Raw genomic sequence first — 72,089 nt, forward strand, 5'->3', positions numbered from 1 at the left:
TAAGCCTAGTAGCCAATCGGCCCGAGGAGTGGACATACCTCCCACCACTCGTCTTGCTTCTTCTGGTTACTTATGTTCGACGTGTGGGAATACGTGTTGCAAGGGCAACCAGGAGTACGGGTTTTGTAGTCGCGCTACAGACGTACGTCCTGCAGTTTGGAAGTGCGTATGGTCCTGCAGTCACTTGTGGTGGACCTGTCCACGAGTCGGAATGAGAGGTAAACGGTTGCTTCGGAACAACCTTTGGTATTCCAAGCGTGTGAGTTAGGTTTACCTTGCAAGGTTAAATTCGATTCAGAATCGTCCGCTTCTCACGATGTTTGAGACTGCTTAATCCCTTTGTCACATTGAGTAACAAGAGCAATTATTTTGATACTATCTAAAATGATGAATGATTAAAGATTATACCATGCTTGTATAGATTTAGATGCTCACCTAGAATGGATATTCAACTAGAACCTCAAAAGCTAAAAGATGAAAATAAGGATCTACTCTTAGTTGCTTTTCCGCTGAAAATTTATCCCATAACCATTACCAGATTTCATGAGTCTAGTTATATGGCTATGTATACCATCACCGGGTAAGCCTTGCTGAGTATTAGAATACTCAGCCTTGCTTTATAACTTTTGTTCAGGTAATGCTCCTGCTGACCCAGTTCTGCCTGTACCGTGGCCCTACCCTCTGCCTGATGGTTGGTCCGTGGAATGGGACCCGTCCCCGGCCAACCCAGAACCCTCCGAGTGATGTCATGCACGGGCAAGCATGACACCTGTACTGACGACGTGTACTAAACCGTACTTTAAATTCTGCTGTTAATCTAAAACTTATGCCGGTTTGTAATAATTCCCCGGTTGGGAAGATCAGGTTACTTTTAAACACTCATGTAATATAACTACCTGTGATGTAAAATGTGATGGCCTTTATATCTCTGGACTCGCCTTCGTGCGGGGTACCTTGTTATGATCCTGCTTTCGATGGTTTATCGGGACGTTACCCGACAGGCCAAAGGATTATACCGTTTGAAGTACGCCAGAGCCCGCTAATGTGGACTCGCGTACTTGAGCCGGTATAATTCAGGTTGTTTCTGCCACAGCTGGTATCAGAGCTAACAAGTGTACACTGGAGATGTGAAGTGCCTTAAAAATACTTTCGGTATAAAATTTGACCAACAAAGTATTTTGCAAAAGGTACGTTGGATTCGTTAAGGTTGTGCTTAGTACGTAAAGCCCTAGGGTGATGTTTAAGGGAATAATAGAGGTGGCTGTACTATATAAGTATATAAAGCTAACTTCCAGCATTACTTTCTGTCAAAACTTAAATTCATGCACAACTCAACCTTACATTCTGTAACGACATCTTCGATGGTGAGGTAAGAAGGTAAGGATCCTCAGCCAACTGAGGGAGCTTGGCCTTCCTGTCGGTGATGCGAACCGAATGCTGTTTCTCAAGCAGTGGCCTACTTGAGATGCTGCCAATGTACCAACTTCGGTTGACTACATTGGGAGTATATGGTTCGGCGCAGGGTATGGCGATCGCTGTTCATACCCCCGCATTTTGCGGTACCCCCCGTGAATACGTTGTTTCGATAACGTATGCTAACGTTGTCTGTACGGTGGTAATTGTACAGATGCTGTTTCTATAGTGAACAGTAATGAATGGGAACGCTTTCATGACATGCTGGCATGAAAGGTTCATTGGATATATATATGTATTGTGGTTTTTTGCAGGTACACTAACCACGATTACGAAATTAGGACGGATAGGGCTTATCGACTAGTTATTAAGGAGAGACTATGTACTATGCCACCGAATCTAACCACGTAAGTCCGAAGGTATTCGGCAGTTGTTTTTGGTTGAGAGGACGAGTAGTACGTGCATGCATAATTCTTTGATAAACAAAAGGGTGCATTGTATGTTTCAGTTAGAAAAAGATGAATAGTATATTGTTTATTTCTAATATGAGTTAATGGGGTTCATGTGGTGGTGTTGGTCAAAACCTTAAGTTATATACCGGTTAGAGATCCTACGGTTGTTAGTCCCAATCGTTCTTCCATTTACCTTGTGACCTTCTAACGAGGTAAACACATCTCACCATTTGCATTCTTGATCGCAGATGGCAGCTTCACCTAATGTTTTCTGGGATCCGGAAGGGCATCTCCATACCAATGCCCTCCATTGGTAAGGTTTTCCTCGTCTACTCTGGGAATCCTTACAATCTTTTCATTATACGGAGCCTCCTCAGTATGATGCTGTCGAGTTTGTGGAGGATGGAATTCATAGAGCTCATGTCAGAATGACCATTCCACAGCATCCATTTCGCTCCCAATGGTCGCCCATCGAAGTTAACGTGATTGGTTATCGTATCGTGGATACCATTGAAGCAGCAGCATTAGAAGCGATCTATCGTTTCTGCATTCAGCATCCGAAAGAAGTTGCAGGAAAGCCCATCGGGCTGTTCAACGACAGATCCCGATGAGCCAGAATGGAACCTCAGAATCGTCCCTGAGAGTCATAGATTAGATGGTCCCCTGGAAGAAGCACTCCAGGGGATGATGCGGTTTATGAATGTGCAATACCATTATCATCTACTTCTGCGTCGTGAGTTGGGCTGAGCGATTTATATTGCCCGAGGTCACTATAGAGAAGCTGATAGACAAAATACTCAAGTGGATCAGCTTCAAACTCTAGTGACTCAAAAGGACGAGATTATTGCAGCACGGGATGAAACTATCCATCACCGGGAGGATCAGATCAATGAGAGTGATCATATAATCACTCAGTGTGATACCATTATTGAATTCTTACAGGCACAAATCCATGATCTGATACTTGCGGTTGATGATGCTCAAGCTCAAATCGAAGAACTGCAGCAACCACCGATCCCTCCCGTTGCACCTGCAGTACCTGAGGCTGAAGAAGAAGATCCAGAGGAGATTGAAGGAGTCTCAGAACTTGATTCTGAGCATGGTGATCCTGTTCTTAGTCCTCACCATTCTTCTTCCGGTAGTCAGTCTTCCGTAGGCAACTTCGACGATTCTTAGTTATCGAATCGCCGACTTTCTTTTAGTTGTACTCTGTGAAGAGTGAGGTGCTCTAGTTAAGGTGTAGTTTGTTTAGATCTAGTGCCATTTGATGTAATATGGATGGCCGGTAGGTGGGTTCTAAAAGCTATGTAGTAAGAAAAACCCTTGTATCCATGTTGTAATATAAGTTTCATGTTTTTATCTCTCCAATCTTTATCTTAATATATTGATATGAGAAGATTGAATGGAATATGTGCATGGTATATATGGATGATGCATTTTCTGAAACTAGGAGTAAGATTATGTGAATATTAATGGACGTCTCCTTTATTTCAGATGGTGGGAGCCACACGTGGAACCCCGGAAGTTTTCCGGGCAGAGCAAGCTAGTGGTTCTCAACAGCCGCCCCCACCACCTCCCAACCTAGCTGAGGTGATGGCACGGTAGACGGAGCTTCTTAATCTGCTGGTACAAGCACAACAAAACCAGCAGTGTCAACAGTTCCGTGGAGGTCATGACGACCTTCCCCCTCCAGTGGCCAGCTATCAGGATTTCCTTAGCACTCAACCTCCGTTCTTCAGTAAAGCTGAAGAACCTCTGGACGCTGATGCCTGGCTTCATATCATTGAGTCCAAGTTCGCCCTTTTGACTATACCTTGTGCGGACTCAAGCAAAGCTTCTTTTGCTGCTCAGCAGCTGCGCGGTGCTGCTCGCATATGGTGGGATAATTTTTGTACCATGCAGCCCGCGGAACACGTCATCTCCTGGGAAGAATTCCGAACCGCCTTTAGGGCACATTATATCCCTGAAGGATTACTGGAGCGGAAGTTAAATGAGTTCTTGGCACTTACTCAGGGCTCCAGTACAATATTGCAGTATGCACAGACATTTAATCATCTGTGCCAATATGCTGGTCATCATGCAGACAATGATGCCAAAAAGCAAGACCGCTTTCGTCGTGGTCTTAATACCAAGCTTAAGGAATGCCTGAATCTTGTTAGACCTAATAGTTTCAGTGAGCTGGTAAATATGGCCTTAACCCAGGAGGATTGTATTATGGCACATCATGCGGAAAAGAAGAGAAAGACCCCTACGGGATCCTCAAGTGCTCAACCACCAAGATATCGGGTCGTTCCTAACACCCAAATAAGAGCACCGCAGAGGAATGCCCCGTTTGGTCGATTGGTTTTTAGGCCGCCTCAACAACAAGGAAGTTATAGACCTTCTGCACCTCCACAGCAGCAACAGCAATTTGGCCCAAGGCCAAATGTGCGACAAGCTCCACCGAAAGGCAGCAACTATCGCTATTTTAATTGCGGAAGTGCAGATCATTTCATCAGGGATTGTCCACGGCCTAAGAAGTCTAATCAAGGGCAAAGCTCTAACCAAGGTAATCAGAACAAGGGTAAAAGGCCGTTGATGCAAGTCCGGCAAGGGCAAATTAACTTCACCACCCTTGAGGAACTTCCGGACGGAGCCCCTGTCATGTCGGGTACGTTCTATATCCATCATCAACCAGTTGTTACATTATTTGATTCAGGAGTAACTCATAGTTTTATTAGTAACAACTGTGGTACCCGAATAGGACTTGATCTATGTCCTACGAAAGGGTCATATATGATATCTACACCGGGAGGAACAATTATGTCTGACCAAATGATCAAAAAGGTGCCAATTCAATTTGGTAGCAAAGAGATTAGAACAGATTTGATTTCGTTAAACTTAGAGGATATAGATGTCATACTTGGGACCAATTGGATGACAGAACATAGAGTGTTATTAGATATTGCCTCCCGAGTTATTGAAATTAACTCACAACACCAAGGAAATATTACCCTCTATCTGCCCAGGCAGGAATATCTCTATTCTTGCACTTATGCTATCACAGGCCTCAAAGTTAAGGATATTCCGGTAGTCTGCGAATATCCTGATGTCTTCCCCGATGATTTGCCTGGAATGCCACCTGATAGAGATATTGAATTCATAATTGAACTCCAACCAGGCACCGCTCCTATCTCCAAGAGGCCATATCGTATGCCCCCAAACGAATTGGCCGAGCTTAAAATTCAACTTCAAGATCTTCTTGATAAAGGTTTCATACGCCCAAGTGCGTCGCCTTGGGGTTGTCCTGCTCTCTTCGTCAAAAAGAAGGACAATAGCCTAAGGCTATGTGTTGACTATCGTCCACTCAATGCGGTCACTATCAAAAATAAGTACCCACTTCCCCGTATTGATATTTTGTTTGATCAATTAGCTGGAGCTAAGGTCTTCTCAAAAATTGACTTACGCTCTGGCTATCATCAAATTAAAATCAAGCCTTGTGACATTCCAAAAACAGCTTTCTCAACCAGATATGGGTTATATGAATATCTGGTTATGTCCTTTGGGCTTACTAATGCCCCGGCATATTTCATGTATCTCATGATTTCCGTTTTTATGCCGGAACTTGATAAATTCGTCGTGGTCTTCATCGACGATATCCTAATATATTCCAAAAATAAGGAAGACCATGCCAATCATTTACATATCGTTCTTCAACGATTACGTGATCATCGTCTTTATGCCAAATTCTCAAAATGTGAGTTTTGGCTGGATAGTGTGAAATTTCTGGGACACACTATCTCTAGCAAAGGCATATCGGTTGATCCAACTAAAGTTCAGGAAGTTATGGATTGGAAACCCCCAACTTCAGTCCATCAAATTCGAAGTTTCCTTGGATTGGCAGGGTATTATCGCCGATTCATCCCGGATTTCTCTAAGATAGCCAAACCTGTAACCGAGCTACTCAAGAAAGAAGTTAAATATCAGTGGGATGATAAATGTGATGAAGCATTCCATACCTTGAGGAAGCTTCTAACAACTGCTCCCGTGTTAGCTCAACCAGATAATACCCAACCTTTTGATGTCTACTGTGATGCTTCTGGAACTGGTCTCGGTTGTGTTCTAATGCAAAACGACCGAGTCATTGCTTATGCATCCAGAGCACTCCGGAATCATGAGCAAAACTATCCGACTCATGACTGGGAATTAGCAGCCGTCGTCCACGCTCTCAAGATTTGGAGGCATCACCTCATGGGTGCTAAGTGTAACATTTACACTGATCACAAAAGCCTCAAATATATCTTTACCCAAGTGGATTTGAACATGAGGCAAAGACGATGGCTAGAATTGATCAAAGACTATGACCTTGAGGTATATTACCATCCTGGTAAAGCTAATGTGGTTGCGGATGCACTTAGCCGCAAGACACATTGTCACTGCTTATCTATAGCTGCTATCAGTGACACTCTCTGTAATCAGATGAGGAAACTCAATCTAGAAATCATTCCTCAAGGCAGTCTAAATAATTTATCCATCGAGAATACCCTTCGAGATAAAATTATCATGTCACAGTTACATAATGAGGGTATCAAAATCATCAAATCAAAACTGTCTCAAGGAGAGGCTAAATACAAGTGTTTTCATACTGATCCTCAAGGAATCTTATGGTTCAACGAACGTCTTGTTGTAGCAAAAGATCATCAACTTCGAAAGCAAATTCTTGATGAAGCTCATCTGTCCAAATTCTCTATTCACCCCGGTAGCACCAAAATGTATCAAGATCTATGACAACATTTTTGGTGGACCAGGATGAAAAGAGAAATTGCTAAGTATGTATCTGAGTGTGATACATGTCAGAGGGTCAAAGCTAGTCACCTTAAGGCCTCTGGTACGCTTCAACCATTACCCATCCTGTCATGGAAATGGGAAGACATTAGTATGGATTTTATTGTGGGTCTTCCTAATACATCTCAAAAACATGACTCCATATGGATGATTATCGATAGACTCACAAAAGTGGCTCACTTTATTCTTGTACATACTACTTACTCCGCCAAGAAATATGCTGAAGTCTATCTTGATCAAATTGTCCGGTTACATGGTGTTCCTAAGACCATCATCTCTGATTGAGGAGCACCATTCGTTGCACGCTTCTAGGAACAATTACAGTCCGCTCTCGGCACCAAACTGATTCGAAGCTCTGTATATCATCCTCAGACGGATGGACAAACTGAACGAGTCAATCAAATTCTAGAAGATATGCTCCGAGCTTGTATCATTCATTACGGGACGAGTTGGGACAAATATCTTGCCTTGGCTGAATTCTCTTACAATAACAGTTATCAATCTAGTCTTCAAATGTCCACATTCGAAGCATTATATGGTCGCAGATGTCGAACTCCTTTGAGTTGGTCTGAGACCGGTGAGCGCAAGATTTTTGGACCAGATTTAGTCGTAGAAGCCGAGGATAGGGTCAGAGTTATTCAAACCAATCTTAAAGCAGCCCAATCTAGACAAAAGAGTTATGCGGATCGAAGGAGGAAACCCTTACAGTTCCAAATAGGAGATTTTGTATATCTCCGAGTATCTCCTACCAAGGGTGTTCAACGTTTTGGAATAAAAGGAAAACTAGCACCCCGATATATCGGACCTTTCAAAATTCTTGAAATATGTGGCCCAGTGGCTTACAAACTTCTCCTTCCACCTCAAATGGGTGCTATTTATAATATTTTCCATATTTCTCAACTTAAAAAGTGTATCAAGGTGCCTATGGAAATTATTGAAACCCCAGCCATTGAGATCGAGCCCGATTTATCCTATGTTGAACAACCCATCAAAATCTTGGATACCAAAGAAAGAGTCACCAGAAGAAAGACAGTCAAAATGTATAAGATCTTATGGGATCATCACACCGAGGAGGAAGCAACTTGGGAAACGGAATCTTATCTTCAACAGAATTTCCCGACTTTCCTTTCAACTAATTCCCAAATCTGATCAATCCGATCCATCATCTTCTGCTTCCAAATCTCGGGACGAGATTCTTTTTAGGGGGGAAGGCTGTGACATCCAGGTAATAAGATTCATAAAAAGTAAACCTTGGATGTAATAGACATAGGTGTTAAGGGTGTATTTCAAAATTTTCATGCATTACAAGTCTTCATGTGCAAGGTGTGTGTTTTGGGGTATGCTCATAAGGTGAAATAAGCCCTTAAGTAAAGACAAGGGCCTACATGCAAAAATACAGGTTACAGGGTCTTTTGTGCAAAAAGTGAGGGGTAAAAGTAATTTTTATGCTTACTTAAGGACTTATTTGTAAAAATTAATTGTCATCATGACATTCTGTGAATGTTTGCAAATATGTGAAAAATTTAATCAAAATCTTGTTTGGTAAGGACAGGAGTAATTTAAATTTTACTTAAGTCAAAACTTAACAAGTAATGCTGCAAACTTTGGGTTTTTGAAATTGAGTTCTAAAACAAACTTGTAGAGTTTGAAAAATTCTACAACTTTCATTTTGGGACTTTTCTCATTTGATCCTTAAATCAGTGGGAATTTTTAGTTTACAGGCAGACCCCTGAGCTTTCAAGGTTTTGCAAATTAGTCCCTGGCTTCTTTCCCCTTCTTCTTCCTCTGCACCCCCTCTACTCTTCCCCGCTTCACCTCTGGCGCCGGCGATAGAACACCTCCCCTGGCCCTGCCCCGCTCTGCCTCACCGTCGTTCGACTCCTGCTGCCCTCCCCCACGTGTCGCCCTAGCCCTGGCCGCCGCCGTAGCTCCTCCCCGCTGTCCCCTTCTCTACGCGCCACGGTGCCCTCGGGTGCTTGCCAGCCGCCACCTCGCCACCGCAATTCAGAGCCCGGTCATGGCCCTCCCTTCCTTCTCTCGTTTCCTCTCTCTTCTGTGAACCCTGTGCCGCTACAACCCGACCCCACCCCCTCTTCTTCCCACTGCATTTCTCCTTCTTCCTCCTCACTGTCACCCAGCACCGAGCTTGCCGCCGTGCGCCCTTTGCTGAAATTCGTCGAGCCCCCTCCACCCCGTCCCAATTCCTTTGACCAGTTGCTTCTCCATCCCCTTCTCCAGCACCTCGACCCGACCCAACCTAGCTTCCAACTCCCCTCTGCCGGGATTTCCCTCACACCGAGCCGCCGCCTACCGGAGCCGCCCGAGCTTGGTCCTCTCGTCGACAGCTTTCTCCACCCGATCCCCCACTCCACCAGGTATGCAAACAGCTCCCCGGTGATCCACTGATGCTCGTGCGCCCCTCCGTAGCCCGTGTTCGCCGCCCCATCGCCGAGAATGGCGATGCGCCGCCACGGCCGCCGCACTCTCCCGTCGGCCGCTCTGTTCTACTGCTGCCCGTCCAGCGCCCCCTCGTCCTGTGAGCTCCTTAGGTCCTGTAGATGGTGCTTTGCTCGCCCTCCTGGCCGGGATGCACACCACTGGCGGGAACGCCGTCGAGGCCGACGGACCGGCCGTCGCCATGGTTGAGCAAGGACCATTTCGCGATTAGATTCTTTGTTCCAGGGGTTCCAGTGCAAAATTACCGAGACCCCCCCGAGTATCTGTTATTTCATGTGGTGTGTTTATGCTGTCTTGTAAAATGCATAACAAATCGTAGGAAATTCCAAAATTAGCAAAACTTGTTTTGTCAGAAACTAGATTATGAACTCTATAACTTTTATTAAAAGAGTTTGATATGAAACCAAATATTTTTGAATCTTTTTCAAATTTGAAACAAGGGAGTATAAAGTCCTTAATTCTTACATGTTGGCTTTGTTATTTATAATTTTAATGTGCAATTTCTATAAATGATATATGAAGTGATGTAAAATTTCCAAATTTAAACTCATATTATAATTTAAATTCTTTTAAGATAGCCATTCCAAAATATTTTGAACCAAAATTAGCTAAACATACCTTTTAAAACTTATCTAATTAGATCTCTTGATCATGAATTATTAAGTGATCTATTTTTAAGTATTCAAAATTTTATAACACTCTTTACTCAAAGTTTAAATTCAAATTTAAATTTGAATTTAACCCTAATATATGTTTTAATGCTTATCTTGAATTAATTCAATGATGTGGTTATAAGATAAGCATCAAGTATAAGTTTAGACTAAAATCTTCTTTGTTTCAGCACTTCTTGAAGTGTTAAATCTTTTAAAACATAATTTTTGATGTGACTCAAATAAAAGAGTGCACTTTTTCCTAATGTTATTTGTCTTGCATATCATGTAGAACCGTTTACCCTCGCCAACGGTGATTACGAGTTGATCGCGAACCAAGCCGAAGAAACTCCTGGAGATTCCGGAGACACCGTCGAGAATCTAACTGAAACTCCGAACCAAGGTTCGGAAGACCTCAATCCTTCTGCTCCCAATCCTATACCAGAAGGCAAGCCCCGGACATAACCCACTATTTTAATTACACTGCAATCTATATCTATTTACGTATTCTATGCATTAAGTTCTTAGGAATTGCTTGAAACCCTAGTTGCATTCTCCTAGGAACCAATGTATTGAATACTAGCACTTGAGTCCAGCTAGCTGCTATGCTAATAAGGCCGGTAGAAGTTGGGTGATTTCCTATCACTCGCGCGATATAGGAGTTGTAATGCTTACATTCTGTTATCACTATAAGGATGCCGGACGGGAGTTTTGTGAGGTATCATGGTTGAGGTGATACCCCGTCTGTGTTGTTGAACTTGATAAGGTCGCAGCGTGTGGTGATCGGGGTTAAGCGTTTGAAAGTACTAACCACATGCCGCAAAATATGGTAAGCGGTAAGCCTAGTAGCCAATCGGCCCGAGGAGTGGACATACCTCCCACCACTCGTCTTGCTTCTTCTGGTTACTTATGTTCGACGTGTGGGAATACGTGTTGCAAGGGCAACCAGGAGTACGGGTTTTGTAGTCGCGCTACAGACGTACGTCCTGCAGTTTGGAAGTGCGTATGGTCCTGCAGTCACTTGTGGTGGACCTGTCCACGAGTCGGAATGAGAGGTAAACGGTTGCTTCGGAACAACCTTTGGTATTCCAAGCGTGTGAGTTAGGTTTACCTTGCAAGGTTAAATTCGATTCAGAATCATCCGCTTCTCACGATGTTTGAGACTGCTTAATCCCTTTGTCACATTGAGTAACAAGAGCAATTATTTTGATACTATCTAAAATGATGAATGATTAAAGATTATACCATGCTTGTATAGATTTAGATGCTCACCTAGAATGGATATTCAACTAGAACCTCAAAAGCTAAAAGATGAAAATAAGGATCTACTCTTAGTTGCTTTTCCGCTGAAAATTTATCCCATAACCATTACCAGATTTCATGAGTCTAGTTATATGGCTATGTATACCATCACCGGGTAAGCCTTGCTGAGTATTAGAATACTCAGCCTTGCTTTATAACTTTTGTTCAGGTAATGCTCCTGCTGACCCAGTTCTGCCTGTACCGTGGCCCTACCCTCTGCCTGATGGTTGGTCCGTGGAATGGGACCCATCCCCGGCCAACCCGGAACCCTCCGAGTGATGTCATGCACGGGCAAGCATGACACCTGTACTGACGACGTGTACTAAACCGTACTTTAAATTCCGCTATTAATCTAAAACTTATGCCGGTTTGTAATAATTCCCTGGTTGGGAAGATCAGGTTACTTTTAAACACTCATGTAATATAACTACCTGTGATGTAAAATGTGATGGCCTTTATATCTCTGGACTCGCCTTCGTGCGGGGTATCTTGTTATGATCCTGCTTTCGATGGTTTATCGGGACGTTACCCGACAGGCCAAAGGATTATATCGTTTGAAGTATGCCAGAGCCCGCTAATGTGGACTCGCGTACTTGAGCCGGTATAATTCAGGTTGGTTCTGCCACAGTGAACACCAGGCGCACCGGTTTCGGTTCTGACCAGCAGGAGCAGAACAACCAGAGTACTGGTTAGCCACTGCCGATGCCTCCACCACTGACCCCGGAGCAGTTCTTCCAGCTCCAGATGCAGATGATGGCGACCCTGAACAACACCGTTCAGGCCTTGCAGCAGATCCATGCCCAGCCACCACCTCCACCGCCATCTCAGCCCCGTGATTGGCGTGCGGATTTCCTGAGAGGTCATCCTCCGACCTTCTCTCACGCCACGGACCCACTCCAGGCGGATGACTGGCTTCATTCGGTGGAGCGCCAGTTGGTTGTTGCGCAGTGCGACGACCGTGAGCGAGTCCTTTACGCAGCAGGGCAGCTGCGAGGCTCTGCTCTTGACTGGTGGGAGTCCTACCCAGCTCGGGACCGTGATGCCCTCACGTGGGACCAGTTCCGTGAGCGCTTCAGGAACCACCACATTCCTGAGGGAATAATGAAGATGAAGCAGAACTAGTTCCGTGCCCTTAAGCAGGTAAAATTGAAGGAAATTCTCTGCAATTTCTTTGGAGCTTCAATCTATCCTTGATTTCTTCCGTGAGTCTGATATATTGAGCGATTTCTACCCTTGTTATCTATGTTCGTTATTTTAGGGATCGATGACGGTGACGGAGTACCGTGACCGTTTCCTTCAGCTGGCCCGTTATGCCCCTGCTAATGTCGCTCGTGATAGCGATAAGCAGGAGTACTTCAAGGAGGGACTGGATGATCACATCCAGTATGCGCTGCTGAACCACCGCTTCGACAATTTCAACCAGCTGGTTGATGCGGCCCTCAACACCGAGCATAAGCGCCGGGAGATTGAGGATAAGAAGAGGAAGATGGCTCCATCCTCTTCGGGCAGCAACACTCGCCCCCGCTATCAGCATCCACAGCAGCAGCAGCAGAGGCCGCCTCAGCAGTACCAGCAGCGGCAGCAGTTTCCTCCTCGTCCTCAGCAGCAGCAGCAGGCAGGACAGGGTTAGAGGCTTCCAGCGCCTCCGGCTCCACCAGCTCAGAGGCAGGGACCGCCCACTCCTCCTGGTAGCAGGCCGCTGCACTTCCTCGAGTGTGCTTCCACTGTGGCGAGCCGGGGCATTACGCCAACGTCTGCCCCCGGAAGGCGCAGGCAGGACAACAGGGGCGTGCAGCACCGCCCATGGCCCCAGCTCAGGGCAGGGTGAACCACGTGACGGCCGAGTCAGCGGCCGAGGCTCCCAACGTGGTTATTGGTACGTTTATGGTCAACACCCACCCGGCTACAGTGCTTTTTGATACTGGTGCTACGCATTCTTTCATCACCCAGTCTTTTGTTGAGCATCATGGCATTCCTACTAGCACGTTAAAGAGGTGCATGTTAGTATCTTCACCGGGAGGGCAGTTGAGGTCTCATGTCTTCTGTCCCAGAGTCAGTGTGGCCATAAGGGGGGTAGATTTCAGTGCAAATCTGATGGTGCTAGACACCAAGGGCATTGATGTGATCCTCGGGATGGAGACTCTTGCTAAGTGGGGAGTCCGGATAGAGTGTGCTCAGAGGTCTGTTCTTCTATCTGCACCGGATGGTCAGGAGGTCACTGTTGGAGCTACAGAGCCTTCTGGATTTCTTCATTAGATGGAGGCTAGACCCACGGATGGTATTTGCATGGTGTCTGAATTCCCAGATGTCTTTCCGGATGATTTGCCAGGTATGCTGCCTGATCGTGACATTGAATTTTCCGTTGATCTCTTGCCTGGCACAGCTCCTATTGCTAAGAGGACTTATCGTATGGCACCTGTCGAGCATGAGGAAGTTAAGAAGACTGTCGACGAGTTGCTAGCTAAGGGCTATATCCGTCGTAGTTTCTCTCCTTGGGATTTTCCTGTTTTGCTCGTAGAGAAGAAGGATGGAGCGAAGAGAATGTGCGTCGATTATCGGGATCTGAATGCAGTCACCATCAAGAACAAGCATCCATTGCCCCGTATTGAGGATCTTTTTGATCAGCTTCAGGGTGCTTGTGTATTCTCGAAAATCGATCTGCGTTCGGGTTATCATCAGCTGAAGATTCATCCCGAGGATATCCCGAAGACGGCATTCACCTGCAAGTATGGGCTATACGAGTATACGGTCATGTCCTTTGCCTTGACCAATGCTCCGGCTTTCTTCATGCATCTGATGAACAAGGTTTTCATGGATTATCTGGACACCTTTGTGGTGATATTTATTGATGATATCCTGATATATTCCAAGTCAGAAGCTGAGCATGAGAAGCATCTGAGGCTCGTGTTGCAGAGGCTCAGAGAGCACAAGCTGTATGCCAAGCTCAGCAAGTGCGAGTTCTGGATTGACGAGGTTCCATTCCTCGGTCATGTTATCTCCAAGGGAGGTATTGCTGTGGACCCCGAAAAGGTGAAGGATGTGCTTGACTGGGTTGTACCGCAGACAGTGAAGGAAGTCCGCTCTTTTCTGGGCTTAGCAGGGTATTATCCATGAATTTCTACAAGATTGCGAAGCCTTTGACTTCCTTGCTGGAGAAGGGTGTGGATTTCTGTTGGACTGATGAGCGTCAGAAGGCCTTCGAGGAGTTGAAGAAGAGGTTGACTACGGCGCCAGTCCTTACTCTGCCAGACCAGAGCAAGAGGTTCACAGTGTATTGTGATGCTTCGAGGGATGGTCTTGGTTGCGTCCTGATGCAGGAAGGCAGAGTGATAGCTTATGCCTCGCGGCAGTTGCGCCGGCACGAGCTGAATTATCCCACTCATGATCTGGAGTTAGCTGCAGTTGTGCATGCTCTGAAGATATGGAGGCATTACTTGTTCGGGCAGAGGTGTGATATTTACACCGATCACAAGAGGCTCAAGTATATTTTCACTCAGAGTGAGCTGAATATGCGGCAGAGAAGATGGCTAGAGTTGGTCAAGGATTACGACCTGGAGATTCACTATCATCCGGGCAAGGCTAATGTTGTGGCAGATGCTCTGAGCAGAAAGAGCTATGTTAACATGGCCATGGCTTTTCAGATGCCTCAGGAGTTATGTGAGGAGTTTGAGCAGTTGAGTCTGGGTTTCTTGTATCATACCTCGAGTGCAGCATTCGAGGCAGAACCCACTCTAGAGGCGGAGATCAGGCAGCATCAGAAGGATGATAAGAAGCTGCAGGAGATCCGTGACCTGATCAAGATTGGCAAAGCACCTCATTTCAGGGAGGATGATCAGGGTACCTTGTGGTACAAGGGTCGTATATGTGTGCCGGATGTGAATGACCTCAGGAAGCTGATCTTGAGTGAGGCTCATGATACAGCATATTCTATCCACCCAGGCAGTACGAAGATGTATTATGACCTGAAGGAACGATTCTGGTGGTATGGAATGAAGCGTTCAGTTGCGGAGTACGTGGCTATCTGTGACACTTGTCAGCGTGTCAAGGCAGAGCATCAGAGGCCAGCAGGGTTATTGCAGCCGTTGAAGATTCCAGAGTGGAAATGGGAGGAGATCACTATGGATTTCATTGTTGGTTTGCCTCGTACTCAGAAAGGGTACAACTCCATATGGGTAGTAGTGGATCGGTTGACGAAGGTTGCTCACTTCATCCCGGTGAACACTACGTACTCCGGCGCTAGACTCGCAGAGTTGTACATCTCCAGGGTTGTCTGTCTGCATGGTGTTCCAAAGAAGATCATATCTGATCAAGGATCTCAGTTCACTTCGCGGTTTTGGGAGCAGTTGCATGATTCGTTGGATACGAAGCTGCGCTTCAGTACTGCATATCATCCTCAGACAGATGGGCAGACAGAAAGAACCAACCAAGTGTTGGAGGATATGATTCGAGCCTGTGCTATTCAGTATGGTACCAGCTGGGATAAATGCCTGCCGTATGTTGAGTTCTCGTATAACAACAGCTATCAGGCCAGTCTGAAGAAATCCCCTTTCGAGGCTCTGTATGGTCGGAAGTGCAGGACTCCATTGTATCGGGATCAGATTGGCGAGAGGCAGGTGTTTGGTCCGGATATTGTTGAAGAGGCAGAACAGCTGGTACAGCAGGTGCGCGAGAACCTGAGGGTCGCACAGACTCGTCAGAAGAGCTATGTGGACGTTCGTCGTCGGGATTTGACCTTTGCAGTGGGTGACCATGTATACCTGAAGGTCTCGCCGATGAGAGGAATCCGCAGGTTTAATGTAAGAGGGAAGCTAGCTCCTCGATACATTGGTCCGTTCAGGGTGCTGGAACGGAAAGGTGAGGTGGCATATCGTTTGGAGTTGCCTCTCAGTCTCTCAGGAGTGCACGATGTGTTTCACGTGTCTCAGCTGAAGAAGTGCTTGAGGGTGCCAGAAGAGTAGGCACCGCTAGAAGGGTTGGATGTGCAGGAGGATCTGACCTACATCGAACATCCGGTGAAGATTCTGGAGACATCTGAGAGAGTTACCAGAAACAAGAAGATCAAGATGTGCAGAGTTCAGTGCAGTCATCACACGGAGGACGAGGCTACCTGGGAGCGAGAAGATGAGCTAAGGAAGGCATATCCCGATCTCTTTGCTAGCTAGCCTATCCGAATCTCGGGACGAGATTCCTGTAAGGGGGTAGGTTTGTAACACCCTAATGTAATTTTCCCTAATTTTAAAGAATTTATTTTGGCTCAAATGAAATTTCCAGGCTTTTCTTTAATTTTTGTGGTATTTAAAGCAATTTATAACACAAGAAAATAAAATTAATTATAAGGTCAACATGTTTGTGCATTCATGCTGGAACATTATTTTCCTTGTGCCAGAAAAGAGAGGAAGAAAAGAAGCCTAGCCCAGCCCAAAACCCTCTCCCTCTCTCCCTCACGGGCTCTCTTTTTCCCCCTCGCCCAAGTTTCCCCCCCGAGGCCCAGCACCCCTGTCACACCCGATTTATAAGAACATAAATCGAGCAATCATATATGCGCCAGGATCAAGTCACGCATATATACAACAGATCATCAAGATATCATAACACATGTCACGAATAACATTAATATAAATCGTAAATGAATCAATAAATGAATTATTTTATTACAACCGAATCAAGAATCGGTTCAAGAGTTGCGGAAGCGTAAAAGAGATACATAAAGAGCTGGGCGCCACAGGGACGTCGACTGGGAGACAAACGCCTAGAAGTCGTCGAAGCCGCTGACGTAGTCCTCCACGTTGCCGGGCACTGAGCAGCAGTCGAAGATATCCAAAATAGAACAGAAGAGTAGAGAGGCAAGTGTGAGTACAAACTCGTACTCAACAAGTATAACACGAGCATGAGGCTCTAAGGTTAGCTGACTCAACTGCATTAGCTTTTAGTCTTGGCAAATTTTGTTTAAGCTAATTACTACAAGTGGATGAATTACCATAACCCAAATTGCATAAGAATTAATCAATATTAATTAAGAACTACTGAGAACCATCCAAACCAAACCACCCGGGGAATCGCCCTCGTCAAAGGTTGATAACCCCACTAATCAGACGGAGGATCTGGGCCGCTCATGACTGTGAGCACAGCTGATATATCAGTTTTACACTCTCGAGAGGTTGCACAACTTTACCCACAAGTCGTGGGCTACGCTAGTGGTTCATCACACTTCCTTAGGTGAGATGGCTAGCAAGCACACTACGAGACCGTTACAAAGGATCACGTTGGCAAGGTGTAACCGCTAAGGATTCTGGATCAGCGACGATGGGGCCCACCTCCGGGGGTACAAGACACACAGCACAGACCAAGCCGGAGGAGCAGGGACCATTGAAGCTTACCACCCCTCTTGCCCACGCAGGTAAGTTACTCCCGAACCAAAATGACCTAATTAGTAAGTCAAGACCGTCCCATACCAGTCTTGTGGTTGCGCGGTTGTCCCAGGTTGTCGCTCTATGAACCGGTCCTTATGGAGAGTGGCCAACCAAGCACTAAGCACCGTGCTGGCCCCCTAAACCATGTTTCTAACAAAAACATCTTTTAAGGACGCACAAACCACTCAAGCACACAGCACAGAGGGTCGGCTCCAGAATTAAGTTGCATAAGACCATTAATCAAGTTAATTAAAAAAGGACCAAGATTTGTTATAGCGCAGCAACCTAGCACAACTAACCAAAGATGCAACCCATAGGATATATATAAGGATATAAAAGTGGCTAGGAAGTCCTTATAGGTATACAATATTAAAATGCAGTATGAAATTGTATTTAAAAGTGATAGGAGGTTCATGTTATACTTGCCTTCCTCGTACTCTCCCGGCTGCTGCTCAAACTGCTCGGAAGACGGCTGCTCCTGGTACTGCTCCAAAGGCTCCGCGTCTACTCACGATCATCAAACATAGCCCACACATACACACACGCACAACAAGAACAAACTATAAGAATACAGTACAACATTACATGGAAACAGCACTTAAAACTAGTCTAAAGCTATCCTACGCGTTACAACGATCGCGTGCATATAAGGAACACCTAAAACGGAGCTAAAACGTGAAAACTACGCTTAAAACAGGATCCAGGGACCTAATTGTAAGAAAAACAGGACTTCCAGGGGCTTCTGCACAAAAACCGAGGACTAAAACATAATTAAACCCTAGACACAGGGGCGAGCGCGAGAAAACTCAAGAGATGGACTGCGGGTCCAATTTCCAGAAAGCGCAGGGGGTTAAACGGGAAGAAAAGGACCTGCCTGTAATTTCTTTTGAACTACCTGCGGGCTGCGGGTTGATTTCCCCAAAAGGCAGGGGTTCTTTAGCAAATCCTATAGGCTGAAACGGTATGATGTAATCTGGGCCCTCGGATCAGATCTGTGCGGCCCAGATTAGAATCCATACGCGAAGGGGTACGGGATGATCTCAGCCTTTGGATCGAGATCGAACGGTCGGGATTGGATCTAGGTTTACTACTCGCGCTATCCACCGGATTTGAATTGGACGGCTGAGATTTGACATGCCGGCGAACCGGTACGCGCTGATCGGGTCCCTTGGATCTGAATCGCACGGCTCAGATCCACCCCGGCACGATCTAATCCTGGCCGTGGGCTCTAGATCGGAGGGTTGGGGACCCTCGGGTGCTCGGGTGGCGGCGCTGGTCGCCGGAGTTCGTCTTCGCGGCGGCACCTCGCCGGCTTAGGCCGATCTCGGCCGTCCGGGCTTCATTTGGCTCGGGATCACGCCGTGGAGGGAGCTGGCGGTACGGGTAATCCACCCGGGCTATCATCGTGGCAGATCAGGGCTCGGTTAGGGGGTCTCCACGACGGGGGCGGCTCGGGGCAACGGCGGCAAGTGGGGCGCGCACATACAGAGGGGAAAAGGGAAGGAAAGGGGCACTGCGCGCTTCTTACCTCGCCGGGGTACTGCGACGGCGGTTGGAGGCCGAGGATCGAGGCTCCGGTGTTGAATTGCGGTGGCGCAAGGCGGCGGAGCGGCTCTCGGGTCGTGCAGCGGAGCGGCGGCGCTAGGGCACAGAGGGGAGGTGGAGGGGGTGGATGCGGCTGAGAGGAACGCGAGAGAGAGAGGCCGCGGCTAAGAAGGGGGGGAAGAAAGTCCTCGGCGTGCGGATCACGGCCACGCATCCCGTGCCTTCCGCGGTTCGTTGCGGCTCGGCCCTTCCCAGGTGCTGCGGGGCTTCTAGAAGGAGGAAGAGGGCTCGGTGATGACCAGTGGGGCCGCGCGAGTGCGAGAGGGGGGAGCCCAAGGTGCGACGGGGCGGGGCCACGGCCAGTGGCCGAGCGGCCGGCCGGCGGGGAAAAGCAGAGGAGGGGAAAAAAAGGAAGGGGAGGAGGGAGATGACACGTGGGGCCCGGTGGCAGAGAAAGAAAAGAGGAGGGGCGCACATGGGCCGGCCTGTCTGAGCTAGAGAGAAGGGAAAGGGAGAGAAGGGGGAGCTCGGCTGGTAGATGGGCCTCGGGCTTGGCCCACGCGGGTGAGAGGAAAAAGGAAAGAGCCCGAGGGGGAAGAGGGAGAAGGGAGTGGAGAGCTGGGCTGGGCCAAGGGAGGGTTGGGCTGCTTCTCTTTTATCCTTTCTTCTTTCCTTTTCTTTTCTATACTCTACCCATTCAAACAAAACCCTTTGAATTCAAATACCATTTGAATTCAAATCTACACCCTCAACACAAATAAAATAATGCTGCGGCATGAATGCACAAACACTTTAATCCTATGATAAATTTTATTTTCTTGCGTTATAAAATTACTTTAAATACGAGATAAACTAGAGAAAACCCTGGAAAATTTATTCGAGCCCAAATAAATTAATTAAAAATTTGAGGAAATTACCTGAGGGTGTTACAACCCCCTCACTCCTTCCTTTCTTCCGCGTGGGCCGAGCCCCGGCCCACCTTTTTCCTCAGCCCGAGCGCCACCTCCCTCTCCCTTTTCTCTCTGGCAGCTGGGACCCGCGTGTCAGCGTCCTTCTCTTCCCCCTCTCCTTCTTCCTCCCCGGCGCAACGGCCTCCGACATCCCCGGCGAGCTAAATTAGAGAAAACCCTGGAAAATTAGAGAAAACCCTGGAAAATTTATTCGAGCCCAAATAAATTAATTAAAAATTTGAGGAAATTACCTGAGGGTGTTACAAACCTACCCCCCTTACAGGAATCTCGTCCCGAGATTCGGATAGGCTAGCTAGCAAAGAGATCGGGGTATGTCTTCCTTAGCTCGTCTTCTCGCTCCCAAGTAGCCTCATCCTCCGTGTGATGACTCCACTGAACTCGGCACATCTTGATCTTCTTGTTCCTGGTAACTCTCTCAGATATCTCCAAAATCTTCACCGGATGCTCGACATAGGTCAGATCCTCCTGCACATCCAGCCCTTCTATCGGTGCTTGCTCTTCTGGCACTCTCAAGCACTTCTTCAGCTGAGACACGTGGAACACATCGTGCACTCCCGAGAGATTGAGTGGCAACTCCAACCGATATGCCACCTCACCTTTCCGTTCCAACACCTTGAACGGACCAATGTATCGAGGAGCTAGCTTCCCTCGTACATTAAACCTGCGGATTCCTCTCATCGGCGAGACCTTCAGATATACATGATCACCCACTGCAAAGGTCAAATCTCGACGACGCACATCCGCATAACTCTTCTGGCGAGTCTGAGCGACCCTCAGATTCTCTCGCACCTGCTGTACCAGCTGTTCGGCCTCCTCAACAATATCCGGACCAAATACCTGCTTCTCACCAATCTGATCCCAATACAACGGAGTCCTGCATTTCCGACCATACAGAGCTTCAAACGGGGATTTCTTCAGACTGGCCTGATAACTGTTATTATAAGAAAACTCTGCATACGGCAGGCATTTATCCCAGCTGGTACCATACTGAATAGCGCAGGCTCGAAGCATATCCTCCAACACTTGGTTGGTTCTCTCTGTCTGTCCATCGGTCTGAGGATGATAAGCAGTACTGAAGCGCAGCTTCGTATCCAACGAATCATGCAACTGCTCCCAGAACCGTGAAGTGAACTGAGATCCTCGATCAGATATAATCTTCTTCGGAACACCATGCAGACAGACAATCCTGGAGATGTACAACTCTGCGAGTCTAGCACCGGAGTAAGTAGTATTCACCGGAATAAAATGAGCAACTTTTGTCAACCGGTCCACTACCACCCATATGGAGTTGTACCCTTTCTGAGTACGAGGCAAGCCAACAATGAAATCCATAGTGATTTCTTCCCATTTCCACTCTGGAATTTTCAACGGCTGCAATAACCCTGCCGGCCTCTGATGCTCTGCCTTGACACGCTGACAAGTGTCGCAGATAGCCACGTACTCCGCAACAGAACGCTTCATTCCGGACCACCAGAATCGTTCCTTCAGATCGTAATACATCTTCGTGCTGCCCGGATGGATAGAATATGCGGTATCATGGGCCTCACTCAGAATCAACTTCCTGATATCTGCCACATCCGGCACACATATACGACCCTTGTACCACAAGTTACCCTGATCATCCTCTCTGAAATGAGGGGCCTTGCCTATCTTGAGCAACTCACGAATCTCCTGCAGCTTCTGATCTTCCTTCTGATGCTGCCTGATCTCAGCCTCTAGAGTGGGTTCCGCCTCGAACGACGTACCCAAGGTATGATGCAAGAAACCCAGGCTCAACTGCTCAAACTCCTCGCATAACTCCTGAGGCATTTGAAAAGCCACTGCCATGTTAACATAGCTCTTCCTGCTCAGAGCATCCGCTACAACATTGGCCTTGCCCGGATGATAGTAAATCTCCAGGTCATAATCCTTGACCAACTCTAGCCATCTTCTCTGTCGCATGTTCAACTCACTCTGAGTGAAAATATACTTGAGGCTCTTGTGATCGGTGTAAATATCACACCTCTGCCCAAACAAGTAATGCCTCCATATCTTCAGAGCATGCACAACTGCGGCTAACTCCAGATCATGAGTGGGATAATTCAGCTCGTGCCGGCGCAACTGCCGCGAGGCATAAGCTATCACTCTGCCTTCCTGCATCAGGACACAACCAAGACCATCCCTCGAAGCATCACAATACACTGTGAACCTCTTGTTCTGGTCTGGCAGAGTAAGGACTGGCGCCGTAGTCAACCTCTTCTTCAACTCCTCGAAGGCACTCTGACGCTCATCAGTCCAAGAAAAACCCACATCCTTCTCCAGCAAGGAAGTCAAGGGCTTCGCAATCTTGGAGAAATTCTCGATGAACCTCCGATAATAACCTGCTAAGCCCAGAAAAGAGCGGACTTCCTTCACCGTCTGCGGTACAACCCAGTTAAGCACATCCTTCACCTTTCCGGGGTCCACAGCGATACCTCCCTTGGAGATAACATGACCGAGGAACGGAACCTCGTCAATCCAGAACTCGCATTTGCTGAGCTTGGCGTACAGCTTGTGCTCTCTGAGCCTCTGCAACACAAGCCTCAGATGCTTCTCATGCTCCACTTCTGACTTGGAATATATCAGGATATCATCAATAAATATCACCACGAAGGTGTCCAGATAATCCATGAAAACCTTGTTCATCAGATGCATGAAGAAAGCCGGAGCATTAGTCAAGCCGAAGGACATGACCGTATACTCGTATAACCCATACTTGCAGGTGAATGCCGTCTTCTGAATATCCTCAGGACGAATCTTCAGCTGATGATAACCCGAACGAAGATCGATCTTCGAGAATACACAAGCACCCTGAAGCTGATCGAAAAGATCCTCAATACGGGGCAATGGATGCTTGTTCTTGATAGTGACTGCATTCAGATCCCGATAATCGACGCACATTCTCTTCGCACCATCCTTCTTTTCTACAAGCAACACAGGAAAAGCCCAAGGGGAGAAGCTGCGACGTATATAACCCTTAGCTAGCAACTCGTCGACAGTCTTTTTAACCTCCTCATGCTCGACAGGAGCCATACGATAGGGCCTCTTAGCAATAGGAGCTGTGCCAGGCAAGAGATCAATAGAAAACTCAATGTCGCGATCAGGCGGCATACCTGGCAAATCATCCGGAAAGACATCCGGGAATTCCGACACCACGCGAATACCATCCGTGGGTCTAGCCTCCATCTGATGAAGAAATCCAGAAGGCTCCGTAGCTCCAACAGTAACCTCCTGACCATCTGGTGCTGACAGAAGAACCGTCCTCTGAGCACAATCTATCCGGACTCCCCACTTAGCAAGAGTCTCCATCCCAAGGATCACATCAATGCCCTTGGAGTCTAGCACCATCAGATTCGCACTGAAATCTACCCCCCTTATAGCCACACTGACTCTGGGGCAGAAGACATGAGACCTCAACTGCCCTCCCGGTGAAGATACTAACATGCACCTCTTTAATGTGCTAGTAGGAATGCCATGATGCTCAACAAAAGACTGGGTGATGAAAGAATGTGTAGCACCAGTATCAAAAAGCACTGTAGCAGGATGGGCATTAACCATGAACGTACCAATAACCACGTTGGGAGCCTCGGCCGCTGACTCGGCCGTCACGTGGTTCACCCTGCCCTGAGCTGGGGCCTTGGGCTGTGCTGCACGTCCCTGCTGTCCTGCCTGCGCCTTCCGAGGGCAGACGTTGGCGTAGTGCCCTGGCTCGCCGCAGTGGAAGCACACTCGAGGAAGTGCCGGAGCCTGCTGCCCAGGAGGAGGAGTGGGCGCTCCCTGCCTCTGAGCTGGTGGGGCCGGAGGCGCTGGAAGCCTCTGACCCTGTCCCGTCTGCTGCTGCTGCTGAGGACGAGGCGGAAGCTGCTGCCGCTGCTGGTACTGCTGGGGCGGCCTCTGCTGCTGCTGCTGTGGAGGGTACTGGTAGCGGGGACGGGTGTTGCTGCCCGAAGAGGATGGTGCCATCTTCCTCTTTTTATCCTCAATCTCCCGGCGCTTGCGCTCGGTGTTGAGGGCCGCATCAACCAGCTGGTTGAAGTTGTCGAAGCGGTGGTTCAGCAGCGCATACTGGATGTGATCATCCAGTCCCTCCTTGAAGTACTCCTGCTTGTCGCTATCACGAGCGACGTCAGCAGGGGCGTAGCGGGCAAGCTGAAGGAAGCGGTCACGGTACTCCGTCACCGTCATAGATCCCTGAAATAACGAACACAGATAACAAGGATAGAAATCGCTCAATTGGTCAGGTCTACGAAAGAAATCAAGGGTAGATCAAGCTCAAAAGAATTTGGTAGGGAATTTCCGTTAAATTTTTACCTGCTTAAGAGCACGGAACTCCTTCTGCTTCATCTTCATGATGCCCTCAGGAATGTGATGGTTCCTGAAACGCTCACGGAACTGGTCCCACGTGAGAGCCTCACGATCTCGAGCTGGGTAGGACTCCCACCAGTCAAGAGCGGAGCCTCGCAGCTGCCCTGCGGCGTAAAGGACTCGCTCCCGGTCGTCGCACTGCGCAACAACCAACTGGCGCTCCACCGAGCGAAGCCAGTCGTCTGCCTGGAGTGGGTCCGTGGCGTGAGAGAAGGTCGGAGGATGACCTCTCAGGAAGTCCGCACGCCTGTCGCGAGGCTGAGGCGGCGGAGGGGGCGGTGGCTGAGCATGGATCTGCTGCAGAGCCTGAACGGTGTTGTTCAGGGTAGCCATCATCTGCATCTGGAGCTGGAAGAACTGCTCCGGGGTCAGTGGTGGAGGCATCGGTAACGGCTGACCAGTACCCTGGTTGTTCTGTCCCTGCGGGTCAGAACCGGAACCGGTGCGCCTGGTGTTCACCATCTGATTGCAACAAACGAAGTTTATAAGAATAAGATATCGTGCAGCTGCGGAAATGAAACTTCGGAAGGATATGACAGAAGGAAAAGAACCTAGGTTTTACCCCCAACGCTCTAACTCAATTTTTTTTTTATTATTTAGTTCAAGTTGGGTTAGGTCGATTTGCATGAACAAGTTTAACTACTAGCCTATGCAATCAACCAAAAATCCAAATCAGACATTTGCACAATAACAAACATTCAATATTCACAAATTAGTCGAGTTTTCCACACTACTCGACCAACACACTCGTTCTAGCGTATTTTTATCGGGACAACTTAAACTTATAACTTTTAAGATTAGGCGACTCAGGCCAACGTCTACGGAAAACTCAAGCTATTTCTCAGAAAAGACGGGGAAATAGCCAATCTAGGGCTTAAGACTCAAGGAATAGAAGCAGAAACAATGATGGTTGAAGTTTTGCGGAGGCAGCAAGAGAGAAGAAGTCCTAAACTCGGCCAATTCTACCTAGGCTTCGTCCTACAGTCGACACGGCTCTGATACCAATCTGTCACACCCGATTTATAAGAACATAAATCGAGCAATCATATATGCGCCAGGATCAAGTCACGCATATATACAACAGGTCATCAAGATATCATAACACATGTCACGAATAACATTAATATAAATCGTAAATGAATCAATAAATGAATTATTTTATTACAACCGAATCAAGAATCGGTTCAAGAGTTGCGGAAGCGTAAAAGAGATACATAAAGAGCTGGGCGCCACAGGGACGTCGACTGGGAGACAAACGCCTAGAAGTCGTCGAAGCCGCTGACGTAATCCTCCACGTTGCCGGGCACTGAGCAGCAGTCGAAGATATCCAAAATAGAACAGAAGAGTAGAGAGGCAAGTGTGAGTACAAACTCGTACTCAACAAGTATAACACGAGCATGAGGCTCTAAGGTTAGCTGACTCAACTGCATTAGCTTTTAGTCTTGGCAAATTTTGTTTAAGCTAATTACTACAAGTGGATGAATTACCATAACCCAAATTGCATAAGAATTAATCAATATTAATTAAGAACTACTGAGAACCATCCAAACCAAACCACCCGGGGAATCGCCCTCGTCAAAGGTTGATAACCCCACTAATCAGACGGAGGATCTGGGCCGCTCATGACTGTGAGCACAGCTGATATATCAGTTTTACACTCTCGAGAGGTTGCACAACTTTACCCACAAGTCGTGGGCTACGCTAGTGGTTCATCACACTTCCTTAGGTGAGATGGCTAGCAAGCACACTACGAGACCGTTACAAAGGATCACGTTGGCAAGGTGTAACCGCTAAGGATTCTGGATCAGCGACGATGGGGCCCACCTCCGGGGGTACAAGACACACAGCACAGACCAAGCCGGAGGAGCAGGGACCATTGAAGCTTACCACCCCTCTTGCCCACGCAGGTAAGTTACTCCCGAACCAAAATGACCTAATTAGTAAGTCAAGACCGTCCCATACCAGTCTTGTGGTTGCGCGGTTGTCCCAGGTTGTCGCTCTATGAACCGGTCCTTATGGAGAGTGGCCAACCAAGCACTAAGCACCGTGCTGGCCCCCTAAACCATGTTTCTAACAAAAACATCTTTTAAGGACGCACAAACCACTCAAGCACACAGCACAGAGGGTCGGCTCCAGAATTAAGTTGCATAAGACCATTAATCAAGTTAATTAAAAAAGGACCAAGATTTGTTATAGCGCAGCAACCTAGCACAACTAACCAAAGATGCAACCCATAGGATATATATAAGGATATAAAAGTGGCTAGGAAGTCCTTATAGGTATACAATATTAAAATGCAGTATGAAATTGTATTTAAAAGTGATAGGAGGTTCATGTTATACTTGCCTTCCTCGTACTCTCCCGGCTGCTGCTCAAACTGCTCGGAAGACGGCTGCTCCTGGTACTGCTCCAAAGGCTCCGCGTCTACTCACGATCATCAAACATAGCCCACACATACACACACGCACAACAAGAACAAACTATAAGAATACAGTACAACATTACATGGAAACAGCACTTAAAACTAGTCTAAAGCTATCCTACGCGTTACAACGATCGCGTGCATATAAGGAACACCTAAAACGGAGCTAAAACGTGAAAACTACGCTTAAAACAGGATCCAGGGACCTAATTGTAAGAAAAACAGGACTTCCAGGGGCTTCTGCACAAAAACCGAGGACTAAAACGTAATTAAACCCTAGACACAGGGGCGAGCGCGAGAAAACTCAAGAGATGGACTGCGGGTCCAATTTCCAGAAAGCGCAGGGGGTTAAACGGGAAGAAAAGGACCTGCCTGTAATTTCTTTTGAACTACCTGCGGGCTGCGGGTTGATTTCCCCAAAAGGCAGGGGTTCTTTAGCAAATCCTATAGGCTAAAACGGTATGATGTAATCTGGGCCCTCGGATCAGATCTGTGCGGCCCAGATTAGAATCCATACGCGAAGGGGTACGGGATGATCTCAGCCTTTGGATCGAGATCGAACGGTCGGGATTGGATCTAGGTTTACTACTCGCGCTATCCACCGGATTTGAATTGGACGGCTGAGATTTGACATGCCGGCGAACCGGTACGCGCTGATCGGGTCCCTTGGATCTGAATCGCACGGCTCAGATCCACCCCGGCACGATCTAATCCTGGCCGTGGGCTCTAGATCGGAGGGTTGGGGACCCTCGGGTGCTCGGGTGGCGGCGCTGGTCGCCGGAGTTCGTCTCCGCGGCGGCACCTCGCCGGCTTAGGCCGATCTCGGCCGTCCGGGCTTCATTTGGCTCGGGATCACGCCGTGGAGGGAGCTGGCGGTACGGGTAATCCACCCGGGCTATCATCGTGGCAGATCAGGGCTCGGTTAGGGGGTCTCCACGACGGGGGCGGCTCGGGGCAACGGCGGCAAGTGGGGCGCGCACATACAGAGGGGAAAAGGGAAGGAAAGGGGCACTGCGCGCTTCTTACCTCGCCGGGGTACTGCGACGGCGGTTGGAGGCCGAGGATCGAGGCTCCGGTGTTGAATTGCGGTGGCGCAAGGCGGCGGAGCGGCTCTCGGGTCGTGCAGCGGAGCGGCGGCGCTAGGGCACAGAGGGGAGGTGGAGGGGGTGGATGCGGCTGAGAGGAACGCGAGAGAGAGAGGCCGCGGCTAAGAAGGGGGGAAGAAAGTCCTCGGCGTGCGGATCACGGCCACGCATCCCGTGCCTTCCGCGGTTCGTTGCGGCTCGGCCCTTCCCAGGTGCTGCGGGGCTTCTAGAAGGAGGAAGAGGGCTCGGTGATGACCAGTGGGCCGCGCGAGTGCGAGAGGGGGAGCCCAAGGTGCGACGGGGCGGGGCCACGGCCAGTGGCCGAGCGGCCGGCCGGCGGGGAAAAGCAGAGGAGGGGAAAAAAAGGAAGGGGAGGAGGGAGATGACACGTGGGGCCCGGTGGCAGAGAAAGAAAAGAGGAGGGGCGCACATGGGCCGGCCTGTCTGAGCTAGAGAGAAGGGAAAGGGAGAGAAGGGGGAGCTCGGCTGGTAGATGGGCCTCGGGCTTGGCCCACGCGGGTGAGAGGAAAAAGGAAAGAGCCCGAGGGGAAGAGGGAGAAGGGAGTGGAGAGCTGGGCTGGGCCAAGGGAGGGTTGGGCTGCTTCTCTTTTATCCTTTCTTCTTTCCTTTTCTTTTCTATACTCTACCCATTCAAACAAAACCCTTTGAATTCAAATACCATTTGAATTCAAATCTACACCCTCAACACAAATAAAATAATGCTGCGGCATGAATGCACAAACACTTTAATCCTATGATAAATTTTATTTTCTTGCGTTATAAAATTACTTTAAATACGAGATAAACTAGAGAAAACCCTGGAAAATTTATTCGAGCCCAAATAAATTAATTAAAAATTTGAGGAAATTACCTGAGGGTGTTACAACCCCCTCACTCCTTCCTTTCTTCCGCGTGGGCCGAGCCCCGGCCCACCTTTTTCCTCAGCCCGAGCGCCACCTCCCTCTCCCTTTTCTCTCTGGCAGCTGGGACCCGCGTGTCAGCGTCCTTCTCTTCCCCCTCTCCTTCTTCCTCCCCGGCGCAACGGCCTCCGACATCCCCGGCGAGCTCTTTCCCCTGGGCCCGCACGCCAAGGCAGCGCCGCCGCCCTACAAAAGGAACCCCCCGAGCCCCCGAATCCTAACCCTACTCTTGCGTCGCCCGAGGACCTCCAGCGCCGCCGCCCCTTTTCCTCCGCCGCACCATCTCTTCTGCGCTACCATGGACACGCCGTTCCACCGCGCCACAGCCCGTGAGAGCTTGCGCATCAGCACCGCCTCACCACCCCGGAGCTCCAGCGCCCTTCACCCGTGACCTCAGCCCGTTGCTCGGTCCGAATTTTCCCCGGAGCACCGCCGCGGGTAAGTCCACCGCCGCCGAAATTGCTCGCCGCCGGTGAGCCCCTGTCACACCCGATTTATAAGAACATAAATCGAGCAATCATATATGCGCCAGGATCAAGTCACGTATATATACAACAGATTATCAAGATATCACAACACATGTCACGAATAACATGAATATAAATCGTAGATAAATCAATAAATGAATTATTTTATTACAACCGAATCAAGAATCGGTTCAAGAGTTTCGGAAGCGTAAAAGAGATACATGAAGAGCTGGGCGCCACAGGGACGTCGACTGGGAGACAAACGCCTATAAGTCGTCGAAGCCGCTGACGTAGTCCTCCACGTTGCCGGGCACTGAGCAGCAGTCGAAGATATCCGAAATAGAACAGAAGAGTAGAGAGGCAAGTGTGAGTACAAACTCGTACTCAACAAGTATAACACAAACTATGAGGCTCTAGGCTGGCTGACTCAACTGCATTAGCTTTTAGTCTTGGCAAATTTTATTAAAGCTAATTACTACAAGTGGATGAATTACCATAAACCCAATTGCATAATAAATTAATCAGTATTAATTAAGAACTACTGAGAACCATCCAAACCAAAACCACCCGGGGAATCGCCCTCGTCAAAGGTTGATAACCCCACTAATCAGACGGAGGATCTGGGCCGCTCATGACTATGAGCACAGCTGATATATCAGTTTTACACTCTCGAGAGGTTGCACAACTTTACCCACAAGTCGTGAGCTACGCTAGTTGTTCATCACACTTCCTTAGGTGAGATGGCTAGCAAGCACACTACGAGACCGTTACAAAGGATCACATTGGTAAGGTGTAACCGCTAAGGATTCTGGATCAGCGACGATGGGGCCCACCTCCGGGGGTACAAGACACACAGCACAGACCAAGCCGGAGGAGCAGGGACCATTGAAGCTTACCACCCCTCTTGCCCACGCAGGTAAGTTACTCCCAAACCAACACAACCTAATTAGTAAGTCAAGACCGTCCCATTCCAGTCTTGTGGTTGCGCGGTTGTCCCAGGTTGTCGCTCTATGAACTGGTCCTTATGGAGAGTGGCCAACCAAGCACTAAGCACCGTGCTGGCCCCCTAAACCATGCTTCTAACAAAAACATCTTTTAAGGACGCACAAACCACTCAAGCACACAGCACAGAGGGTCGGCTCCAGAATTAAGTTGCATAAGACCATTAATCAAATTAATTAAAAAGGACCAAGATTTGTTATAGCGCAGCAACCTAGCACAACTAACCAAAGATGCAACCCATAGGATATATATAAGGATATAAAAGTGGCTAGGAAGTCCTTATAGGCATACAGTATTAAAATGCAGTATGAAATTGTATTAAAAAGTGATAGGATGTTCATGCTATACTTGCCTTCCTCGTACTCTCCCGGCTGCTGCTCGAACTGCTCGGAAGACAGCTGCTCCTGGTACTGCTCCAAAGGCTCCGCGTCTACTCACGATCATCAAACATAGTCCACACATACACACATGCACAAACAATAGCAAAATATAAGAAAACAGTACAACATCACATAAAAACAGCATACAAAACTAGCCTAGAACTAATCTACGCGTTACAACGATCGCGTGGATATAAAGAACGCTTAAAACGAAGCTAAAACGCGAAAACTACGCTTAAAACAGGATCCAGGGACCTATTTGTAAGAAAAACTGAGAAATCAGGGGCTTCTGGGCAAAACCCGGGACTTAAACGTAATTAAAGCCTAGATCTAGGGACTAGCACGTGAAAAGGCATGGCTTGGACGGCGGGTTCAATTTTCAGGAAGCGCAGGGGGTCAAATGGGAAGAAAAGGACTTGAGCGTAAATACTTTCAAGCTACAGGTGGACTGCGGGTTGATTGCAGGAAAAGCCGAGGGCTCTTTAGCAAGATTGCCGGCGCTGACCGGTACACATCCTATTTGACTCACGCGTGGGCTGGCTTGGATCGCAGGATGTGCATCGGATGGCTCAGATCGCGGCTCGGTTCATCGGCTTGGTTCACGGCTCGGTTCTACGGCTCGGAACGGCTGGGGTCGCCGAAGACGCTTCCCCCCCCGCGGCGGCGCTCCGCCGGCGATGGCCAAACTCGGTCTCCCGGGCCTCATTTTGAACGACATCAAGTCCTGGAGATCGAGCACGATGCACTGAACACACCTAGGCGCTCGGGAAAGTCATTTAGGGCTCGGGTTGGGGCTCCCCGCGACGGAGGCGGCACGGGATCTCGGCGACGAGGGGGAAAGGCGTGTGCAGAAGGAATTAGGGAAGGAAAAGAGGCTCGGCGCGTTTCTTACCTCCCCTGGAAGCTGAGGCGGTGGCTAACGGTCGGGGATCGGTGGCGCTGGGCAGAATTGCGGCGGCGTGAAGCTCGGTCGGCGGCGGCGCGCACGGGGTGCTCGCGGACAGCTTGCTGCAGCGCTCCTCACGGCCTACTTGCCCACCCAAGCGATGCGCACGGGCCCTGTGAAGATGCAAAGGGGTTAGCTCTGGCCGGCGGCTGACTGGCGGCGACCAATTCCCGGAGCGGCCTACGGCTTACCGGAAATCGAGCGGCGGAACGCGGCAGCGCAAGGGAGGCTCGGGCGGCTGGTGCACAGGGGCGTTGGAGGGCGGTGCGGGGAGCAGCTGCGGCTAAGAAGGGGGAAGTTGCTGCCTTGGCGTGCGGGTCAACCAAGCCGCCGCTTCTCGCGGGCCGTTGGGGCCGTCCTGATCCGAACACGGCGCCCTTCTAGAAGAACCTGGGCGCGGGGACTGGCCAGCTCGTAACCCGGCTGGGCGTGGCACAGAGGAGAGGGCACAGAGAAGAGGGCCCAAGGGGGCGGCAACGCGGGCCACGGCCAGCGGCCAAGAGGAAATCCGGCGGGGCAAAACAGAGGAGGTCGCGAGGGGGGAAGAAACACCTGACCGGTGGGCCGGCCTGGCAGAGAGGGAAGAGGGGAGAACGGCGCGCGCGAGCGGGGAACGTGCGCCGACAGGTGGGCCTGTGTTGCAGCGGGAGAAGGAAAAAGGATGGGGGCGCACGGGGGCCAGCTGAGGGGAAAGTGGGCCGGGTGCGGCCCACGCGAGGGAAGGGGAGGGAGAGAGGGTGGAGCTCGGGCTTGGCCCATGCGGGAAGGAAAGGAAGGCCCGGGATGGAAAGGGGAGAGAGAAGGGAAGGAGTGCTGGGCTGGGCTGGGCTGCTGTTGGGTTGGCTTCTTTTATCCTTTCCCTTTCTTTTCTACACTCAAACATCCAAACAAACTCATTTGAATTCAAATAAATTTGAATTCAAATCCGATAAACTTAACACAAGAAAAATAATGCTGCAGCATGAATGCACAAACAATTTTGATCCTATGATAAATTTTAATTACCCGCGTTATAAAATTACTTTAAATACGAGATAAATTAGAGAAAAACCTGGAAAATTTATTCGAGCCCAAATAAATTAATTAAAATTTGAGGAAATTACCTTAGGGTGTTACAAACCTACCCCCCTTACAGGAATCTCGTCCCGAGATTCGGATAGGCTAGCTAGCAAAGAGATCGGGATATGTCTTCCTTAGCTCGTCTTCTCGCTCCCAAGTAGCCTCATCCTCCGTGTGATGACTCCACTGAACACGGCACATCTTGATCTTCTTGTTTCTGGTAACTCTCTCAGATGTCTCCAGAATCTTCACTGGATGCTCAATATAGGTCAGATCCTCCTGCACATCCAACCCGTCTATCGGTGCTTGCTCTTCTGGCACTCTCAAGCACTTCTTCAGCTGAGACACGTGAAACACATCGTGCACTCCTGAGAGATTGAGTGGCAACTCCAGACGATATGCCACCTCACCTTTCCGTTCCAACACCTTGAACGGACCAATGTACCGAGGAGCTAGCTTCCCTCGTACATTAAACCTGCGGATTCCTCTCATCGGCGAGACCTTCAGATATACATGATCACCCACTGCGAAGGTCAAATCTCGGCGACGAACATCCGCATAACTCTTCTGACGAGTCTGAGTGACCCTCAGATTCTCTCGCACCTGCTGTACCAACGGTTTTGCCTCTTCAACAATATCTGGACCAAATACTTGCTTCTCACCAATCTGATCCCAATACAACGGAGTCCTGCATTTCTGACCATACAGGGCCTCAAACGGGGACTTCTTCAGACTAGCCTGATAACTGTTGTTATAAGAAAACTCTGCATACGGCAGGCATTTATCCCAGCTGGTACCATACTGAATAGCGCAGGCTCGAAGCATATCCTCCAGCACTTGGTTGGTTCTCTCTGTCTGCCCATCTGTCTGAGGATGATAAGCAGTACTGAAGCGCAGCTTCGTATCCAACGAATCGTGCAACTGCTCCCAGAACCGTGAAGTGAACTGAGATCCTCGATCAGATATAATCTTCTTAGGAACACCATGCAGACAGACAATCCTGGAGATGTACAACTCTGCGAGTCTAGCACCGGAGTAAGTAGTGTTCACCGGAATAAAATGAGCCACCTTCGTCAACCGGTCCACTACTACCCATATGGAGTTGCACCCTTTCTGAGTACGAGGCAAGCCAACAATGAAATCCATAGTGATTTCCTCCCATTTCCACTCTGGAATCTTCAACGGCTGCAACAACCCTGCTGGCCTCTGATGCTCTGCCTTGACACGCTGACAAGTGTCACAGATGGCCACGTACTCCGCAACGGAACGCTTCATTCCAGACCACCAGAATCGTTCCTTCAGGTCGTAATACATCTTCGTGCTGCCTGGATGGATAGAATATGCTGTATCATGGGCCTCACTCAGAATCAACTTCCTGAGATCTGCTACATCCGGCACACATATACGACCCTTGTACCACAAGGTACCCTGATCATCCTCTCTGAAATGAGGAGCCTTGCCAATCTTGAGCAACTCACGAATCTCCTGCAGCTTCTGATCTTCCTTCTGATGCTGCCTAATCTCAGCCTCTAGAGTGGGTTCTGCCTCGAACGATGTACCCGAGGTATGATGCAAGAAACCCAGGCTCAACTGCTCAAACTCCTCGCATAACTCCTGAGGCATCTGAAAAGCCACGGCCATGTTAACATGGCTCTTCCTGCTCAGAGCATCTGCTACAACATTAGCCTTGCCCGGATGATAGTGGATCTCTAGGTCATAATCCTTGACCAACTCTAGCCATCTTCTCTGCCGCATATTCAGCTCACTCTGAGTGAAAATATACTTGAGACTCTTGTGATCGGTGTAAATATCACACCTCTGCCCAAACAAGTAATGCCTCCATATCTTCAGAGCATGCACAACTGCGGCTAACTCCAGATCATGAGTGGGATAATTCAGCTCGTGCCGGCGTAACTGGCGCGAGGCATAAGCTATCACTCTGCCTTCCTGCATCAGGACGCAACCAAGACCATCCCTCGAAGCATCACAATACACTGTGAACCTCTTGCTCTGGTCTGGCAGAGTAAGGACTGGCGCCGTAGTCAACTTCTTCTTCAACTCCTCGAAGGCACTCTGACGCTCATCAGTCCAAGAAAAGCCCACATCCTTCTCCAGCAAGGAAGTCAAAGGCTTCGCAATCTTGGAGAAATTCTCAATGAACCTCCGATAATAACCTGCTAAGCCCAGAAAAGAGCGGACTTCCTTCACCGTCTGCGGTACAACCCAGTCAAGCACATCCTTCACCTTTCCGGGGTCCACAGCAATACCTCCCTTGGAGATAACATGACCGAGGAATGGAACCTCGTCAATCCAGAACTCGCACTTGCTGAGCTTGGCATACAGCTTGTGCTCTCTGAGCCTCTGCAACACAAGCCTCAGATGCTTCTCATGCTCCGCTTCTGACTTGGAATATATCAGGATATCATCAATAAATATCACCACAAAGGTGTCCAGATAATCCATGAAAACCTTGTTCATCAGATGCATGAAGAAAGCCGGAGCATTAGTCAAGCCAAAGGACATGACCGTATACTCGTATAACCCATACTTGCAGGTGAATGCCGTCTTCTGAATATCCTCAGGACGAATCTTCAGCTGATGATAACCCGACCGCAGATCAATCTTCGAGAATACACAAGCACCCTGAAGCTGATCAAAGAGATCCTCAATACGGGGCAATGGATGCTTGTTCTTGATAGTGACTGCATTCAGATCCCGATAATCGACGCACATCCTCTTCGCGCCATCCTTCTTCTCTACAAGCAATACAGGAAAAGCCCAAGGAGAGAAACTGCGACGGATATAACCCTTAGCTAGCAACTCATCGACAGTCTTCTTAACCTCCTCATGCTCGACCGGAGCCATACGATAGGGCCTCTTAGCAATAGGAGCTGTGCCAGGCAAGAGATCAATAGAAAACTCAATGTCGCAATCAGGCGGCATACCTGGCAAATCATCCGGAAAGACATCCGGGAATTCAGACACCACGCGAATACCATCCGTGGGTCTAGCCTCCATCTGATGAAGAAATCCAGAAGGCTCCGTAGCTCCAACAGTAACCTCCTGACCATCCGGTGCTGACAGAAGAACCGTCCTCTGAGCACAATCTATCCGGACTCCCCACTTAGCAAGAGTCTCCATCCCGAGGATCACATCAATGCCCTTGGAGTCGAGCACCATCAGATTCGCACTGAAATCTACCCCCCTTATAGCCACACTGACTCTGGGACAGAAGACATGAGACCTCAACTGCCCTCCCGGTGAAGATACTAACATGCACCTCTTTAATGTGCTAGTAGGAATACCATGATGCTCAACAAAAGACTGGGTGATGAAAGAATGCGTAGCACCAGTATCAAAAAGCACTGTAGCAGGATGGGCATTAACCATGAACGTACCAATAACCACGTTGGGAGCCTCGGCCGCTGACTCGGCCGTCACGTGGTTCACCCTGCCCTGAGCTGGGGCCTTGGGCGGTGCTGCACGCCCCTGCTGTCCCGCCTGCGCCTTCCGAGGGCAGACGTTGGCGTAGTGCCCTGGCTCGCCGCAGTGGAAGCACACTCGAGGAAATGCAGCGGCCTGCTGCCCAGGAGGAGGAGTGGGCGCTCCCTGCCTCTGAGCTGGTGGAGCCGGAGGCGCCGGAAGCCTCTGACCCGGTCCCGCCTGCTGCTGCTGCTGAGGACGAGGTGGAAACTGCTACCGCTGCTGGTACTGCTGGGGCGGCCTCTGCTGCTGCTGCTGTGGAGGGTACTGGTAGCGGGGACGGGTGTTGCTGCCCGAAGAGGATGGAGCCATCTTCCTCTTCTTGTCCTCAATCTCCCGGCGCTTGCGCTCGGTGTTGAGGGCCGCATCAACCAGCTGGTTGAAGTTGTCGAAGCGGTGGTTCAGCAGCGCATACTGGATGTGATCATCCAACCCCTCCTTGAAGTACTCCTGCTTATCGCTATCACGAGCGACGTCAGCAGGGGCATAGCGGGCAAGCTGCAGGAAACGGTCACGGTACTCCGTCACCGTCATCGATCCCTGAAATAACGAACACAGATAACAAGGATAGAAATCGCTCAATGCGTCAGGCTTACGAAAGAAATCAAGGATGGATCAAGCTCAAAAGGAAGGGTAGGGAATTCCGTTAAATTTTACCTGCTTAAGAGCACGGAACTCCTTCTGCTTCATCTTCATGATACCCTCAGGAATGTGATGGTTCCTGAAACGCTCACGGAACTGGTCCCACGTGAGAGCCTCACGATCTCGAGCGGGGTAGGACTCCCACCAGTCAAGAGCGGAGCCTCGCAGCTGCCCTGCGGCGTAAAGGACTCGCTCCCGGTCGTCGCACTGTGCAACAACCAACTGGCGCTCCACCGAGCGAAGCCAGTCGTCCGCCTGGAGTGGGTCTGTGGCGTGAGAGAAGGTCGGAGGATGACCTCTCAGGAAGTCCGCACGCCTGTCGCGGGGCTGAGGCGGCGGAGGAGGCAGTGGCTGAGCATGGATCTGCTGCAAAGCCTGAACGGTGTTGTTCAGGGTAGCCATCATCTGCATCTGGAGCTGGAAGAACTGCTCCGGGGTCAGTGGTGGCGGCATCGGTAGCGGCTGACCGGTACTCTGGTTGTTCTGCTCCTGCTGGTCAGGACCGGAACCGGTGCGCCTGGTGTTCACCATCTGATTGCAACAAACGAAATTTATGAGAATAAGATATCGTGCAGCTGCGGAAATGAACTTCGGAAAGATATACCAGCAAGGAAGGAATATAGGTTTTACCCCCCCAACGTTCTAACTCAATTTTATTATTTAGTTCAAGTGGGGTTAGGTCGATTTGCATGAACAAGTTTAACTACTAGCCTATGCAATCAACCAAAAATCCAAATCAAGCATTTGCACAATAACAAACATTCAATATTCACAAATTAGTCGAGTTTTCCACACTACTCGACCAACACACTCGTTCTAGCATATTTTTATCGGGACAACCTAAACTTATAAATTACAGGATTAGGCGACTCAGGCCAACGTCTACGGAAAGCTCAAGCTATTTCTCAAAAAGGCGGGGGAGATAGCAAATCTAGGGCTTAAGACTCAAGGAATAGAAGCAGAATCATGATGGTTGAGGATTTGCGGAGGCAAGCAAGAGAACCGAAGTCCTAAACTCGACCAATTCTATCTAGGCTTCGTCCTACAGTCGACACGGCTCTGATACCAATCTTTCACACCCGATTTATAAGAACATAAATCGAGCAATCATATATGCGCCAGGATCAAGTCACGCATATATACAACAGATTATCAAGATATCACAACACATGTCACGAATAACATGAATATAAATCGTAAATAAATCAATAAATGAATTATTTTATTACAACCGAATCAAGAATCGGTTCAAGAGTTTCGGAAGCGTAAAAGAGATACATGAAGAGCTGGGCGCCACAGGGACGTCGACTGGGAGACAAACGCCTATAAGTCGTCGAAGCCGCTGACGTAGTCCTCCACGTTGCCGGTCACTGAGCAGCAGTCGAAAATATCCGAAATAGAACAGAAGAGTAGAGAGGCAAGTGTGAGTACAAACTCGTACTCAACAAGTATAACACAAACTATGAGGCTCTAGGCTGGCTGACTCAACTGCATTAGCTTTTAGTCTTGGCAAATTTTATTAAAGCTAATTACTACAAGTGGATGAATTACCATAAACCCAATTGCATAATAAATTAATCAGTATTAATTAAGAACTACTGAGAACCATCCAAACCAAAACCACCCGGGGAATCGCCCTCGTCAAAGGTTGATAACCCCACTAATCAGACGGAGGATCTGGGCCGCTCATGACTGTGAGCACAGCTGATATATCAGTTTTACACTCTCGAGAGGTTGCACAACTTTACCCACAAGTCGTGAGCTACGCTAGTTGTTCATCACACTTCCTTAGGTGAGATGGCTAGCAAGCACACTACGAGACCGTTACAAAGGATCACATTGGTAAGGTGTAACCGCTAAGGATTCTGGATCAGCGACGATGGGGCCCACCTCCGGGGGTACAAGACACACAGCACAGACCAAGCCGGAGGAGCAGGGACCATTGAAGCTTACCACCCCTCTTGCCCACGCAGGTAAGTTACTCCCAAACCAACACAACCTAATTAGTAAGTCAAGACCGTCCCATTCCAGTCTTGTAGTTGCGCGGTTGTCCCAGGTTGTCGCTCTATGAACCGGTCCTTATGGAGAGTGGCCAACCAAGCACTAAGCACCGTGCTGGCCCCCTAAACCATGCTTCTAACAAAAACATCTTTTAAGGACGCACAAACCACTCAAGCACACAGCACAGAGGGTCGGCTCCAGAATTAAGTTGCATAAGACCATTAATCAAATTAATTAAAAAGGACCAAGATTTGTTATAGCGCAGCAACCTAGCACAACTAACCAAAGATGCAACCCATAGGATATATATAAGGATATAAAAGTGGCTAGAAAGTCCTTATAGGCATACAGTATTAAAATGCAGTATGAAATTGTATTAAAAAGTGATAGGATGTTCATGCTATACTTGCCTTCCTCGTACTCTCCCGGCTGCTGCTCGAACTGCTCGGAAGACAGCTGCTCCTGGTACTGCTCCAAAGGCTCCGCGTCTACTCACGATCATCAAACATAGTCCACACATACACACATGCACAAACAATAGCAAAATATAAGAAAACAGTACAACATCACATAAAAACAGCATACAAAACTAGCCTAGAACTAATCTACGCGTTACAACGATCGCGTGGATATAAAGAACGCTTAAAACGAAGCTAAAACGCGAAAACTACGCTTAAAACAGGATCCAGGGACCTATTTGTAAGAAAAACTGAGAAATCAGGGGCTTCTGGGCAAAACCCGGGGACTTAAACGTAATTAAAGCCTAGATCTAGGGACTAGCACGTGAAAAGGCATGAGGACGGCGGGTTCAATTTCCAGGAAGCGCAGGGGGTCAAATGGGAAGAAAAGGACTTGAGCGTAAATACTTTCAAGCTACAGGTGGACTGCGGGTTGATTGCAGGAAAAGCCGAGGGCTCTTTAGCAAGATTGCTGGCGCTGACCGGTACACATCCTATTTGACTCACGCGTGGGCTGGCTTGGATCGCAGGATGTGCATCGGATGGCTCAGATCGCGGCTCGGTTCATCGGCTTGGTTCACGGCTCGGTTCTACGGCTCGGAACGGCTGGGGTCGCCGGAGACGCTTCCCCCCCGCGGCGGCGCTCCGCCGGCGATGGCCAAACTCGGTCTCCCGGGCCTCATTTTGAATGACATCAAGTCCTGGAGATCGAGCACGATGCACTAAACACACCTAGGCGCTCGGGAAAGTCATTTAGGGCTCGAGTTGGGGCTCCCCGCGACGGAGGCGGCACGGGATCTCGGCGACGAGGGGGAAAGGCGTGTGCAGAAGGAATTAGGGAAGGAAAAGAGGCTCGGCGCGTTTCTTACCTCCCCTGGAAGCTGAGGCGGTGGCTAACGGTCGAGGATCGGTGGCGCTGGGCAGAATTGCGGCGGCGTGAAGCTCGGTCGGCGGCGGCGCGCACGGGGTGCTCGCGGACAGCTTGCTGCAGCGCTCCTCACGGCCTACTTGCCCACCCAAGCGATGCGCACGGGCCCTGTGAAGATGCAAAGGGGTTAGCTTTGGCCGGCGGCTGACTGGCGGTGACCAATTCCCGGAGCGGCCTACGGCTTACCGGAAATCGAGCGGCGGAACGCGGCAGCGCAAGGGAGGCTCGGGCGGCTGGTGCGCAGGGGCGTTGGAGGGCGGTGCGGGGAGCAGCTGCGGCTAAGAAGGGGGAAGTTGCTGCCTTGGCGTGCGGGTCAACCAAGCCGCCGCTTCTTGCGGGCCGTTGGGGCCGTCCTGATCCGAACACGGTGCCCTTCTAGAAGAACCTGGGCGCGGGGACTGGCCAGCTCGTAACCTGGCTGGGCGTGGCACAGAGGAGAGGGCACAGAGAAGAGGGCCCAAGGGGGCGGCAACGCGGGCCACGGCCAGCGGCCAAGAGGAAATCCGGCGGGGCAAAACAGAGGAGGTCGCGAGGGGGGGAAGAAACACCTGACCGGTGGGGCCGGCCTGGCAGAGAGGGAAGAGGGGAGAACGGCGCGCGCGAGCGGGGAACGTGCGCCGATAGGTGGGCCTGTGTTGCAGCGGGAGAAGGAAAAAGGATGGGGGCGCACGGGGGCCAGCTGAGGGGAAAGTGGGCCGGGTGCGGCCCACGCGAGGGAAGGGGAGGGAGAGAGGGTGGAGCTCGGGCTTGGCCCATGCGGGAAGGAAAGGAAGGCCCGGGATGGAAAGGGGAGAGAGAAGGGAAGGAGTGCTGGGCTGGGCTGGGCTGCTGTTGGGTTGGCTTCTTTTATCCTTTCCCTTTCTTTTCTACACTCAAACATCCAAACAAACTCATTTGAATTCAAATAAATTTGAATTCAAATCCGATAAACTTAACACAAGAAAAATAATGCTGCAGCATGAATGCACAAACAATTTTGATCCTATGATAAATTTTAATTACCCGCGTTATAAAATTACTTTAAATATGAGATAAATTAGAGAAAACCCTGGAAAATTTATTCGAGCCCAAATAAATTAATTAAAATTTGAGGAAATTACCTTAGGGTGTTACAGCCCCACGCCTCCCTGACCCCTCTGCCACCTCCACAGGAGTCCCCGGAGCCGATCTACACCAGCCAAGGACCCCGGCCACCCCTGCAGCAGCTTCCTCCGCGAGAGCCGAGCCCTTCCGCCGCCGGACGTCGTCGTCTTCCTCCCTCCGTCGCAGCCCCGGCCCCCACAGCCCCTCGGTGAGCCACACTCCCTCGCCCTGGTCCTTTTGCACCGGATGTCGTGGCCCTTAGCCACCCGTAGGCTCGGGAACGCGCACGCTCCGACGAGCTCTACCGACCCGAGCCGCCCATGCCATGGCGCGAGCTGTAGCAACCCCCGCAGACTTGTGCCAACCGCCCAGATGGATTACCCGTGCCGCCAGCATCCTCTAGGGCTTGATCTCGTCCAAAACCGAGCCCGGGCACCAAGTTAGGCCCGCTCCGGTGAAGCGCCGCCGCGGGAAGGAGCTTTGTCGACCTCCTCCGCCGTCCTGTGCGTCCTTTCATCCCTGGCCGTGAGATCCGGGACGGGTGGATGAGATTAGATCGCGCACGCTTAGATTTGAGCCGTGAGATCGAGATCCAAGGGATCTAAATCGCGCGTACCGGTTTGGGGTATGAGGGAATCAGAGCCGTCCGATTCAAGATCTGCGATCTGGATTAGATTCGTTTAAGTATAGGTCCGGACCGTCCGATTTAGATCGGGTGGCCATAGTGAGCGCGTACCCTTTCGTTTAGTGAATCTAATCTCAGCCGCTCGATCAAGATCTGAGGGCCTAGAAAAGAAAGTACCGCTTCAGTCTGGCGTTCTTGCTAAAGAGCCCCTGTCTTTTAGAGAAAACAACCCGCAGTCCTAGCTAGTTGAGAAATAATTCCAGAAAGACCCAGAATCTTGCACGGACCCCCCTGAGCTTCCTGGAATTGGTGACCGCAGTCCATGTCCGGTGTTATCGCGTGCTAGCCCCTGTGTCTACCCTTTATTTACGTTTAGACCCTCGGTTTTTGCGCAGAACCCCTTAGAACCTCCAGTCTTCTTACAAATAGGTCCCTAGGTCTTGTTTCAAGCGTAGTTTTCGCGTCTTAGCTCCGTTTTAGGTGTTCTTTATATCCACGCGATCGTTGTAACGCGTAGAATAGTTTTAGGCCAGTTTTGTGTGCGGTTCTACTGTATTGGTGTACTGTTTTCTTATGGTTTGCTATGGTTTGTGCATGTGTGTATGTGTGGACTATGCTTGATGATCGTGAGTAGACGCGGAGCCTTTGGACCAGTACCAGGAGCCACCATCTTCTGAAGCTTTTGAGCAGCAGTAGGAGAACTTTGAGGAAGGCAAGTATAACATGAACCTCCTATCACTTTTTAATACAATTTCATACTGCATTTTAATACTGTGTGCCTATAAGGACTTTCCTAGCCACTTTATATCTTTTATATATATCATTTGGGTTGCATTTTGGTTAGTTGTGCTAGGTTGCTGCGCTATAACACACCTGGTCCTTGTTAATTAATTTGATTATTGGTCTTATGCAACTTAATCCTGAGAGTGACCCTCTGTGCTGTGTGCTTGAGCGGCTCACGTCTCCTTAAAAGATGTTTTTGTTAGAAACTTGGTTTAGGGGGCCAGCACGGTGCTTAGTGCTTGGTTGGCCACTCTCCATAAGGACCGGTTCATAGAGCGACAACCTGGGACAACCGCGCAACCACAAGACTGGAATGGGACGGTCTTGACTTACTAATTAGGTCGTGTTGGTTCGGGAGTAACTTACCTGCATGGGCAAGAGGGGTGGTAAGCTTCAATGGTCCCTGCTCCTCCGGCTTGGTCTGTGCTGTGTGTCTTGTACCTCCGGAGGTGGGCCCCATCGTTGCTGATCCAGAATCCTTAGCAGTTACACCTCATCGTTTGTGTTATACTTGTTGAGTACTAGTTTGCACTCACACTTGCCTCTCTACTCTTCTGTTCTATTTCGGATATCTTCGACTGCTGCTCAGTGCCCGGCAACGTGGAGGACTATGTCAGCGGCTTCGACGACTTCTAGGCGTTTGTCTCCCAGTCGACGTCCCTGTGGCGCCCAGCTCTTCATGTATCTCTTTTACGCTTCCGCAACTCTTGAACCGATTCTTGATTCGGTTGTAATAAAATAATTCATTTACGATTTATATTAATATTATTCGTGATATGTGTTGTGATATCTTGATGATTCTGTTGTATATATACGTGACTTGATCCTGGCGCATATATGATTGCTCGATTTATGTTCTTTATAAATCGGGTGTGACAATTATACCGGCTCAAGTACGTGGGTCCATTCCTGAGGGCTCCAACATGCTTCAAACGGTATAATCGCTTGGCCTGTCGGGTAACGTCCCGATAAACCACCGAATACAGGATCAAATAAGGTTACCTCACACGAAGGTGAGTCCAGAGATACAGTCACCATCATATTTTACATTACAGGGAATTACATTACAAGAGTTTCTAAAAGTAGTACGAAGTTTCAAATTTAGAGAAAACATTACAAACTATTAAAGTTATGATTTTATGCAGCGGAAAACATACGCGATGATTTACAATACGTCATCAGGATGGATGTCATGCTAAGCCCAGGCACGATATCACTCGGTATCATCAGTGTTGGCCGGGGACGGATCCCATTCCACGGACCATTCATCTAGAAGAGCACAGGGCCAATGCAGGGGAAGAGTAGGGTCTTCAAAGGCTTTACCTGAAAACATATAACTAGCAAGACTGAGTATACTAATACTCAGCAAGACTTACCCGAGTTTGGGTATACTTTAGCCCGTAACTAGACTCATGAAGGCATTTCAAGGGTTCTGGGTTTATTTTCAACTGAAAAGCAACAAAGAGTATGAACTACATTAAAATTTTAGCTTTCACATTCTAGTTGATTATCCATTCTAGGTTAGCACCTACACTAAGCAAGTAAGGTAGAGATTATCATCCATCAAGATTGTTCCATCATTAGTTACACTTCTTACTCTATGTGGTAAAAGGGATAAGCAGTCTCATTCATCGTGAGAGGCGGACGATTCCTGAATCGAAATTCAACCTTGCAAGGTAAACCTAACACACACGCCTGGAACATCCAAAGATCGTTCCGAAGCAACCGTTTGCCTTTCATTCCGGGTCGTGGACAGGGCCACCACAAGCGACTGCAGGACCATACGCACACCCAATGTGTGCACGACTACAAAACCCGTACTCCTGGTTGCCCTTGCAACACGTATTCCCACAAGTCGAATCAAGTAACCAAAAGAACCAAATACATGTGGTGGTCAGTATGTCCACTTGCCAGGCCGATTGGTTACTAGGCTTACCGCTTACCATATTTCGCGGTATGTGGTTAGTACTTTCAAACGCTTAGCCACCACTACCACATGGTTCAGCCTTAACCACTTTTCACAAAACAGACAGGGTAAACCTTCAGGTCATGATACAACACACGACCCTGTCCATCATCCTTATAGTGGTTGCAGAACTGTAAACAAGCAACTCCTATATCGCGCGAGTGACAGGAAATCACTCGACTTTTACCGGTCAAATTTAGCAGAGCATCTAGACGATGAGGACTCAGGTACAGTACATTGGTTCCTAGGGAAATGCAACTAGGGTTCCAAGCAATTCCTAAGAACTTAATGCATAGAATACGTAAATAGATATAGATTGCAGTGTAATTAAAATAGTAGGTTATGTCCGGGGCTTGCCTTTATTGGTGGGGCTGAAGTTAGAGATGTCAATATCTTCCGAACTTTGGTTCGGGGCTTTAGTTAATCCCTTGGTGACGTTCACTTGGTCTTCAGGAACATCCTCTGCAGACTTCTGGGAGATCTCGTAGGTACCGTTTGCGGAAGTAGTCGTATCTACATGCAATGCAACATTACATTCAAAGTGTGCACATAAAGCTATTTTACTTCACAACAAAGTTGCAATCCAACATTCATTTCACATATTACTCGTATAACAATCAAAAGATCTGCAACTAACTTGGCTAGAGCTTTAGGTGGACAACTAATTAGATTCGGCTACTTGTTGAAGATTACAATAGAACCGATGGAAAACAACAAGGTTTTAGCTGATAGAATTGGCAAAAAAGGGAACCATCTATACAATATTAAGAAATCTGCTGATTTCATTTCGGAAGAGAAATCGGCAGAAGTAATCTCTGTATATGAGTAGAAAGGATTAGCCGATTTGGTTCACCTGAAGTTAAATCGGCTGATATGGAGAGGAACATTGAAGGTATAGTACTTCAAGTACAGAAAGAGGAAGGATCTTGCCGATTGGATTATCAGCATGTCTTTGATCTATCCGATTGGTTGATGCATTGGTTTCCTGATTGATCGATGAAAACATCGATCACTTTAGCAGAGGGATGATTCCTAAAGCAGTTGTATCTTAACTGAGATGTGCTTAAGTGTTATGCTAGATAACTAGGTGTGGTTGTATCGGTTCGATTACGTCAGCACAACAATTGAGTGATGTACAGCCGATGGGAGTGTGGTTGAGGGTATGTGACCGATAGGTATATAGCCGATCTCTCAGTTGATAAATCGGCTGATAGAAATGTGTGGATGAAGATGGGAAAACTAAGGATGGATCGGCCCTATTTGACCAATATGGAAAACAACTAGAATCAGCTTAGATCAGCCGATAGCAAGAACCCTAAGATCGTGTGTGCATTTCTGATACATTGACTACGTGCAGCCGATGTAGGACAGAACAGAAGAATTATATCGGCAGTAGCCGATATTAGAAGGGTAACAACCGGATCAACTAACCAGCCGAGGGTAGAAGCATACCAAAAGAAGGGCATCGGCTGACAGTTGTTACACAGAAACATCATAGACTCAAAGGAAATAGATGCTTAGCAGTTGAGCTGATAGCCGACGCTGAAGCATAGCTGCAAAGATGTATTAGCTAAGCAGCAAACATACATGAACTAACAAGGATTCTTATATGAAAAGGACCTTAAGGAGACTGCAATCAAAACAAGGATAAAGTCTTGATAGCAGGGATATGAGCACTCGTGTGGGAGGACAAATTAGATATCACACCCTTCTGCCTAAGACATATATCCTATGATCAATCCTTTAGCTACAACATATGCATACAACTCAAGGTACAAATAAAGCATTCATTTCCTAATATTTAACCTAGATCACAAATCAAGACTTTCAATTCAAGGGCACAACATAAAACTTGTAAACTTTGACCTAAGGATTCAAACAACACTGATTTTGCATTTTTATGAACTTCTTACGAAATTCTATGAAATGTAGAAGTTCACTGATTTGAATTAAAGAAGACTTTAGAAATTTTACAAAGAACACCCCAGAACTTCCTAAAACATAGCAATGAAGTCCCTGGTCGAGGAAAACAGAGAACAGGAAGATAACGACGACATTCCGGCAAAGGAGTCGCCGGCATTAGGAAGATTCAGTGAATCAGGGCAAACCTTGGGGTAACTTTGGTTGTGGAGAAGAACGGATGGAAAGTGAATTCCCGTGGCAAACAAGATTGGCGATGAGAAGAGCTCGACGGTGACGAGATTTCGTGGGTGATGAAGAAGCTTGCCGGGAAGGGTTGCAGTGGGTGGAAGATGACTGGAGGGATGTTCCTCACGGTGACCCGTGGCGATGATAGTCGGCTTTGCCACGGTGATGATGTTTCGGTGAAGGGATCCGAAGAGGCTCGATAAGAGGGTTCATGAGCTTTCTTGAGGTGTTGTGGTTTTGCTCGGACGATCGGCGAGAGTTAGGAGCTGCTAGATGTCGTGGACTTATGGGATGAGACGATGGAGCCGAATTGGTTCGCTACGCTGATTCCTTCGCGACCCTCAGGGTTTTCTTGCTCACGGGTTGAACTTCCTCTGCTCACACATGCATTGCAGAAACACATCCGGCATGCCCGCGCAGTTATTTGCAGGGCCGCCGTGCCTGGCCGCAGTCCCTGTGCGCTACTCTCACTCGCACAAGGTGTAGCTCTGCCGTCCTTTCCGCCTGCTGCGACACCATCCGAATCGGCCTACCACCGCCGCTGGCAGAACGCTTCCGCTCCACACTTGCGGACGCGCCAGTCCAATTCCGCCTGGACCTTCGCCTTCGCTTCGCCGCGCCACACTCGCCCCCCTCAGCTTTCGCGAGGGCCATGGTCTGCTCGCACCTGGGCCATTTCCATATCCTCCACGAGCAGCTCACAGTGCCGCCTGGCTCGCGTGCTGCTCACGCGTCTGCTCCACGCCTCTCGCATGCCCGCGCAACGCTCGCGCCAGCCGCTGCGAGCTCCTGCGCCGCCAGTCCCTTGCTGCTCGCCTCCGTCCAAGCCCGGCGCCATCCTCTGGTGCTGCCTCCGTGCTCCAGCGCCACCCAAGCTGCTCCTGTGTCGCGCTGCTAACTCCCATGCTGGACCCAGCACCTGCCGCGCCACCACCTGCCACGGCCTTGTCCACACGCCGCCGGTGCCAGCCCACAGCTTCTGCGTCTGCACAGCCCGCCGCTTGGATCCGCTTTGCTCCGCCTACTCTTCCGCGTGCTGCTCCACCCGCTGCCTGGCGCAGCGCCCACTCGTGCTGCACCAGCCCGCCTGCGGTGCTCCATCCCTGGGCCCTCCGCGCACACGCCTGCCCAGCGCCGGCGCCTGCTTGCGCCGCAACCGCCCGCCTGAGCCGCTGCCGCCAGTCGTCGGTCGAGCCGCGCGCTCCGCTCGCCTGCTCCTGCCCAGCTCCCACGCTCACCTAGCCCCGAGCGCCCGCCAGCTCCACGCCCACCTGCGCCGCGCCTGCCGTGGCCCGCGCGCCCGAGCCGCAGCCGCACCGCGGCTCCGCCTGCGCCGCCGGCTCCCGCGCGCTCGCCCGGGCCACCGCTCCGCTCCTGCGCCCGCGAGCCGCGCGCCCGCGTGGGGCCGCTCGCCCGCGCGCCCCCGCCTGGCCTGGGGCTACTCGCCCTGCGCACTGCGCCGCCGCCCAGCGCCTGCTCCGGCTGCAGCTGCTGCTGCCGGTGAGGAAAAGAGGAGGGGCGCCAGGAAGAAAGGCAAAACAGAGAGAGAGAGGAAGACGCTGGCGGTAAGGAGAAAAAAGAAAGGGCGCCTGGACAAGGGAGAGCAGAGAAGAAGGACAGATGGAATTTCCCAAGGACTTATGCTCAATTTCAGAAAACTGCAAGGGCCTTTCTGTAAAGCAAAATTTTCTCATTAATCTAAAACCCTAATGAAGAAATGCCCAAAACGAGAGTTGGAGAGTTTTTCAAACTCTACAACATTGCTTTAGGGCTCAAGTCCAAAAACTCAAAACTTGTATCTTTACACGTGAAATTTTGAACAAAGATTGGATTTGAATTACTTTTATCCTAAAGAGTGTAACTTTATAAAATCTAGGACGCAAGCATTTATGACACGTCATGATGACGGGATAGACTCGTCATAATGATTGGATAGACATGTCATGATGACTTGCACCTTTTACAGTTTAGTCCTGAGTAACTTTGAAAATTACTTTTGTAAATCAAATACTTGCATAAAAGGACTTGCACTTTTATAAAATCACATAAATACCCCTATTTTTACCACTTTACCCAAAATTTTTACACATTTCAACACACACGTTTCAAATGAAACTTTTGGATAAATATATATTTCTATACAGGGAATAAAGTAAGAAAAACCTGTTTGCAAAACCATCCTTCACTTATTTTGAAATTACCCTTATCCAAATACATTTTGCAAAAACAACCCTAGGTTTTTCTGTAATTACAAAAATACCCTTTTTACTTGCACTTTAAATTTTCAAACACTTCAAATAAACATACACAAGCTTTTCACTAACAAGCACATAATTCACACTAACAAAATATATGTCTAACATTGCAAGTACATGAACTGTCACAGCTGAACCTTAAACAAAAGTTGTAGGGTTTAAAATGTTCTACAACTTTCATGTTGACCATCTCTTCATTTGAGCTTTAGAACAGTGGGGAATTTTGATTTATAGAGAGGTCCCTAGAACTTTTGATTTTGCAAATCAGCCCTAGCGCCCCCCTGTTCCTCTTCCTCCTCTGCTTCCCCTCTGCCGCGCGACTGCGCCGCCGCAGGCCATCGTGGTGCGCCGCCCGAGGCTAGCTACTGCTCCAGCGCCGCTCCACGCGTCGTCCCCGAACTCGCCCGCCGCCCTAGCCCCTCTCTGCTGGCCCTCCCCGCGTGCGCCACGCCGCCTTGCCGTCCGCCCGAGCTGCTTTCTCTCTGTCGCCGCAGGCCGCCGCTGCTCGTCGTCGCTGCCGCACTGCCGGTGCCACCTCCTGCTCTGGTAGCTCCTATGCGTCGTCTCTAGGCCGGCCGCCGCTCTAGCTCCTCCCCTCTGGCCTTCTTCCATGCGCTCCACATCGCCCCGCCTCTGCTCGAGTTCTATCCGGCCGCCCCCTTGCCGCCATCGTGCCTAGCACCCGTGCGTGTTCCCCCACCCTTCCTTGCTGGTATAAAACACTCAGTAGCTTTCCTTCCCTCAATTTCGCTCTCTCCTGCACTCGCATTCCACACCGAGCTTTGAATCCACCATCGCCACTCGAGTTCTTCTGCGGCGACCTCTCTACTCACCATGGGCAGACCACCACAGCTCTTCCCGATCCATGACAGCGCCTCCTCTAGCTTTGCCGTGATCCCGTGAAGCTCATCGCCCTTCACTCGACTACTTTTGAGCCCCAATTTCACCTTCCCGACGCTCGCCGGTATTCTTCCCCTCCGCCGTTGTCACGATCATAGCCGGTCACCTCTTTTCGGTAGCTTGTAGCCTCAAGTGAATGCAGTAGTGCATCACCCGTGGCTCACTGATGCTTGTGCATAGGGCCATTGCCAACGTTGATCACCGGAACATCACCATCGCCGTTGACCTCTCCGCCGCCACCTCGGTCTACCGTGGAGATCTACTTTCCCGACCCCCTCGACCCTCACCAAGGTGATCAATCGGACCGTCTTGCTTCCCTGGAGCTTTTCCCCCACCTCTGACCCACCACCGGTGAGCCATCACGCCGGAACACCGTCGCCGTGGTTGAGCTACATCGCCGCCGCCTCGGTTCACCGCTGTTCTACCCCCTCCGGTCACCCCCGACCAGCACATCACTACTAGCTAGGACCGCCCTAGTCCCATGAACCTTCTTGGCCGGTTCCCCCTCGCCGCCGGCGATCGCCATCGCCGGAATTTGGCCGGTGAGTTTCAACGTCTCTGTCCCGATGAGCCAAGGATCCAATTGCAATGATTTAAATCTTCCCGAGGGCCTGGCTGCAAGATTCCAGTCCCTCCCCTCATTTCAAAATTAGTGATGTTTAGAAATTTATAGAAATTTGTAGAAAATTCAGAAAAATGTCAAACTAGTTTTGTTTGAATCCTTGAAGTGAATTCTACAACTTTTGTGTTATAACCTTTAGCTGATTAGGTGAATATTTTGAATAAGAATAAATACTAGGAAATGGGTATGTTAATTAGATCTCTTGATCCATAACTATGCTGATGCTAAAAATTGAAACATAAGGTGTGTATCTCATGTATAGCTTCATGTAAAATTTGTAGACTTAGAACTGTTTCCTAGCTATGGTATTCGAGTACCTTTGTTTTAAATTGATGAAAGCTTTAGGATTTAGTTAAGGGTGAATTTGTTAGTGTTTGTAGCTGAAATTTTTACCCTAACTTTCTTTCAGTATGTATAAACTATGATAAAAATTTGCACATCAATAATATAGAGTAGCTTAAGTTATGAATTTAGGCTTAGATTTAAAGATAATCCAAGAATAATAGTTCTGGTTTATGAAAATTTACGAAATTAACATAGAGAGTTAATTTTGAGTAGTGTAATATACTCACAAAATTTCAATACAAGATCTAGTATAGAACCTCTGATATAAATAAATTAGGTTCTTTTCCAATAGTGCATAATGTAATTAGCTTAATTGTTTAAAGTAACTCCACATGTCATTTAATGTAGTTAGGTAATGTAAACTAATACGTGATAAATGACTGCCCATAGAAAAGGTTAATTAACTTTGTTGGATTGCAACTTTATCGTGAAGTGAAGTTCTTAAATAAACGACCACTGTTTCAAATCACTGCATATCATGTAGATTCGACTACACTCACCGACGGAACCTACGAGTTGATTCCGGAACCCAAGCAGGGCATTTCGGAAGACCAAGTGAACATCGCCGAGGAATTAACTGAAGTCCCAAACCAAAGTTCGGAGGTTTTTGACATCCCTGACCCCAGCTCCACCCAAGAAGGCAAGCCCCGGACATCAACCGCTATTTTTACTACACTGCAATTTATATATTTATATATATATCTACTTGTGCATTTAAGTTTCCAGGAATTATTTTGAAACCTTAGTTGCATATTCCTAGCAACCTATGTATTGAATACTAGAACCTGAGTCTGACTAGTTGCTAAGCTAATAGGACCGGTAGAAGTCGAGTGATTGCCTGTCACTCACGAGCTTTATAGGAGTTGCAATGTTTACATTTTTGCAACCACTATAAGGATGACGAATGGGGTTGTGATTATGATTCATGACCTTGGCAGAAACCCCGTCTATGTAGATGAAAATTTGATAAGGTCGCAGTGTGTGGTAGCGGTGGTTAAGCGTTTGAAAGTACTAGCCACATGCAGCGAAATATGGTAAGCGGTAAGCCTAGTAACCGATCGGCCCGAGGAATGGACATACCCCCCACCACTCGTAATTTGGATTTTCGCACACGCATCGATGTGCGAGAGTACGTTCCGCAGCGGATGGGAGTACGTCCTACAGTCACGCACACTGTAGGAGTACGTTTCGCACAGGCGGACAGGAGTATGGTCATGTAGTCACGCTATAGACATACGTCCTGCACATTTGTGTGCGTATGGTCCTACAGTCGCTTGTGGTGGCACTGATCCACGAGTCGAAATGAAAGGCAAACGGTTGCTTCGGAACGATCATTAGATGTTCCAAGCGTGTGAGTTAAGTTTGCCCTTGCAAGGTTGAAATTCGATTCAGAATCATCCGTTTCTCGCGGAGATTGAGACTGCTTGATCCCTTTGCCACATAGAGTAATAAGGGCAACTTGATGATGATGAAAGATGATGTTTGTTAAGAAAGTTCTACCATGTTTGAGTAGCTATAGTTGCTTACTTGGAATGGATAACTAACTAGAACTTGAAAGCTAAAAGCTGAAATTAAGGACCTACTCTTTGTTGCTTTTCAGCTGAAAATGTACCCAGAACCATTACAAGCCTTCATAGTCTAGTTACATGGCTAAGAATACCATGAAACGGGTAAGCCTTGCTGAGTATTAGCATATTCAGCCTTGCATTGTAACTTTTGTCCAAGTAATCCCCCTGAACTCTGCTCTACCTGTACCATGGCCCTATGCTCTTCCCGATGGTTGGACCGTCGAGTGGGATTCATCCCCAGCCAACACAGGTCCCTCCAAGTGATGTTGAGCTTGGGCTTAGCTCAACATCCGTTGCACGACGTCTGGTAGTGTCGCGATTTGACTTTCTGCTGCAGATACTTAAAACTTAACAGTTTTGTATAAATTCATACTAGTTAGGTTTGCTAATACTATGTTGAATACTAATGTAATATTATGCCTGTGATGTGAAAATGGTTGGTGTTTGTATCTCTGGACTCGCCTTCATGCGAGGTACCTTGTTTTGATCCTGAGTTAGGTGGTTTTATCGGGACTTTACCCGACAGACCACGGGGTTATACCGTTTGAAGTGCAGTTGAGCCTTTGCTGACCTCTGAGAAAGGATCAGTGCACTTGAGCCGGTGTAATTCAGGTTGGTTCTGCCACTGCTGGTATCAGAGCTAACAAGTATACTCCGGAGATATGAATTGCCTTAAAAATACTTTTAGTATAAAATTGGACCAACAACGTATTTTGTAAAACTACGTTGGGTTCGTTTAGGATTGTGCTTAGTACGTAAAGCTCTAGGGTGATATTTAAGGGAATTAGAGGTGGCTACAGTATATATATATATAACTCTAACTTCCAGCATTACTTTCTGTTAAAACTTAAATTTATGCACAATCAACTTTACATTTTGTAACGACACGTTCGAGAATGAGGTAAGAAGGTAAGGATCCTCAGCTAACTGGGGAGTTAGCCTTCCCGTCGGTGATGCGAACCGAATGCTGTTTTTCAAGCAGTGGCCTACTTGAGATGCTACCAATATATAAACTTCGGTTGATTATATTGGGAGTATATGGTTAGGCGCAGGGTATGGCGATCGCTGTTCATACCCCTGCATTTTGCGGTACCCCTGTGAATACGTTTTTTCGAGAACGTATGTTAACATTGTCTGTACGACGGTAATTGTACAGATACTGTTTCTATAGTGAACAGTAATGATTGGGGACGCTTTCATGACATGCTGGCATGAAAGGTTCATTTGATATTTATATTGTGGTTTTCTGCAGGTACGCTAACCATGAATCGATAGGTTCTAAACGGTTACGATTTGTCGACTAGATATTATAGGGAGAGACGTATCTGTATTATGCCACCGTAACTAACCACGTAAGTCCAAAGATATTGGCAGTTATTTTGGTTTGTGAGGACGTAGTATGTGCATGCATCTCTGAGCTATTGTCTGTTTGTGTTGTGATAAGGACATTTACAGTGTTGTTATTTACAAGTGTAGTCGGAAATAGATATATGAATAGTCATGGGATCTGAATCTTAGTATCTTTCGATTCATCCTCAAGATCTATCATATCCATCTGATGTTTATTCCTTGTTATCATCAGATGATTCATTCCTTTTATCTCATGAGTTTCCAGTGGGATGCATGTTATGATGCATTTCAGCATTTCCATAAGTCTGACTCACATCTTTCCACAGCCTTTATCAAACTTTAGGAAATTTATAACCTCTCTAACATTTGAATCCTTTTGATTCAGATGGCTGAAGTTCAGAGGATCTATTGGGATGCAGAGGGATATGCTCACACCGCTTGTCTACATTGGGAAGGGTTTCTGAAAATCTTGTGGGATACGCTTCGTATATTTCACTATCGGTACCCACCCCAATATAAGGGTCGTAAGTTCACTGAGGTTGGAGTCCCTCGCTGCCGTGCCACTGTCATTGTTCCCCAACATCCTATCCTTGAGTGGCAATCCATTGAGATAGAGGTTGTTGGATATCGTCTAGTGGAAGCTTTTGAAGCAGCGGCTCTCAAAGCTATTACCACCTTTGTGAACAGCATCCGATGGAGGTAACCGCTTATCCCATCGGACTGTTTCCAGCAGTGTTTGCACATGATGCTGAATGGATTTTCAGAACAAACCATCCTGGGCATTTAGTTGGAGATTTAGCTGAAGAGACCCTCAAGGCAGTAATCAGGTATATGAATGCACAGTATCTTCTCCAATCACTTAAGCAAAGGTGTATGGACGATATAGTAAATCTGGCTCAAGATTTTCATAGGAGTCTTACCCTGAAGGATGACTAGATTCATTCACTTGGTCAAGGAATTACTCGAAGGGATACCACTATTAGACATTTGGAGGTGCAAATCTTGGAGGGTGATGCTCAGATTCTCCAGTGCAACACCGTCATTGACTTCTTGCAGGAACAAGTCCATGACTTGAACCAAGAATTAGGTGACGCCCTTGGACATATTGAGATGCTCCAAGAACAGCAAATGCCTCCTCTTGTGCCAAATGAGTTAGAAGAAGACGAAGAAGACTCAGAAGAAGAACCTGAGGAAATTGAAGGTGTGTCTGAGATAGACTCAGAACATGGAGATCCAGAACCCAATCCTCAGCTCAATCATTCTTCATCTGGCAGCCAGTCTTCTGTGGTCAACCTCGACGACTTCTAATTCATCCTTGTTGTTGATATCTTAGATGTGTTTAATGTAGTCTAGTGTGACATAAGGAATGTGTAATCTAGCTTGACCTAAGGGCCACTTGTTGTAGTATATGTGGCAAGAATGGGTATGGTTGAATGCTAATCGGTAGATTACCAAGATGTAAAATACAGGCCCCCAGTTATAAATTACGACTTGAGTTTCTGTTCAATCATCTATCGATTTGTCAATCTGTTGTGCTATCTTTATATGTTTTCCTTCCGTGCGGTATGATCTGAAAATGGAAGCAACAATAACCTGATGTAATGGACATCTTCCATGTTTTTCAGATGGTTGGTGCTACGCGTGGAACTCCTGAAGGTTTCAGGCCAGACCAGGCTAGCGGTTCCCAACAACCGCCACCACCACCTCCAAATCTAGCAGAAATTATGGCTCGGCAGACCGAGCTTCTTAATCTGCTAGTACAGGCACAACAGAACCAGCCTCGTCAGCAATCACGAGGAGGTCGTGATGACCTCAATGCCCAAGTAGCCGGTTATCAGGATTTCTTCAGCACCCAGCCTCCATTTTTCAGTAAGGCTGAAGAACCCTTGGATGCCGATTCCTGGCTTCATGTCATCGAATTGAAGTTCGCTCTCCTTACTATACCTTGTGCGGACTCGAGTAAGGCTCACTTCGCCGCCCAGCAACTTCGCGGTGCTGCCCGCATATGGTGGGATAATTTTTGCGCCATGCAGCCCGCGGGACATGTTATCTCTTGGGAAGAATTTCGGACTACCTTCAAGGCGCATTATATTCCTAAAGGACTGTTGGAGCAGAAGTTGAATGAGTTCTTGGCACTCACCCAAGGCACTCGCACGGTACTGCAGTATGCACAGACTTTTAATCATCTGTGCCAATATGCAAGCTATCATGCAGACAATGATGCCAAGAAGCAAGATTGTTTCCGTCGTGGCCTTAGTACCAAGCTCAAGGAACGCCTAAACCATGTGAAGGCTAATACTTTCAGTGAGCTGGTGAATATGGCCTTAACTCAGGAGGATTGCATCATGGCACATCATGCCGGGAAGAAACGGAAGACCCCTACTGGACCCTCGAGTGCTCGGTCACCGAGGTATCGTGTGGTTCCCAACGCACAGATCAGAGCACCGCACCGGAATACGCCACCTGGCAAATTTGTTTTCTGCCCGCCCCAACAGCAAGGAGGGTATAGACCTCCCGTGCCTCCGCAATAGCCACAACAATTTGGCCACAGCCAAATAATCAACAGTTTCAGCAAAGGAGCAGCACCAATCGCTGTTTCAATTGCGGTAGTGCGGACCACTTCATCAAAGACTGTCCTCGGCCCAAGAAGCCTAATCAAGGGCAAGGTTCTAATCAGAATAATCAGGGCAAGGGCAAGAAGCGTGTGATGCAAGTCCGGCAAGGGCGAATCAACTTCACCACCCTTGTAGAACTTCTCGAAGGAGCCCCCATAATGACGAGTACATTTTCTATCGATTATAAACCCGTTATTATCCTATTTGATTCCAGTGCAACCCATAGCTTTATTAGCAACAAATGTGGTGCCCGAGTGGGACTTGATTCTTGTCAAGCCATGTGGTCGTACATGATCTCTACCCCTGGGGGAAAGATTGATTCTAATCAACTGATTAGACAAGTGCCAATACAGTTGGGTAGTAAGGTAGTAAAAACTGATTTGGTTTTACTTCCTTTAGAGGGTATGGATATCATACTTGGGATGGATTGGATGACAAGGCATAAGGTGTTGTTAGATACCTCTTCCCGAGTTATTGAGATTGACTCACCATATGACGGAGCCACTACCCTCTATCTACCCCAACAAGAGTATCTTTACTCTTGCGTTTATGCAACCATAGACATTAAATTAGAAGACATTCCTATAGTCTGTGAGTATCCCGATATCTTTCCAGATGATTTGCCTAGAATGCCACCAGATCGGGATATCGAGTTCATTATTGAGCTCCAATCTGGCACAGCTCCTATTTCCAAAAGACCATATCGAATGCCGCCCAATGAATTGGCCGAGCTAAAAATACAACTTCAAGATCTTATTGACAAGGGTATCATACGCCCAAGTGCTTCACCTTGGGGATGCCCCGCTCTCTTTGTAAAGAAAAAGGATAATAGCTTAAGGCTATGTGTTGACTATCGTCCACTCAATGCGGTCACTATCAAAAAATAAGTACCCTCTTCCATGCATTGACATCTTATTTGATCAATTAGCTGGAGCCAAAGTCTTTTCTAAGATTGATCTACGCCCTGGTTATCATCAGATCAAAATCAAGCCTAATGATATTCCAGAAACGGCTTTCTCGACTAGATATGGACTTTATGAATACCTGGTTATGTCTTTTGGACTCACTAATGCACGGCATACTTCATGTATCTTATGAATTTAGTCTTTATGCCGGAGCTCGATAAATTTGTTGTGGTTTTCATCGATGATATTCTGATATATTCTAAAACTGAAAAAGATCATGCTAATCATATATGTGTCATTCTTCAACGACTACGTGATCATCACCTGTATGCCAAATTCTCTAAAAGCGAGTTCTGGCTCGATAGTGTGAAATTTCTAGGACATACTATCTCCAGTGAAGGCATATCGGTTGATCCCACCAAAGTTCAAGAAGTTATGGATTGGAAGCCTCCAAGTTCAGTCCATCAAATCCGTAGCTTCCTTGGATTAGCAAGATATTATCGTCGATTCATTCCAGATTTCTCCAAGATAGCCAAGCCTATGATTGAGCTACTTAAGAAGGAGGTTAAATTCCATTGGAGTGATAAGTGCGAAGAAGCATTTCATACACTGAGAAATCTTCTAACCACTGCTCCAGTATTAGCTCAGCCAAATTGTACCAAGCCTTTTGATGTCTATTGTGATGCTTCCGGAACCGGACTTGGTTGTGTGCTTATGCAAAATAACCGGGTTATTGCTTATGCTTCCAGAGCACTCCGGAATCATGAACAAAATTATCCAACTCATGATCTTGAGTTAGCAGCTGTTATTCACGCTCTCAAGATTTGGAGACATCATCTTATGGGTGCCAAGTGTAATATTTATACTGACCATAAGAGCCTCAAATATATCTTTACTCAAGCTGACCTAAATATGAGGCAAAGGCGTTGGTTAGAACTGATCAAGGATTACGATCTTGAGGTACACTACCATCCCGGCAAGGCCAATGTGGTTGCGGATGCACTAAGCCGTAAGGCACATTGCCATTGCTTATCTATCGAAGTCTTCAGTGAAAATCTCTGCTATCAGATGAGAAAACTCAATCTGGAAATTGTTCCTCAAGGTAGCCTAAATCTCATATCTATCAAATCTACTCTTCGAGATAGAATCATCATGTCGCAATTACATGATGAAGGTATCAAAATTATCAAACAGAAACTATCTCAAGGAGAAGCAAAATATAGGTGTTTCCACACTGATCATCAAGGAGTTCTATGGTTCAACAATCGCATTGTTGTACCCAAGAATCATCAACTTCGTAAACAGATCCTTGATGAAGCACATCTATCCCAGTTTTCTATTCATCCTGGTAGTACTAAAATGTATCAAGACCTTAGGCAAAACTTTTGGTGGACCAGGATGAAAAGAGAAATTGCTAAATATGTATCCGAATGTGATACATGCCAGACAGTAAAAGCCAGCCATCTAAAGATATCTGGTACACTCCAACCACTACCCATTCCATCGTGGAAGTGGGAAGACATCAGTATGGATTTCATCGTTGGTCTTCCCAACACATCTCAGAAACATGACTCTATTTGGGTGATTGTTGATAGACTTACCAAAACCTCTCATTTTCTTCCTGTGCATACAACTTATACTGCTAAGAAGTATGCCGAAGTCTATCTCGATCAAAATTTTCATCTGCATGGTGTCCCCAAGACAATCATTTCTGATCGAGGGGCACAATTCATTGTACGTTTCTGGGAGCAATTGCAGTCTTCTCTCGGAACCAAGCTGATTCGAAGCTCTGCATACCATTCACAAACTGATGGACAGACTGAGCGAGTTAATCAGATTCTTGAAGATATGCTCTGAGCTTATATCATTCACTATGGTACAAACTAGGACAAATGTCTAGCCTTGGCCGAATTTTCTTATAACAACAGCTATCAGTCCAGTCTTCAAATGGCTCCATTTGAGGCGTTGTACGGTCGAAGATGTCGAACTCCTTTGAGTTGGTCTGAGATCTGTGAACGCCAAATCTTCGGACCCGATCTAGTTACCGAAGCTGAAGATAAGGTCAAGATTATCCAAGCCAACCTTAAGACAGCCCAGTCTAGACAGAAAAATTATGCAGACCAAAGGAGAAAACCCTTACAATTCCAAGTAGGAGATCAAGTTTATCTTCAAGTATCTGCTACTAAAGGTGTCCAACGTTTCGGCATAAAGGGAAAATTAGCGCCCCGATATGTCGGACCTTTCGAAATCACTGAAGCCTATGGCCTAGTGGCTTACAGACTTCATCTTACTTCTCAGTTGGCCGCCATTCATGATGTCTTTCATGTATCTCAACTCAAGAAATGCATCAAAGTACCTACTGAGATCATTGAATAACGAGCCATCGAGATCGAGCTTGATCTATCCTATGTCGAATGGCCTATTGAAATTCTAGATACCAAAGAAAGGGTCACTAGAAGAAAGAAAATTAAGATGTATAAGATCTTGTGGGACCACCATACTACGGAAGAAGCCACCTGGAAAACTGAAGATTATCTTCAAAAGAATTTCCCCGATTTCCTAAAAACTCCTTAGGTATCCGTCTTCCAAGCTGTATCATTCATGTAATCTCGAGACGAGATTCCTTTTAGGGGGGATGGTTGTGACACCCTAGGTGTCAAAATTGTAAAATATTAGGAAGGATGTGAAATACATTGAATTAAATGAAATTGGATGAATGTGTGAAATTTGAGTGCATATGTGAAAATAAGGACTTGTGTGTAATTAGTTCAAAAATATGAGTCCTTTTGTGTAAAATGTTTAAATTACAAAGGTAACTCTTAATTTACACTAGGGGTCAAAGTGTAAAAATGTTAGTCATCATTACAGTACCTGAACTTGCAATTAAGTCCAAAATTACATGAAATTTATCTAACTTAGGACAAAAACTTTGAAAGGTTTAAGTTGAGTCCAAAGTTTTAAAATAAAGCTCCATCCCTTGAGTTTTTGAAGTTGAACCCTAAACAAAAGTTGTAGGGTTTAAAAAGTTCTACAACTTTCATGTTGACTATCTCTTCATTTGAGCATTAGAATAGTGGGGAATTTTGATTTACAGAGAGGTCCCTAGAACTTTTGATTTTGCAAATCAGCCCTAGCGCCCCCCTGTTCCTTTTCCTCCTCTGCTTCCCCTCTGCCGCGCGACTGCGCTGCCACAGGCCATCATGCCGTGCCACCCGAGGCCAGCGACTGCTCCAGCGCCGCTCCACGCGTCATCCCCGAGCTCGCCCGCCGCCCTAGCCCCTCTCTGCTAACCCTCCCCGCGCGTGCCATGCCGCCCTGCCGTCCGCCCGAGCTGCTTTCTCTCTGCCGCCGCAAGCCGCCGCTGCTCGCCGTTGCTACCGCGCTGCCGGCGCCACCTCCTGCTCTGGTAGCTCCTATGCGTCGTCCCTAGGCCAGCCGCCGCTCTAGCTCCTCCCCTCTGCCCTTCTCCCATGCGCTCCACGTCGCCCCGCCTCTGCTCGAGTTCTGCCCGGCCGCCCCCTTGCCGCCGTCGTGCCTAGTGCCCGTGCGTGTTCCCCCACCCTTCCTTGCCGGTATAAAATACTCAGTAGCTTTCCTTCCCTCCATTTCGCTCTCTCCTACACTCACATTCCACAATGAGCTTTGAATCCACCGTCGCCGCTCGAGTTCTTCTCCAGTGACCTCTCTGCTCACCATGGGCAGACCACCACAGCTCTTCCCGATCCACGACAGCCCCTCCTCTAGCTTTGCCGTGATCCCATGAAGCTCATCGCCCTTCACTCGACTACTTTTGAGCCCCAATTTCACCTTCCCGATGCTCGCCGGTATTCTTCTCCTCCGCCGTCATCACGATCATCGCCGGTCACCTCTTCTCGGTAGCTTATAGCCTCAAGTGAATGCAACAGTGCATCACCCGTGGCTCACTGATGCTTGTGCGCAGGACCATCGCCGACGTTGATCACCAAAACATCACCGTCGCCGTTGACCTCTCCGCCGCCACCTCGGTCTACCGTGGAGATCTACTTTCCCGACCCCCTCGACCCTCACAGAGGTGATCAATCGGACCGTCTTGCTTCCCCCACCTCTGACCCACCGCCGGCGAGCCATCACGCCGGAACACTATCGCCGTGGTTGAGCTCCATCACCGCCACCTCGGTTCACCGCCGTTCTACCCCCTCGGGTCACCCCTGACCAGCACATCACCACTAGCTAGGACCGCCCTAGTCCCCTGAACCTTCCTGGCCAGTTCCCCCTCGCTGCCGGCGATCGCTGTCGCCGGAATTTGGCTAGCGAGTTTCAGCATCTCTATCCTGATGAGCCAAGGACCCAATTGCAATGATTTAAATCTTCCCAAGGGCCTGGCTGCAAGATTCCAGTCCCTCCCCTCATTTCAAAATTAGTGATCTTTAGAAATTTATAGAAATTTGTAGAAAATTCAGAAAAATGTCAAACCAGTTTTGTTTGAATCCTTGAAGTGAATTCTACAACTTTTGTGTTGTAACCTTGAGCTGATTAGGTGAATATTTTGAATAAGAATAAATACTAGGAAATGGGTATGTTAATTAGATCTCTTGATCCATAACTGTGCTGATGCTAAAAATGGAAACATAAGGTGTGTATCTCATGTATAGCTTCATGTAAAATTTGTAGAATCAGAACTGTATTCGAGTACCTTTGTTTTAAATTGATGAAAGCTTTAGGATTAAGTTAAGGGTGAATTTGTTAGTGTTTATAGCTGAAATTTTTACCCTAACCTTCTTTTAGTATGTATAATCTATGATAAAATTTTGCACACCAATAACATAGAGTAGCTTAAGTTATGAATTTAGGTTTAGATTCAAAGATAATCCAAGAATAATAGTTCTGGTTTATGAAAATTTACGAAATTAAGATACAGAGTTAATTTTGAGTAGTGTAATATGCTCACAAAATTTCAATACAGGATCTAGTATAGAACCTCTGATATAAATAAATTAGGATCTTTTCCAATAGTGCATAAAGTAATTAGCTTAATTGTTTAAAGTAACTCCACATGTCATTTAATGAAGTTAGGTAATGTAAACTAATACTTGATAAATGACTACCCATAGATAAGGTTAATTAACTTTGTTGGATTGCAACTTTATCGTGAAGTGAAGTTCTTAAATCAACGACCATTGTTTCAAATCACTGCATATCATGTAGATTCGACTACACTCGCCGACGGAACCTACGAGTTGATTCAGGAACCCGAGTAGGGCATTTCGGAAGACCAAGTGAACGTCGCCGAGGAATTAACTGAAGTCCCAAACCAAAGTTCGGAGGTTTTTGACATCCCTGACCCCAGCCCCACCCAAGAAGGCAAGCCCCGGACATCAACCTCTATTTTTACCACACTGCAATTTATATATTTATATATATCTACTTGTGCATTTAAGTTTCCAGGAATTATTTTAAAATCTTAGTTGCATATTCCTAGGAACCTATGTATTGAATACTAGAACCTGAGTCTAACTAGTTGCTAAGCTAATAGGACCGGTAGAAGTCGAGTGATTGCCTGTCACTCGCGAGCTTTATAGGAGTTGCAATGTTTACATTTTTGCAACCACTATAAGGATGACGGACGGGGTTGTGATTATGATTCATGACCTTGGTAGAAACCCCATCTGTGTTGATGAAAATTTGATGAGGTCGCAGTGTGTTGTAGTGGTGGTTAAGCGTTTGAAAGTACTAGCCACATGCCGCGAAATATGGTAAGCGGTAAGCCTAGTAACCGATCGGCCTGAGGAGTGGACATACCCCCCACCACTCATAATTTGGATTTTCGCACACGCACCGACATGTGGGAGTACGTTCCGCAGCGGATGGGAGTGCGTCCTACAGTCACACACACTGTAGGAGTACGTTTCGCACAGGCGGACAGCAGTATGGCCATGTAGTCGCGCTACAGACATACGTCTTGCACATTTGTGTGCGTATGGTCCTATAGTCGCTTGTGGTGGCACTAATCCATGAGTCAGAATGAAAGGAAAACGGTTGCTTCGGAACGATCATTAGATGTTCCAAGCATGTGAGTTAGGTTTGCCCTTGCAAGGTTGAAATTCGATTCAGAATCGTCCGTTTCTCGCAGAGATTGAGACTGCTTGATCCCTTTGCCACATAGAGTAATAAGAGCAACTTGATGATGATGAAAGATGATGTTTGTTAAGAAAGTTCTACCATGTTTGAGTAGCTATAGTTGCTTACTTAAAATGGATAACTAACTAGAACTTGAAAGCTAAAAGCTGAAATTAAGGACCTACTCTTTATTGCTTTTCAGCTGAAAATGTACCTAGAACCATTACAAGCCTTCATAGTCTAGTTACATGGCTAAGTATACCATGAAACGGGTAAGCCTTGCTGAGTATTAGAATACTCAGCCTTGCATTGTAACTTTTGTCCAGGTAATCCCCCTGAGAACTCTGCTCTACCTATACCATGGCCCTATGATCTTCCCGATGGTTGAACCATGGAGTGGGATCCGTCCCCGGCCAACACAGGTGCCTCCGAGTGATGTTGACACACATTATTTCCAAATTCTTGGAGTAGCTGTTGTCGTTGCTGGCCGTTTCCTTGATTCATCAGTTCTAGTAGTATTATTAAGGAGTAGCTGTTGGATCCTGCTGCATCTGTTGCTGTTGCTTCCACACCCTGCTGCCCTGGCTGGCTGGTTGGAATTTGCAAGACTCATCAAACTCTATTGGGCTCCAACCATCTCATATAGTAACCTACGCATGATCTGGACATTCTGGTTGTTATGAAATCCTTGAGAGCTCATCACAGGCCCCTGCATGCAGTCATGTTTCATACAGTAGCTTCTCTTTCTTTTCATTTGCATGTACCACGCATGCTCTCTCGTTCAACAAGGAGACAAGCAGTGTCTCTGCTGCAGGTTACTGTTTTATTGTTTGACACTGCTGTTTTATTGTTTCACAGTGAATCAAATGGATTGACATTACTAGATAGTGAATCATTTAATTTTTCTTTGATCTGAAGTGAAAATAACTAGTGAATGCTCTCTCCATTTGCCAAACTAACGTTTTAATTCTTCTATAGGGTTCAACTTCGCATCATGAGGCGCCTCATACTCCAAACAATGCGACTCAAGAAGTCACCAACCAGAATGTCAATCCGGGCGGCAGCTGAAGTTGTATGTTATTAGTATTGAACTTGGGTTGGACATGTTATGTCAAGATACCGGTATTATTAGTAGTATTGAACTTGTTTGTTATCTTGTTGTTGAACTTTGAATAAACATGTTATCTTGTGATGGAATTTATTTGAGATTTGTGATGTTATGTGAAACAGTGTGAAACATGTTATCTGGTCGTATTTCTAGTAGTATTGAACCTGTTTTGAAGGCTCCCAAAGTGGGAGGAACAGAAAATAGAACAATAGCCCAAAAAAAACAAAAGGTCGTCGGTGACCGACGAATTTAGGTGACAACGTGTCCTAAATTCGTCGGTCACCGACGTATATAATGGACACGTGGCACCGAGTTGGCCGCCGAAGGAACAAGCCAGGTGGGCAGTAAATCGTCGGTCACCGACGAATTTAGTCCACGCTGGCCATAAATTCGTCGGTCACCGACGTATATAACGGACACGTGGCACCGAGTTGGCCGTCGAGGGAACGAGCCAGGTGGGCAGCAAATACGTCGGTCACCGACGAATTTAGTCCACGCTGGCCATAAATTCGTCGGTGACCGACGAACTCAATGTACACGTGGCGTTTTGTAGCCGGACATGGAAAGTTGCCACGTGGACGTTATATTCGTCGGCCGCCGACGAGAAACCGACGAATTTAATATAAATTCGTCGGGGCCGACGAATATAAGGTCTTAAATTCGTCGACGCTTGGGCGACGGCCTATATTCGTCGGTAACAGACGAATTTAGATTAAAGTCGTCGGTTACCCTTATAAATTCGTCAGTTCTTGGCCGACGAATTTTACCCGTTTTCTTGTAGTGTGAGCTTGTGCTTAGCTCAACATTCATTGCGCGATGTGTAGTAGTGTTGCGATTTGACTTTCCGCTGCAGATACCTAAAACTTAACAGTTTTGTATAAATTCATACTAGTTAGGTTTGCTAATACTATGTTTAATACTAATGTAATATTATGCCTGTGATGTGAAAATGGTTGGTGTTTGTATCCCTGGACTCGCCTTCATGCGAGGTACCTTGTTTTGATCCTGAGTTAGGTGGTTTTATCGGGACTTTACCCGACAGACCATGGGGTTATACCGTTTGAAGTGCAGTTGAGCCTTTGCTGACCTCTGAGAAAGGATTAGTGCACTTGAGCTGGTGTAATTCAGGTTGGTTCTGCCACATTAGGTATGAATCAATCGAACGGATCGAACTTGTTGGGAATGAATGCGAGCATCGCCACGAGAGTGCCGTGTTTATGGCAGAAAATGAAACTACCCTGAGTGCAACAACTCTGGATGTATCGAAATTGCTCCTCATGTGAGCTCATCCAACAAGTTAGGTATAAACCAATTGAACGGATAGAATTTGTTGAGAAAAATGCGATCATCGTCGCAAGTGACCATCGAAGGTCACAGAGGAAGTCGATTCATATAAAGCATGAACATGGCCGAAGCCTCCGTCACAACTCATGACAAGAAGTCGATTTAACATGAACGTGGCCGTAGCCTCCGTCACAACTCATGACAAGAAGTCAATTTAACATGAATGTGGCCGTAGCCTTCGTCACAACTCCTGACAAGAAGTCAATTTAACATGAACGTGGTTGTAGCCTTCATCACAACTCCTGACAAGAAGTCGATTTAACATGAACCTGGCCGTAACCTTCATCACAACTCCTGACAAGAAGTCGATTTATAAGACTTGAACGTGGCTGGAGCCTCCATCTGTTAACAGAAAAATTTGCATTCCGAATTTTGTGACACGTAGCCTCCAAATTGATTCGGAAGAAAAAGGCCGCCTAGGCACCCGGAGAACAGCTATGCCCGCACGCTTCCTCGTGGGTAGAACTTGCGCAGGTTCTGAATATTCCAAGAATTTAGGACATCTTGGCCCACGGGGTATTGTAGTCGATACGAGCCTGGTCTTGTAACTTGCTTGACGATGAACGGACCTTCCCATCTTGAGTTGAGCTTGTGTAAGCCAGACTCATCTTGGATGCGGCAGAGGACCAGATCACCTATATTGAATGATCGTTCCCTCACGTTGTGATCGTGATATCGTCAGATCCCCTAAAGATATCGAGCTGACTGAATAAGAGCGGTGCAGCGAGCTACTTCGACAGAATCAAGCTCTAACTGCCTTGCCTCGTCTGCCTCGCCTTCATTGTACATTTCAACCCTTGGGGATTTCCACATGATGTCAGCCGGCAAGATAGCTTTAGAACCGTATACGAGGAAGAATGGTGTTTGTCCTGTGGCTTTGGATGGCTGAGTCCGGAGCCCCCAGATGACATGTGGCAATTCGTGTATCCACTTTCCTTCTTTCTTGCTGTTTTCGTCATAGAGTCTTTTCTTGAGGCCATCAATTATCATACCGTTCGCCCTCTCAACTTGACCATTAGCCCTTGGGTGTGCAACAGAGACATATTTAATCTCGATGCACGCATTTTCATAGAACTCCCAGAACTAGTTGGCCGTGAAGTTTGATCCCAAGTCCGTGATGATGGTATTCGGGAAGCCGAAGCGATGCAAGATATTGGAGATGAAATCAACAACTCGATCTGGTGTGAGCTTGGCTATCGGCTTGTACTTGATCCACTTGGTAAACTTGTCGATAGCCACCAACACATGGGTGAAGCCGCCTAGCGCCGTTGTGAAGGGCCCAATCATATCAAGGCTCCAGCAAGCAAAAGGCCAGGATGGCGGTATGGTGATGAGACTATGGGCTAGGACGTGAGACTGCTTGCTGAAGAATTGGCAGTTTTGGCATCTCCACACAAGATCCTCAACATCGAACACTGCGGTGGGCCACCAAAAACCAGCTCTGTATGCTTTCCCCACCAGCATTCTTGATGCTGCGTGGTTGCCGCAAACACCCTCATGCATCTCCCGCAGTATGTCATAGCCGTCTTCTTTCGTGACGCACTTCATGAGAACGCCTGAACGTGCGCCACGCCGGTAAAGCTTGTTGTCGACTAGGACGAACCCCTTACTTCTGCGCATGACACGAGCTGCCTCTGCACTCCCTGCATCCATCCCTGCCGGTAGCCTTTGATCCCGGATGAAATCGATATAAGCCTCTCTCCAGTCCTCACCAAGCATCATAACCTCCCGATCAGGTTGTTGAGGGCCCGCATCGGTGGTTACCTGAGGTGAAGACTTGATGGATGGCTGCTTCAACTCCTGGACAAAGACTCCCGCTGGAACCTGTGCATGAGTAGACCCCAGCTTGGATAGTATATCTGCGCCAACATTATGCTCCCGTAACACATGATGAACCTCAAGACCGGAAAACTTGTTTTCCAGCTTGCGCACTTCTTGTACAAGCGCCCATCGTCTCTGTAACACCCTAAGGTAATTTCCCTAAATTTTAATGAATTTATTTGGGCTCAAATAAAATTTCCAGAGTTTTCCCTGATTTACCTCGCGTTTAAAGTAATTTTATAAGGTAAGTAATTAAATTTTTTTTTATAAGCCAACTTGCTTGTGCATTCATGCTGGTGCATGGTTTTATTTGTGTGGGTTTGAATTCAAATTTATTTGAATTCAAATGGAATGGTTTGAATGTTTGAGTGTAGAAAAGAAATAGGAAAGAAGGAGGGGAAAAGAAAGAGTAGCCCATGTCCTTCTCCCAGCCCGGCCCAGTTCCCACTCCCCTCTCTTCCCTCGGGCCCCTTTTTCTCTCCTCTCTTCCCCTGGCCTAAGTTTTCCCCGAGGCCCAGCCCTCTCCCCTCTTTCCTTTCTCCCCGCGTGGGCCGCGCCCGGCCCACTTCCTTCCTCAGCCGGTCACCCCGTGCGCTCCCCTCCCTCCCCTTCTCTCGCTGTCACCCCGGGCCCGCGTGTCAGCGCTTTCTTCTCTCCCTCCTCGTTCCTTCCCGGCGCGCAACCTCCTCCCCGATAACTCCGGCGAGCTGCTCTCTTCCGGGCCCACACGACGAGACTTCCGGCCGGGCTTTATCTAGCGATCCCGACCCCTCCTGCGGCTTACTCCCAGTCTTGGCGGCGCCCCCCAAACCCTAGAATCCCCCCGCCTTGCTCCGCCGCTCGGCGCCCCGGCTCCACCGTGAACCCGCTCCTCCGCCGCCCCACAGACTCTCTCGAGCCACGACGCAGCTTCGTCACACGCCCAGGGATCCCTCCGAAGCTTCAATTCCAACCCCATCCTCTACGGCCGCTTGAATCGTGCGCGAACAGCTCCGGTGAGCCCTCTGTCCGTCGTGCAATTCCTAGATGCCGGCGGTCCCGGGACCCTCCTCACCCCCTCTACACCTCCACAGGTCTCGCACGGGCTTCCTCCACGGATCAGTAGGCTCGGGGCACCCCTGCAACGACCCGTCCGCGAGCGCCGCCTGTCTCCGTCCGTGCGCTGCCGCCGTCGTCGTCGCAAGCACCCAGGCACAGCCCTCCAGCCGACCTGAACCCCTCGGTGAGCTTCCCCTTCGCGCCCTGGTCCTTCTGCGCCGATTATCGTAGTGTTTGGCGGCCTGTAGCGCTTAGAACGCGTGCTCACCGGAGAGTCCGCCGCCCCTCACCACCGTGCGGTCGCCACTGCCGGCTTGGCCGCTTCTGTTCACCTTAGAGGGGTTCCCTGTGCCACGGTGGTGCTCCCAGACCCGAAGTAGTGGAGTTTGAACCCCCGGAGCGGCGGGAACGCCGAGCTCCGGCGAACGCAAGCCGTGCGCCGCCACGGATTTGGTCACCGGCGACCAGCGCCGCCGCTCTCACGCGTTGAGTAGAGCTGGGCCGTCCGATCTGAGATCGACGCGCCTGATTAGAAGCAGCGTACCCCTTCGTTCCGAACCGCAGGATCCAGATCCAACCGTCCTGATTAGATCTTACCGCTTCAGCCTAACCATTTTGCTAAAGAGTCCTTGCGTTTGTCTGAAATCAACCCGCAGTCCACCTGTAGTTCAAAGTTAATTACGATCAGGTCCTTTTCTTTCCGTTTGACCCCCTGAACTTTCCAGTTTTCATGCCCGCAGTCCAGCCCTAGGGTTTTTAGCCATCTAGCCCCTGTGTCTAGGGTTTAATCACGTTTAGGTCCCTGGTTTTTGTCCAGAACCCCCTGGAAGTTCTATTTTTCTCGCAAATAGGTCCCTGGATCTTGTTTTAAGCGTAGTTTTCGCGTTTTAGCTCCGTTTTAGGTGTTCTTTATATCCACGCGATCGTTGTAACGTGTAGAATAGTTCTAGGCCAGTTTTGTGTGCTGTTCTATTATATTGGTGTACTGTTTCTTATATTTTGCTATGGTTTGCATGTGTGTGCATGTGTGGCCCATGTATTGCTGTTACGATCGTGAGTAGACGTCGAGCCACCGGAGCAGTACCAGGAGCAGCCATCTTCCGAGCAGTTCGAGCAGCAGCAGGAGAGTTTCGAGGAAGGCAAGTATAACATGAACCTCCTATCACTTTTAAATACAGTTTCATTCGACATTTTAATACTGTATGCCTATAAGGATTTTCCTAGCCACTTTATATCTTGTATATATATCCTTTGGGTTGCATTTTGGTTAGTTGTGCTAGGTTGCTACGCTATAACACACCTGGTCCTTTTTAATTAATTTGTTAATGGTCTTATGCAACTTAATTCTGGAGCCGACCCTCTGTGCTGTGTGCTTGAGTGGTTTGTGCATCCTTAAAAGTATGTTTTTGTAGAAACATGGTTTAGGGGGCCAGCACGGTGCTTAGTGCTTGGTTGGCCACTCTCCATAAGGACCGGTTCATAGAGCGACAACCTGGGACAACCGCGCAACCACAAGACTGGAATGGGACGGTCTTGACTTACTAATTAGGTCGTGTTGGTTCGGGAGTAACTTACCTGCGTGGGCAAGAGGGGTGGTAAGCTTCAATGGTCCCTGCTCCTCCGGCTTGGTCTGTGCTGTGTGTCTTGTACCCCCGGAGGTGGGCCCCATCGTCGCTGATCCAGAATCCTTAGCGGTTACAACTTACCAACGTGGTCCTTTGTAACGGTCTCATAGTGCGCTTGCTAGCCATCTCACCTAAGGAAGTGTGATGAACAACTAGCGTAGCTCACGACTTGTGGGTAAAGTTGTGCAACCTCTCGAGAGTGTAAAACTGATATATCAGCTGTGCTCACAGTCATGAGCGGCCCAGATCCTCCTTTTGATTAGTGGGGTTATCAACCTTTGATTAGGGAGATCCCCCGGGTGGTTGTGGTTTGGTTGGTTCTCAGTAGTTCCTAATTAATATTGATTAAATTCTTATGCAATTGGGTTATGGTAATTCATCCACTTGTAGTAATTAGCTTTAATAAAATTTGCCAAGACTAAAAGCTAATGCAGTTGAGTCAGCTAGCATAGAGCCTCATAGTTTGTGTTATACTTGTTGAGTACGAGTTTGTACTCACCCTTGCCTCTCTTCTCTTCTGTTCTATTTCGGATATCTTCGACTGCTGCTCAGTGCCCGGCAACGTGGAGGACTACGTCAGCGGCCTCGACGACTTCTAGGCGTTTGTCTCCCAGTCGACGTCCCTGTGGCACCCCGCTCTTCATGTATTCATTTTACGCTTCTGCATTCCTTGAACTGATTCTTGATTCAGTTGTAATAAAGATATTCATTTTATAAGTTATACGCTTTTATTCGTGACATGTGTTGTGATATTTTGATAATCTGTTGTATATATGCGTGACTTGATCCTAGCGCATATATGATTGCTCGATTTATGTTCTTATAAATTGGGTGTGACAGATTGGTATCAGAGCCGTGTCGACTATAGGATGAAGCCTAGATAGAACTGGTCGAGTTTAGGATTTCCTTTCGCTTGCTCTGCTTCCGCAAAACCCAAACATTCATCTTTGCTTCTATTCCTTGAGTCTCAAGTCCTTGATTTGCTATCTCTCCTGTCTTTTCTGAGAAATAGCTTGAGTTTCCGTAGACGTTGGCCCGAGTCACCTAATTTTGTAAATTATAAGTTTGGATTGTCCCGATGAAAATACGTTAGAACGAGTGTGTTAGTCGAGAGGTGTGATAAACTCGACTAAGTTGTGAACATTGAATGGTTGTTATTATGCAAATGTATGATTTGGATCTTTGGTTGATTGCATAGTTTGGTAGTTAAATTTGTTCATGCAAATCGATCCTAACCCAACTTGAACTAAATAATAAAAATTGAGTTAGAACGTTGGGGGTAAAACCTATATTCTTTTCTTTCTGTCATATCCTTCCGAAGTTTTATTTCCGCAGCTGCACGATATCTTTCTCATAAACTTCGTTTGTTGCAATCAGATGGTGAATACCAGGCGCACCGGTTCCGGTTCTGACCTGCAGGAGCAGAACAACCAGGGTACCGGTCAACCGTTACCGATGCCTCCACCACTGACCCCGGAGCAGTTCTTCCAGCTCCAGATGCAGATGATGGCGACCCTGAACAATACTGTTCAGGCTCTGCAGCACATCCACGCCCAGCCACCGCCTCCTCCGCCGCCTCAGTGTAATATCCAGATAGTTAGACAACTAGATACTAAGTTTGGGTGTATTATATGTAAGCATGTTATAGTGTATACAAGTTGTACAAAGCAATGAGGGTATATTTGTAAATTA

The sequence above is a fragment of the Panicum hallii genome, chromosome 9 (genome assembly GCF_002211085.1).
Source record: "Panicum hallii strain FIL2 chromosome 9, PHallii_v3.1, whole genome shotgun sequence".
Taxonomy (NCBI): domain Eukaryota; kingdom Viridiplantae; phylum Streptophyta; class Magnoliopsida; order Poales; family Poaceae; genus Panicum; species Panicum hallii.